Raw genomic sequence first — 63,719 nt, forward strand, 5'->3', positions numbered from 1 at the left:
GGGCTTCAGACATTTGTCACACCGAAGGTGTTCCCATACGTGGTGACGTCACCGTAGCATCTCGTTCCCTATTCAGGGAACCATGGTTACATACCTAACAGAGATGTTTGTGTGGAGTGTCGGTTCTGGATAAAGGGGGTTCGAAACTCACGCCACCTTGTGGGTGTTGTCAGGAGTAGATGAATCAGTTGTAGTAGAGTCAGCGAGTCAGAGTTTGAGTTAGATAGTTATGTTGTCATCGTTATTGTGTCATATAGGTGTTAGGGCTGTATATTATTAGATTATATCAGGTTATATTAGTTATAGTATATTGTTATTATTAATTAAAGTAGTTATATTATAGTATTGTTATATTAATTAGATATTTTTTAGTTTTTTGGATTTGGATTAGTTTTTTGGATTTGGACTGGACTGCTTTTTGATTTGGATTGCCCTTTTGGATTTTTTTGCTTTGTGTGACCTCTTCCTTTTTCCTTGTAATGGAGCCAGCAAGAAAGAGGAAATCCTCCTCGTCTGGGAGTTTTTTTGAAATGGTTGGTCACAATAAGGTATGTGTATTATTATTGTTTAACTGTCTTGATCTAATAATAATACTCACTATAAGGCTGTATTATATTTCATGTCTATTCATTTATGTTTCTAGGTGAAATGCTTGCTGTGCCTAAAGGAGCTGACATACAACAATAACACAGACTACTAACAATCTTTATCAATCAAATCAATATTTATCCAAAGTGAATCTCACAAGATCTGAGGATCCACTAGTATATTGGGCTCAACATAAACATCTGTATCCTCATTTATACCAGCTGGCACTGACATTCCTCTGTTCCATGCGAAAGGACCTTTTCCAAGGCTGGAGAGGTTCTGTCCAAAAGGAGGAATCGTCTAAGCCCCAACACACCTATAAAAAGAATGTGTGATCCTTCCTTCACCCACCCAGTGTTGCAGTTTGTTCCTCTAAATCCATAGTCCCATAAACACAACACTGCACTAAAACTAGTAACAGTTCAATGCACAAAACACACCAGAAACAATTCTTAACCTTTCCCACCCCACACTTTTCTGTTGCAATTTGCGTTATTACACTCCCTCCACCATAAGAACTACACTCAACACCGTCTCACTTATGTTGTTACTACTGTCACTTTCCAAACAATTTATGAATAATGAATGAACTGTGTGTGACAGTAAACACAAGTAAATTCAGACAGAGAAAGAAACTTATTTTATTTGATACCCAGGCAATGGACAGATGTCTGCTCAGGTCATTTGATTCAGTATGTTTTTATTGGCCTGCTATTTCTTTGCACAGTAGCTAGGTGTCACTAAGCAATAATGAATGAAGCCTTGAGTAATGAACCTTTTGGTGAAGCAATGGGCTGCGAGGTCTCTTTTTTTTTTTTTAATGCCAAGGTACCAAAAATACAAATACAGATAATATCAACATCACGTGCAAAGAGGTGACAGTACACGCAAAGCATAATTTAAGAATCATTTAACAAAACAAAAACTTTAACAAAATAAATTAAAAATATTAAATAAATGAATCGTTTTACAAGCTTTGAGATTCTTAGAAGATGAAATAGTTTGAATATACTGTTGAGCCTCTTTTTCAAAAACAATATATAAAGAATTTTGACGATTGAATTTACTACGGTGAATGTGAAATTTAGCAAGAAGTAATAATAGGTTAATAATAAAATATTCCTTAATTTTATCTTTTGGTATATTAAAGAAGCCGAACAGTACATCCTTAAAAAGCAGAGAGAAACCATGGAGCACACTGCGATTGACAACACTACAGAATTCAATCCAAAATTGCTGTGTGTGAGGACAATCCCAACATATATGTACATCTGTTTCATTAGGGTCACCACAAAAACAACAGCTTGTATCGATGTCTGATTTAAATCTTTTCAAAAACACTTTATTTGGGTAAAATCTGTGTAATAATTTGAATGAGATCTCTCTAACCTTGTTTGTTATTATGTATTTCGAAGACAGATTCCATACTTTTTTCCAATCAATATGATCAACCACATTCCTCCAATAAAACACAACATAAGGAGTTGTTACAAGCTCCTTTTGAAAAAGTGAACTAATCTTAAAGTTACGTGATGGAGAAGGTGACAGAAAGCATAGTTTTCCTACTGGGAGTTCAAATGGGTCTAAAGAAAATAGATAAAGTGCTGGTTGATCTAACAGAGTCCCTTAAAAGCATAACAGCTCCTTTAGGAATAGCATCCATGACAATGGAAAATTCTTTGGGAGTTACTGGAAAATTTAATTTACATAAAAATTCTTCGTAACTTAAAAGAAGACCTTCTGAGTTAAATAACTGGGAAACAATCAGAATGTTTTTCTCAAACCAACTACTAAAAAACAAAGATTTTCTCTTATATACAATGTCTTGATTGTTCCAAATGAAGTACCGGTGAGGGGAGAAATTGTGCTTAAAGATTAATGACCATGCAAGTAATGCCTGTTTGTGAAATTTAGATAAATTGTAAGGGATTCTAGCAATATTATAATTGCAGATCAATAGGAAAGGGAGACCACCTAATTTGGAAAAATAGTAATTAGGGATAAAATTCCAGATTGAGTTTGGGTTACACAAAAACTGTCTAATCCAATTAATTTTGAAAGTATTGTTCAAAGAAGAGAAATCAAGGAAATTCAACCCACCATGCTCATACGTGTTCATTAATACAGACTTATTAATATAATAGATTTTGTTTTTCCAAACAAAATTAAACAGGATTTTATCAACTGATTTACAAATTTTGTTGTCCACATATAGAGAGAGTGCAGAGTATGTAATTTAAAAAAAAAACTATCTCAAGCGATTACAGAAATCTCTGTGATAGTGAAATTACTTTATTTGAAGTTAGTAACTCAATTCTAGAACTTAAAAACAATAAATCTCCCGGAACGGACAGGCTGCGTGGTCTCAGTGGTTCAGGAAGCCTCATTTTGCCATCACTACCTTCCACCAATGAGAAACCTTTAGCCACGCCCCTACATTTTGGCACGCCCCTACCTTTCGGCGCGCCCATTGCTCCAGGCTGCATCTACCCCTGTCTCGGAGAGGTTTATGATGCTGAAGCAGTAGAGGGCGCTCTCTCGTGCTCAAAACTGTTTATTCTTGACCAGGAAGTATAACGTAGTGTTAGTTCAGCCTTGGTTGACACGACGGTGGACGTGGAATGCATACAGTATTACTCGCTGTCACATACATCTGTCACTGTGAGAAAGCAGATATTTGTACTAAGACTAGGGAATATACTACAAACCAACGAAGGAAGTTTTCGCATGACCTAATCTGGATTTCACCAGTGAAGGAAATAAATAACACTTGATTTAGTAGCGTTAAAATTACGTGCAAATGATCACCAAAGAGGCACACGTATAGTTTAGCTGTTGCCGTTCTCGTGTTCATCGGTTTTGTTCACACGTCCGCCTTTGTTATGGCTCCGATGGGCATCCGGTTGTCCCCGCTCGGCATAGCCGTGTTCTGCTTACTAGGAGTCGGCGTGATCTATCACCTTTACGCGGGAGTTTTATCTAGTAGAATCGCCTCGTTCAGACAGAAGAGGACTGTGGATCTGAGAGAGCTGCTCGCGCTGTCCATGGAGGCTGCGGTGCAGGGCGGACGGGAGGTGAAGAGGATCAGGGAGGACAACACGCTAGAGGAAAAGTCAAAGGGCAAAACAAAAGAAGGGGCCAGTGAAAAGCTCACGCTGGGTGATCTGAACTCCCACCGCAAGATGTTCTACCTGATCAAGAACACCTACCCTGAAATACAGGTACAGGCAGGGGCAGGGCAAAAATATATGTATTTATATATTTATTTATTTCTACATGTATTTATTTATGTATTTCCACATTTCTACATTTACTTTTCCCTGCGCCTGTATGCTAATTGAGAGGGGGTGCCAACATCAGTCGGAAGAAGGATTGGTTAGAGCGATGTGATCGAATCTACTACTACTGCCTTGATTTCGCTGGTACAAGGAAGCCTACTGGTAATGCTGCCAGTGTTGCCAACTTAGCGACTTTGTCGCTAGATTTATCGACTTTTCAGACCCCCATAGCGACTTTTTTTTTCCAAAAAAGCGACTAGCGACAAATCTAGCTACTTTTTTTTTGACAGACCTTAGTCTCTGCCGCACGAGCATGAGCTCCCCCTCTCCCTCCCTCTTTTATTATATTATATTATTTATATATTTTTTTATTTATGCACATAAATACATTTGAAATATTACATGAGTTTGAATGAGTTTAAATTGATTAGAATAGTTCATAGAAGCAAAGTCTGATTGAGTCTAATGGGATTTGGAGCTTGGCTTATCTGAACATCCTGTTAATTAAAGTCTATGGGATTTTTATGATTTTTAATATTTATTTTTATGAAAACCGTAAGTCCAATCAGTTAGAAAAGATTATATAGCACACCTCATCTGTTCAAACAAAGACTTGAAAATGTTTCATTTATGTGCATAAAAAAAAATAATAAATATTAATAATTTTTTTATAAACTTTCATAAAACCCAATATAGTAATTATGCAAAAACGATCATCTCCTAAAAACCATTAAATTTGATCATATTTTAATAGTATTGCCAATATATTTATCAAGTTATCACACATTACTGAAAAAGTGAAGAAGGGACACTATAATAGTTATCTATTTTCATGTTGTGCATATAATAGTACTCACAAAAGGACTCATAATTTACTTGCAAAGATACATGTCCATTGTGCAACTGTATCATCTATACAAACCATTGTGCTTGGACCCCTTATGATCACCTTGATTTAAACCGCATTGTTTCAGTTACCTTGTGTGTCGTTGCCCACAACACGATGGTGACAGGACTGTGAAATAGCAAACATGAGAAAAATAGGCAGAATTTATTTCGCATCCAGCTAGACAACCCTGTCATAGCTGTTATCATATCCTAGGCTTTTTATTAGAAAGGAAAACAGCAAGGGACCATGAAAAAAAAAAAAAAAAACTGTTACAGGTGTATTTTTTTTTTTTTTTTGCAGTGGGGCAGCTCAAGAATGTTGGGCACACAAGTACTGTGGCCAAGCCAACATCAAAGTTAGTTCACTAACTTTTAATTCTAGTTTATTATGCAATTGTATGTGTGTGTGTGTGTGTGTGCAAAGACCTCTAACTAGCTTGATCTATTCTTTTTTTTATTCTATCTGTTTTCTTTTTATTTATTATATTATTTAAAATCCCATGCTACGTGTACTGTGTTAACCTAACTGAGACTTGTTATAGCACTTATATATCAATGCACTTTTTGTTGTTTTTGATTGCTTCCACTGTCTTCATCTGTAAGTCGCTTTGGATAAAAGCGTCTGCTAAATGAATAAATATAAATATAAAGATTTGCTCTTGTCCTTCAAGGCAGCTTGAAGTAAGTTTGTGTTACTGAATGACAGTAATAACCCGCAACAAACTGTAGCACACTGTAACATGAAAAATTGTATCGATGTTATTGGTTACTTCAGTAACACAAGCTTACTTCAAGCTGCCTTGAAGGACAAGCGGAGGTGGAAGATGATCCGCTCCGTGTCTCCTGAGAGCTCATCTTTACAGACTGAGATGATCGAAGGGCAAATATTATTTACATATTTAGTAATACAAGGCACGTATTGCATACAAATCACCGCAAGAGTTTTTTTCTTTTTCTTTTTTTTATTAATGCAGAGAACTAAAACATACAAAAGTATAAACATACATCACATAATATCAACCACAAAAAAAGAAAGAAAGAATAAAATAGAACTAAAGAAAAGAGGGCCAAAATCTAAACAAAATCACACACGATCAAAGGCGGAGCAAATTCTAACAGTCCTTTCATATTAGTATATAGTGAGATTACATTCAAATAGTTTTCCATTTCTTTCAGAAAAAACAGAGAAGACAGGTTTACAGTTGGAGAATTTGCATTTGTGAATGTGAAATTATTATAATTTTTTTAATGAATAACAAAACTGATATTTTCGTTTGTGGGGTCAGAGTCATAACACTAAAATTTAATGTTTTTCATATGTACTGAGAAGCCTGGCAAAATCTTACACTTGACAAACACACCAATATCCTCCCAAAGTTTCTGGGTGTAGTGACATGACCAAAATAAGTGAACAGTTTCTTCAGAACTCGAACAAAAAGAGCGTGTAAGATCAATGTCAGATTTAAATCTTTGTATAAACTTCTTTACAGGGTAGAACCTGTGTATGAGCTTAAAATAAATGTCTTTCACTTTGTCTGTGAAAAATAATTTTTGCAGTAGAGACCAGATTTAATCACCACAAGAGATTTCAATATGCGCAGTGCGCGCCATTGAGTGACGTCTGTACTTCCTGGTCAGAGAGCACCTGTCCATCAAAAGCTCACTATCCAATCAGAGTAGATCACTGTTAACCCCGCCCCCACGAGAGGTTTGGGTCAAAACACCAAACGAAAAACTGTGAAACGTAAGCGAAATCTGTGGCAATGAATTAAGAATCCACGATCAGCAAAAACGAATCTTTGAAAAACATTAACAAAAATGAAGCATATTTGAAGAGCCTGTTACATTTTTGCGACGGAGTTCATTTTTTACATTTTCATTCTGTTTTTCTTCCTTTGTAATGGCATATGTTTGATAGTTTCTGAAAAAGTTATGTTCGTTATTATTGAACTAAATGTAATTCGATAGGCCTCCAGCTAACCAATCCTGTTTCAGACTGATGTTGGCACCCCCCACTCAATTAGCATACAGGCACAAGGAAAATAAATATAGATATGTGGAAATAAATAAATAAATGTATAAATACATAAATGAATACATATAGAAATGCATAAATAAATACATGCAAAAATACAGAAATAGCCATTTATATTACCAAAATGTATTTATTTTCACTATTATTTCTGCATTTATTTATTTATTTCTACATTTATTTTTTTTTTTTTTTCTTCTGTCATTTTTTTGTCCTTCATAAGTGTGAGGGGATTCAAATAAATGGGTAACGTTAAATATATTGACACAACTGTTTCATTTTTCAACAGTGTCAGAATAATCAGTTCACAGAGACCATGGTCTTCTTTAACATTCATTAATTTTATCACAAAAAACAGGCAACAACAAATGAAACTATCCTGTGCATGTTTTCTTAGCTACTATAGTTTCAAAGTATATATTTAGAATAAATGACTGCACATAGCAGAGGGGCGTGTTTTTACAAAAAAATATTGGCAACACATTTTTTTTATATTATTGGTGTTATTGTAATATGTAACACTTCAAATTATACAAAGTCATTCACAGTTCACACTAAACTGAAAAAGGCAGTTGGTGATCATTTGTTATTTTACAGGAAAAACACAGCAAAAATAATTAAAACCCATTGCAAAATTATGAAGTTATTGTTTAAGGCAGGTCATGTACTTTTAAATTGAGATTTTGGTCTATTTTGCTTCCATGTCTTCTTTTACTCTAGTTGAAATTTTTTAAATACATAAAGAGTTTGTTTTTAGCCTACTGTACATGGTCTGTTTGCTTATGTAGATTTATTCTAAATTAAAAGAAACAACCCAGTCGGCATTTCACCGTTGATTCAACGCTGAAACAACGTCAAGTGCAAGGGTTCCGTTGAATTACCCTTCGATTTTGCAAATTGTATCTATGTTGAAATCACGACGTTGATTCACTGTTGAAATCGCGGCGTTGATTCACCGTTGAAATCGCGACATTGAGTCACTGTTGAAATCAGGACACTGTTTCACCGTCTTACCTCCATCACGGGGGAATTGTGATCGTTCTGGAGACCTTGGATTAACGCTGAATTCGGTGTTGATTTTGAAAAGTTAATGAACGTTGTTAATATGACGTTGTTTCATCGTCGTACCTTGCACCATGTATAAATACACAATTGTATGTTCAATTAGATATTCAATTAGATAGTTTGCATTTAGATCAACACTGTACATGATAAAGGCTAAAAATCAAATGACTGGCAGCAATGGCTTTACAATCAACCTCAATAAACTACCACATCCTCAAAATTGTAAAACAGCAGTTTTATTTTGGAAACATACTATATAAAACAGATGAAAATAATCCCAAACTTTATTTTGCAGAGTATGCATGGATGTATTGTTAAAAACATGTAGTAGAACAATCCAAATACAATAATATTTAAAGGTCTTTAAAAAATTATTTAGCATATTTTTGCATATAAATGCATATTTTTTTGCAGCACTTACAAGGGAGACCCTTGTACCTTTATGACTGAAACCAGCTGATCTTTTATTTTGGTGGACAACTATGTAAGCTATAATGGTGATGGCAAAAGAGTGGTGGATAAAAAAACAACGGTCGCATCTGCTACATGACAATAGGGTACGCCAGCGGGAATAAAAATAAAAATAAAAAACCCCAGCGGGAATACTTGAAACATGTCAACTCATTTACGCCGACATCACCTTAGTGTGTCAGCATCTGGGAAAAGACGAAAAAATATAGCTTACAGGGAATCCAAAGTGCACCCAAACACCAGACCTGTTGGTTATTGGAGGATCTTCTATTTCTGGTCTGTTAAATTCATTAGACATTTTGCAACGAGCCTTCAGCCTGTGCTGAGTGAGCGAGCGCCTTAGGGGCCATTCACATATCGCGCCTAAAAACGTGTGGAAAACGCTAGGCGCGTCTTTCTCCTCCTTTCCAAAGCGCTCAGGCAGTTGCGCCCCTGAGGCGTCTGCCTTTGCTAAGCAACCATGACGTGCTCTCTCCATGAAGACGCGGAAATTTCAGCAAAGGATAAATGGATTTGCAGCTCTAAAAATCGCTTGCAGTCGGCTAGCTCTGCTACTAAATTTATTTCGAAATTGCAATCCATATACAACTATGATCAGCTGTTCCTTCATCTTGGCTGAGCTTTCAACGTTGTTACGGGTAAGGATGAAGCTGATTGGTTAGTTCTTGTCACATGACCCGCGGTGCGTTTGCGGCATTCTGAAAAGTTGAGATGTTTTTACATTTTGCTGTATCTAAAACGTACCGAACTGTGACATCAGTGTATCGTATCGAACCGAACCGTGAATTTTGTGAACCGTTACACCCCTAATATATATATATATATATGTGTGTGTGTGTGTGTGTGTGTGTGTGTGTGTGTGTGTGTATATATATATATAAATGCATAATTATTAGCATTGGCTTTAGTTATTTATTTTATTCTAGTTACAAAAGTACAAACGTGATTAAGTCAAGAGCGGTAAGAGATTTTCGGCCTAAAATCATTTGTTTTAAACTGCAGTGCTTAAAAAACGCATGCAAACATTAAGTTTTCATGACCACGGTACTGTGAAAATGGCTTCTTTTTTTTTGTGATAGATGCAATTTACAATAAGCATGTTAAAATAGCAGGTTATTCTACTAATTACTTATGGCAAATAGCGGAAGTCATATGCACCTTAGCATTGTGATCAATGTTAAAATCAAATTATTAAATAAATGCCTCCTATATGGAACAAAAGGCCAAGACCTACACTAACACTATCCTACTTTATCATCTATGGCACTGAACCTGATTATTGACGATCGTCTTTTGTAATCTGGCCCAATCACACGTTGGTGAGTGAATTTGATGTCTGCCAACAAGGCGACATATTTGCACTTAATGTAAATAGACAATCAGATTATTTTATTATTATTTCCAACAGTTAAACCCTTGCCCACAGAAAAAAGCTGTTGAAATCATGAATGATGTGGAGGATCATTGTTACGCTATGGACATAACTCAAAGTTCAAGCAAAGGGAACAAGGTCCTGACTCTGACCCACCCACACCTTGTAAACCCCAGAAAGGAAAAATAAAATACAAAAAGCTGACAGAGAGTGAAGAAAATGAATTGTCCAATTTTGCTATACTAGAGGCGATCAAAGGACTTTGAACCAAGGTACATGTTCAGCATGAGGAGATAGGTATACAAATGAAACAACACAGCGTGATGATTGTTAGCATCACCAAATCCATGCAAATAAATGCACAGGAGTTAAAAGAATGCAAAGACAAAATCAAAATGATGGAGAAGCAAATTGAAAGTTTGTGTGTTGGAAGAGGGAACGGTACAAAAGAAAGTGGTGTCTTCGGATAAAAGGTATCAAGGAGACCTCAAGTGAACATATAAGAGAGGATGTGATTCAGCTTCTTGGTAAGATAACACCTGAGTTTGCCGCTATCATTTCGAAGGCTGTGGATGTCATGCATCGGGTGGGGAGGAAGGAGGTCAGTCGTCCCAGAGATGTGATCATTGTCTTCGCCTGCAAGATGGTCCGAGATGAAATGTGGAAAAGAACCAAGACGTCTTTGGTATGTAAAGAAGCTGGCATCCGTTTTGTGGAGGATTTGACAAAGGAAGACAGACTTTTAAGATGTGAATTATGGCCAAGAATCGAACAAGCCAGAAAGAAAGGCAAAGCAACTGGCTTTAGAGACCCATTTGGGTACATCGAGGGTAAACGTATTTCTTGAGAGGGTATGACTGTTCCTATGAGGTGAGATGGACTGATAAGGAAACAGGATTTTGTTTTCTATTCCGCAAACTTTATATTTAGTCTGTGTTGCAACAGACTGCATTCTTATTTCTGTTTCTTTCATAGATTAATTTGTTGTTTAATTGTTGTTTAAAGTCAACGTCTGGCTGACTAAGCTTGTATTAATTTTTCTACAAATAAATTTTTCCTGTTATATGCGCACAAACTGACAGTCACCACTTATAAGCTACTACTATATATTGTAGAAACTTAATTTTCTGCAAAGTTGCTTTGTAATGATTTGTATCGTAAAAAGCGATATATAAAAAAATAAATAATAAACTTTAATTAATTGTTCATGTTCATGTTAAAATCTAACATCTTGTTTTTGACCTTGAATTGTAGGGGTTTAAATGATTCTGTTTAAAAAAGGCAATTTATTTTTTATTTTGCAAAAGTCAAAAATCACACTGTTTGTTTTTACAGGAAAATCATTCAGAGTCGGCAGATGCTGCCTTTTGTAAAAAAACTGGAGGGATATGTTACTTAGTCATGGGTCAAGTCGGTCTGCAGGTGCTGCTGTTTGCATGAATAAATGCCCCAATAAAATTATTATTCACAAGGCTGTTATAGATGGCTCGGAGTAGTTTTAAAATTGGACTAAATATTTATTCATTATTTGTTGTTAATACTAGCCCACCATGCATCCAACCATCCACTCAGCGTTAGGGTCATGCCAGTATCAAATTTTCTTGTTGCGATTAATTGCTCATGCTTTTATCAAAGAAAATTAAAAAGTGCTCATAATACAGTATTACAGATTATTTTTTTTTTTCTTATAACAAAAATAACTGAACATTTAAATACAATAAAGCATTTCAGAAAAATATATAAATTTAAAAGTTTTGCACCGATTAAAGTGCAAAAGAACTATAAAGACCCATGGTATTACTTTACAATAAGATATCTTTAGTTCACCATTAACATTCACAATGAGCAATAGCTACATTTGCTACAGAATTTATTAATCTTTGTTAAAAAATAAAAGTTTTAATTCATGTTAGCTCATTAAATAATACAGTTGCAACTTTAGAATTTATCAACGTGTTATTAAATATTGGAATACCTAAGGTGAATGAATGTTCAGAAGAATTTTTAATTGGCAGTGTATGTTAACTAATGAATTAAGTAATGTTAAAAATAAATCCCTAATTTAAAATGTAAATTAACAATAAAAAAAATTTCTGTCATGTTGTAGTCCAGATTAAAATAGCGTATTAAGACTTAAAAATTAAGTATTTGGCACTGTGATGAACATCATAGCAAATACACAAATCTGATTGGCTATTTAAAATTATTAAATATGTTTTAGAAAGTAGGGCAGCTGGTTTATTTGTGGTGTTTCCAAGGTAAGGACATTTTCTGTAGTTTAGTGTCCATCTGCTGTCAGAGAGTGAATGTGCTTCATTCAGCGCGCCTCTCACGTGTTCCTCCATGTGCTTCTCATGCGTGCTTGTTTACATCAGAGTCTTTAAAGCAGCATATAGCGGTGTTGTGCATTTTGACCAGTTGATGGGAATAGTATTCTTAAAATGTATTCCAAATTCGGAATAATTTGTAATATATAATTATTCGCTGTATTTAGAAGTGCCCATGATAACAAATTTGTGCATATTCATTACCGTGATAAATCGCATTACCGAATACCGGCACAAGTCTACTCGGCGTTAAGAGCTGTTCAGATTAAAACTACCAGCTCTGCAGTGAATCAGTGTCGTGGACAGAGGACAGAGCAAAGTCTATATTTCCATCTCGTTATGCCTATGGTTTAGGTTTTTTCTTATATAACTTATTTGTAAATAGAGCAGTCACTGTCTGTGTTTACACCGGACGTGAGAGTTGTCATGTGAAAAGTGTGTCTAAACTTGTCACATCAGTGATAAATCATCTGAACGCAGTGTAAGGGAAACAGGTCAATTTAGCTTAAAGGGAATCATTTAAGATTTTAAAGGGAATTTGAACAGAATCACTGTTTCACGGCTGATCACTGAGACGCCCTGCGATTCACTGAACGAGCCATTTAACATCAAATCTGCACTGGATAGTAATATCCAAAGTATAGTGAAAACACTATCAATTAGCACAGTAACAAGATTGGCAGTTTAGGACATTAACTTGTAAGCACAAAACAAAAGATACTTCTGTTTCCAATATGAATAAGGCTTTATTAGATAAATCTAAGACATATAAACTAATCTAGCACATAAACGCACGCACTCACACATTCACACAAGTTGCAGGAAGATCGAAAGTTAGGGAAAGATGAGTTTAAGATAATGGAAATGTGGAATCCCAAGTTTACAGCAATAAGTTAAATTGCATAGACATGAAAAACCCTCAATCACTTAATTAGCCCTCACATTGAGTACATCAATTAAGTTAAAATTATATTAGGTACACCAGTACAAATCAGTCTGGAGGTACATTGCATGTGTAAAGTTGTTGTTGAAAGGGGGTTTCCCCGATGTCGCTGATTGACTGGAAGTTCAGTATTCGTTGTGACGTCTTGGGAAGCCCGTGGTTGGGCGTTGGCTGAAGACGCAGAGTTGTGTGCCTGGTTGAAGTTGAACTTGGTTACAAAACTTAACTCCAAACACAAAACTCTCAAACGGAAAAGAAAAGAAGTAAAGTTTGACGAGACTAGGTGGTGTGTCTTCTCATCGTGGCTAAGTAGCAGCAGGCATGCAGGCCGAAGCACACTGGAACCGCGCTCAAAGAACGCTTAAAGTGATGACTAAAAGTATGGCTAAAAGGTAAAGCTAGGAAGCAAAGCTACAAGCTAAAAGCAGGCATGACTAACAGCAGAAGCATAGCTAAAAACTAAAAGCAAGATTTTATGGTGTCCTGAGTATTTAAACTGGCCTGTTGGCCACACCTCAAATGTTGTCTTGACCAGTCAGATATTGTCTTGGCTCGGGGTATCATAAATCATATGTTATCTTATCAAGCGTGTGGTCTCAATTTTCCCGCTCTTGCAGGGTCTAATTTTGGACATGATTCCTATAACAAGAATATTATACATTTGACAAATAACTGATGGTCATGACTGTTTCAAGCTAACAGATTCGAACACGTACACACTAAACATGAATATGTATCCTTGAGCTATCTAATAGTTATTAAAAGACATACACAATAAGTGATTATAACATGATAGTCAAATGTGTGGGTTACACATAAATGAATATGGAGTGAAGGGATGGACTGATATTAATTTATAAGTCTTTTTGAGTTCATCTTGGTCCATATATATGTAGAAAAGACAGTTTCTGTGTCATTATCTTTTGACAAAGATTTATGTGGAGACCAGGGGTTCAAAGGAACTCCCCCTTAGGAATTTCAGTCTGGTTCTCCTAGGTGGGGGAAGTGTTTAAGGATATTGTGTATAACTCTCATGGGTTTACATGTGATGTACGACGTTGCATTTCACTTGCCCCAAATTTGACAATCTCATCTCCGAATTGAAATTGTCAATAATTGTTCTAGTGGTGTTAATGTTGAAAGCTGTTCTGTGAAAGGGTTGGTTGGTTATCTTGCTTGGGACTTGTGGCACTAGAACTGATTTATGACCTCCGGTTGCCTTCCTGAGGAATTTGGTTCATGTTTCAACCACAGTCCTGATCGACTCTTTAATTTGTCTGATTCGAGTCAGATCCGCTACAGCAGTTTCAGAACATTTCATCATAAACCGAACGAGCATCATTTCTCTTAACACGCGACTTAATTACAGGCGGTATGCGTGGCAGTAATCCCCATTTAGGCTGTCCACCTACTGTATGTCATTAATAACTTACCCTCATGTCATTCCAAACCCTTGAGACCTCCGTTTATCTTCGGAACACAGTTTAAGATATTTAAGATTTAGTCCGAGTGCTTTCTGTCCCTCCATTGAAACTGTGTGCGCAGTATACGGTCCATGTCCATGTGACATCAGAGGGTCAGTTATAATTTTTTGAAGCATCGAAAATACATTTTGGTCCAAAAATAGCAAAAACTACAACTTTATTCAGAATTGTCTTTTCTTCTGTGTCTGTTGTGAGAGAGTTCAAAACAAAGCAGTTTGTAATATCCAGTTCGCGAATGATTGTTCAATGTAACGGGATCTTTTTGAACCAGTTCACCAAATCGAACTGAATCATTTTAAACTGTTTGCGTCTCCAATACGCATTAATCCACAAATTACTTAAGCTGTTAACTTTTTTAATGTGGCTGACACTCCCTCTGAGTTCAAACAAACCAATATCTCTGAGTAATTCATTTACTCAAACATCGATCATTCAAGACAACACCTCGATCATTCAAGACAACACTTGTTTTCTGGTACAGTTGATTTGTGTAAATATTTCCCAAAGACCGCTGATTTACTTCAATTATCCTACTCGCCCATTTAACAATTTGGTTTAGGGAATTCTTATTCTTATTCTCGGCTTCCATACCACACCACAATGGAAAACAACATAATAGATTCAATAAAAGCATAGTAAAACAAAGTCGCCATTTGTCTATCAATGTTAAATTTAGCAAGTTTCCTGAGGCAACTCAAACGTTGATGACCCTTTTTGCAGACCATTTCACAATTTAAATCAAATGACAGTTTTGAGTCTATGACTGTGCCAAAATATTTATAACTCTCTACACGATCCACAACCTGTCCTTTGATAGTTGTAGTGACGTGATCAACAGTGTGTGCTCTAAAATCAATGATTATGTCTTACCCGCATAACATTAGCTCAGAATCAATCACCAAAAGAATCAGTTCAGTTCAGACGTTTTGTGTGTCGTTCTGCTTCACACTGAATCACACATGCGCAGTATCATCAGTTCCTCGGTTCTTGAATCAGACGTGTCTGACAGAAACGGTTCGTGACTCGAGAACAGGGAACAGGTTTCTTGTGTTTTTTGGTAATACGATTGAGGGGATAAGAGATCAGATTACTACTACAAATACATTTGTTACCCCAAAATTAAATAATATAGAATTCTCTGGTGTTTATCTTTCAGAATTCTCCACATTAGATTCTCTATCCCTGTGTACTGTGGTTTTAAAAATGAAAGCTACCACCTCAAATGTTGATCTCATACCATCTAGGTTGTTTCAGTCATGCTTTTCGTCATTGTGTCCGGCTGTTTTGAGTATTATATGCACTTAAAATTGCCACTGTAACTCCTGTTCTAAAAACAAATAGCCGTGACTTTGAGAATCTTAACAAACTTTCGCCCCATCTCTAATCTCCCTTTTATTGCTAAGATGTTAGAACGTATTGTTAGATCACAATTGCTCTCTCATCTGTCTGAAAATAACCTCTTTGAACCTCTTCAATCTGGCCTCTGTAAAATGCATAGCACTGAGAAAGTCACAAATAACTTTTTGATGGCTTCCAATTCTGGATGCTTATCAATACTGATTTTGCTTGATCTCAGTGACACTATTGTTCATTGTACCTTACTTTCTCGTCTAAAGTCTGTCTTTGGTGTATCTGACTCTGCTCTGGGTTGGTTTAAGTCTTATCTCTCAGATCTCAGATTATATATATAAAAAAAAAATGGATGTCTGTTAATTTTCTACGTCTAAATAGTGATAAGACAGAAGTGTTGCTTATTGGTTCGCCTCAGTAGTTATTAGGTTATACGACCTGTCCAAATTTGATTGATGGGTTTGACCTTTGACCTTTAGCCCCTCCCCACATGACCTTTTGTCCTTGACCCATCCTCCACTAGTTATTGACCTTTTGACCTTGACCCTCCCACCTGTCCTTGACCTATGACCTTTTAATGGTCACAGGTGTTGCTATGCTATGCCATCTGTTCGTAATAAATCTAGGTTATACGTCATCAGCGTGAAATGACGCCATCCGTGAATAATCGGCAGCTGTGACTTGTCACCTGATCACATCGTAAGGGATTATCCTTATGACGAGTGTGATGGTCACCTGTTTGAGAAATAGACACCGGACCTCCGGTACGTGACCATCCGGCCACAGGTGACCTTTAGGTGAAAGATAAATCCTGTGTGTGCGTGACCATGGTTTATGGTCTGTCACGTGTGGGGCGGGGTTTCCCCGTGATCGGTATCAGGGCAGAATTTGTTGTGAAAACCTGGCAACCCTGATCTGAATGCTAAAGATGTTCCGATACCCTTTTTCTCTTCCCGATACCGATTCCGATACCTGGGTGTGTATCTGTATATACAGCTGTATATACTACTAGCCCTGTGTAAATTGCTAGAATTATTTTATGGTGTGCTTCAGACAGATCCCTTAATAAAACATGAACAAATACATGGCAAACTACATTACAGTATTTTTATATCTGACATGAATTTGACAGTATTATTTATTTTCTTAAGCGAAAAAGAACTTCAAATGCAGCCAAAAATCTAATACTGCAAACTAAAAAAGGGATTTTAGTTTTACAATATAACTGTATAAAAAACTGCAACAAATAAGTCTAGTAATATAAAAAAAAAAAGATATATATATATATATATATATATATATATATATATATATATATATATATATATATATATATTAATATATATTAATCAGATAATCTCTTTACAACAAAACAAGTAAAAAACAAGCAACCGTCTAGGCATAATTATTATTATTAATAGAGACGTATTATTATTACTACATAGAGACATAGCTAAATCTACTGTAGGCTACAACAGTAGCTTAATACATTGTCAATTTACTCATGTTAAACCAAACATTTATTTTAATGGGCTGCCATGAAGATCTTTGAGTGTCTGTGTTTATGATATGACCGTTTTCTCAAATGAAACTGTAAATTCTCATGAAGTAACGGTTTATGCGTTCGTGTCCTCATATAATGAAACACAGCAGATACTACAAAACAGTGAGCTCCCGCGCATCTGCGCCCGTCACCCACAGAGATGTAGAATTTGCAGGATAATATTTAAATAATATTTAGCAGTTTAATATTCACAGACACTAGTATATATTCGGCTATTGTCTGGAGCCCTGCGCTTTGATTAACACGGAAGCGACTGAACGCAGCTGCGGGTACCAAATATACTCGGGAGTCGGTAACTACCGGTACTAAAGACACACAGCTAACCACTGATCTATAATATAGAAGCGTCTTCACTGTTTGTTGGCAGTTTAGAATGCGATGAACGATCCAGTCATATATAGATCAGTGCTGCTAACGCGTCTTCATTTCTTCTTCGCTGCTCTAAACAGAGGTTGCTTGTGGGAACACAGCACAACTTCCTGTGTTTGCAATGCATTCTGAGCAGCGAAGAAGAACCATGCATTGGTTAGGCAAAGCTAGCGGTCATAACTAGGTCTTGTTTAAGAAAATGGTATCGGATCGGTATATGGGTTCATGTACTCGCCGATGCCAGAATCTTTTGTGGTATCGGAGATATTTCCAATACTAGTATCGGAATCGGAACAACTCTACTGATCGCACGTGCTGGAGATATAATTCTAATTACAGGAGCATCTTTACTGATGAGATGCGCATGAAAATCGCATTTGATTTTTTTGCTCAGCCCTAATGGAAAGGTTGACTTTGGCGCCGAGAAAGCCGTACAGCAGTAAATACGGACAGCGTGCGAGGAAAATGAGGAAGATGAATCGAGACTGAAGATAATGTGACCTCATATCATAATATGAGTGTGTGTACCCTCAAATACAATCTGTTGACTGTATAAATCGTTTCAGAGTGATATAATAAAGGTTTCAAATAAAAATTCCATGAATGAAATGGAAATAAAAGATTTAAAATTTAACAATCAATGAAGAAGTTGTATAATAAAAGTTTTAAATAAAATCCTAATAATTAAATCGAAGTAAAATCTATAAAGTTGTATAATAAAAGTATAAAATAAAATCCTAATCATTTGAAGTAAAAACAATCAATAATTTTTAGGGGTGTAACGGTACGTGTATTCGTACCGGACCGTTTCGGTACAGGGCTTTTGGTACGGTGCACGTGTACAGAATGACCGAATGCAATATTTTGTTTGCGGAACATAGGTACATTTTCGGGTTTCCAAACGAACATATTAAGTGGCGGAAGTCTCCGCGTTCAGCGCAAATCCCGCCCTGCAGCTGATTCACAGGCCGGTGACACCAGGATCGTGCCTGATGTGGCGCTGGCGCGCTGCTGCTGTAGGTGACATAGAGGGAGACCGCCAACAGACCAGGATCTTGTCTTCACGACAACAATATCTATACTTCATGTTGGGCATAAATATAAAGCCTACTGATAAAGGACGCAGTCAACAATATTGACTGCAAAATAGACTATGTTTGACAGGTGCAATATGCCAGTGTGTCACTGGCCTAAGGTTTTCAAAAGGCATCACGCGAGTGTGAACATCACTACAACTAGGAAAAAAAACAACAATTGTAATTCAAACGCAGCTCCCGTCGGCATTTAAACAGACCTTTGCTCTTAATTTCGATCGGTCCAACGCAATAACGAAATCTGAGCAGGTCTAAAAACTGAAACTGTTGATGCTGCACTTTACACTTTGGAAAAGTTATATATATTTTTTAAATATGAGCAGGCCTACAAGCTGGGATTGGTAATGCTGCACTGTAATCATAGTTATTTATTTATATTTTTCATTATATTTTATTATATGATATTGGTTTGAGACTGAGAGTATTTTATTTAGTGGAGAACTTTGCAGCAGTATTTTATTTATTTATTCTTTTTTTATTTTATTATAAATTATATTTTATTATTTATTTTATTAAAAAGTATTTTCAAAAAAGTGTAAACAAATTGTTAAAAAAAAGTTTATAGTAATAAACAACCTGCAGTTTAATGTTTGCATTTCTGTCCCTTACTGTAACGAAAATGAACCGAACCGTGACTTTAAAACCGAGGTACGTACCGAACCGTGATTTTTGCGTACCGTTACACCCCTAATAAAGTTGTATAACAAAGGTTTTAAAATAAAATCATAATAATTAAATGGAAATTAAAAACAACCAATATACAAGCTGCATAATGATAGGTTTTAAATAAAATATCTAATAATAAAAGTTTACTCTTTGTACTAGATTAATATTGTACAGTTGAAACCTCTTAAACGTGGTCCTCTTTTTCACCCCTCTCTTAGAGTCTCCCTGCGTGTGAGTGTGTCTGTGTGTGTGTGAGTAAGTCAAAGTCACGTTTATTTATATAGCGCTTTAAACAAAATACATTGCGTCAAAGCAACTGAACAACATTCATTTGGAAAACAGTGTCTCAATAATGCAAAATGAAAGTTAAAGGCAGTTGATCATTGAATTCAGTTAAGTCATCTCTGTTCAGTTAAATAGTGCATGTGCATTTATTTGCAATCAAGACAATGATATCGCTGTAGATGAAGTGACCCCAACTAAGCAAGCCAGAGGTGACAGCGGCAAGGAACCGAAACTCCATCGGTGACAGAATGGAGAAAAAAACCTTGGGAGAAACCAGGCTCAGTTGGGGGGCCAGTTCTCCTCTGACCAGACGAAACCAGTAGTTCAATTCCAGGCTGTGTGTGTGTGTGTGTTAGACACATCCGCTCCTGACAATTTTGTGAGATTCAACCCCCATCTCTTTACACTCTACCTTTGTGTTAAAACTTGTGAACTATCCATACGACTTGACCATTTGTCATTTTTCTACATTATATTTGAAGAGTTTGATTGCAAAACACGATAAACGCCATTTTTTGACATTTGGATTTTATTATTGGAAATCACTGTTCAGATGTACCTTAATCTATGTGTGAATTGTTGGCATTAATAAGATTTAAAAATGTACATTTTAAGCCTACTACAAAATGTATTTTTTTCACAAAACGCGATATGCGCCAGCCCAGTTTCTTTACAAAGTGCGATATAGGCTATAGAACGTTCAGGATGCTGCGCGAGTTCAGGATGTCACACAAGGAGAGAGTCACCGCTGGTGAAGTGCTCTGAGTTTGCTCAGTGATTAAATGAAAAGTGGACCAGGATAAAATACTCCTGCGTCTGTCAACAATAAACAAATGCAGCAGGGAACAAGTCTCCGCTGATGTCAAGAAGAAAGCCAGGGAGGTTGCTGTGTTCACACCAAACGCGAATAGAGCGTCTGGCGCAAATGATTTCTATAAAACCTTTCTTAAAACCCCTATTGTGAAAGCCAAAGGTGTCTCTAAACGCGTGAATGAGGCAAATTCGCGTCTTCTGCACCGCGCTAAACGCCTTCGCGCCGCGAGACCTCCAGATGCGCGTAAACACGCCTTTGCATAGCGTTTTGCAAAAAATAAAATAAAATAAAAAAAAGTGTTATGTTGTGTATGTTCTGGCCAAACTAAATCAGAATCTTATTATTATTAATCAATCTTTGTATATAATATTCCATATATTTATGATGTATTGTTTTTTTAACCAATTTAAGATGTTTGTCAATGTTACGATAAATATGTTGCATTTTGGCATGGTTTTTGACTTATTTATGAATTATTTATGGACTTAAAATTAAATAAAAAATATCCTGGATTTAAAGAATATTGTGCCCCTGGCCTTCACTGAGCTCAAGTAATAGTTTAATGTACAAAAAATTGTGAATGAACTTATGTCTTAAATAATAATGTCAAATAACCAACATTTCTCAAAATGGATATATCTCGTTTTGCAACGAAACTCTTCATTTAGAACCTTTTATATTCATATTCAAATCATATTAATGATTATTGTATCACCCCCTAAACCTACCAACATTGTAGACATTCTAAAGATCATGTAGTATAACTGATCTTTTTCAAAAGCTGTATAATTATTTTTTACTGTACACCTACAGTACCACCACACAATAAAATGCTGCATGCACGTCCATTTTTAATTAAATTTAGCTTTTAAGCAATCCAAATTGACTACTCAATAAATTTAATCATAATAAAACACATGTCCCTTGTTATATCAGTATAATATCCATGCCATGATAAATCCATATAAACAATAAATAAAATATAAAATTATACATGACAACATGTTACTAAAGCAGAACATACATTTTAAACAAGTATTCACCAAGTTTATCAAACTTATAAAACACATCGCATTAACAGACATGTTACTAAACCAAAGCAAATTGTTCTGTACCGGTTTCACAGTATGTGTCCAAGTTATTATTGTCATGGTGCTGACATCTAGTGGTTGTTAAAGAAACTGCAGGTTATAAATATATCAGGAAGTGCAGCTAGGCACATGGACGATGCATGTTGCTCTGAGTGTTTTTCTTTGGATAATCCTCATCATTTCTTGCCTTTGGAAGTTTTGAAGAGCAATAGCTGTAAGTTTTCTTTATGTACTTGCTTTGGGTAACTCAAAAGTATATTTTGACATTATGTAAAGTTATTTGGAGCTATGTTTAGTCATGAGTCTAATTGGAGATTGTATTTCTTTTCTTTAGTTTCACTCTGATCCATCGTAATGTTGTGAGATCAAGTTACAATAAATGCTGAAACTTCAACTTGCATTTCTTGATTATAATGGATGGAGTTTAACTTGCTGTCAAACTTCGTAAAGATAATACATGAAGGGAGGACAGTATAGTGAAAAGCTATTGAGAAGCTACTGAAAGGCAAGCATCAATATAAATATGGAGGATAAATCTAGCAAATCTGGGAAAGCTTCGTTGGTCAGTTCTAAGCAGACATCTTCAAGATCTTCAACCAGTGATGCAGCGGCAAGAGCCAGAGCTGTGGCTGAAGTGGCACGAGCTCGTGCATCATTCGCAGAAAGAGAGCTGCACATGAAAAAGGAAAAGGCCAGATTAAAAGCGGAGAAAGCCACATTGGAGGCTACATTGGAGGCATTGCAAGCTGAAAAGGAGGTGGCAGCTGCGCTTGCTGAGGCTGAAATTCTGGAAGCTGCAGCAGAGGCGAGTGAATATCACAGTGATTCTAAAAGCAGTTCAGACACACCTCTAACTGTCCAAGAACGAACAAATGAGTATGTTGAGGATCAAAGAAAATGGGTTGTCATAGACAGCATCCCTGGAAGTTCATCACAAAACAACACGAATCAGCAATACATGATATCACTCAGATGAAACATTCACGCAACGATGACACCACTTCACACGTTGTGACTGATGAACAACCGACGAGGAGCGAGGTCAAGAAACCAGCTGAAATAAAAATTCCTCAAATTCAAAGTGTACAGTTGCCAAACATCCACACCATTAAAAGAAGTTCTTTCAAGAGCGAGCTACCTTCACCTAATTCGATCAATGCTCCTCATCAGCATTCCTTTGAACATGCAACGCCATACAATACTCCTCGAGCAGATCATACCCAAGCAGCCAGCATGACGGACTTCGCAAAATATCTTGCACGCAGAGAGCTTGTTACCACTGGACTTACCAAATTTGATGATTGTCCTGAAAATTATAGAGCATGGGAAGCTTCTTTCATCAGTGTAATTGAAGGACTGGATCTGACAGCAGGTGAGGAACTTGACCTCTTAGCAAAGTGGCTTGGCAAAGAGTCATCAGAATATGTCAAAAGATTCAGATCTGTGAATATAAACCACCCCAAACTAGCCTTTAAAATGGTCTGGGACAGACTCAGAGAGTGTTATGCAGCCCCTGAGATTGTAGAAAGTGCACTTTTCAGTAAGCTCGACAATTTTCCTCGCATATCCAACAGAGACAATGTCAAATTAAGAGAACTCTGAGATCTTCTCATGGAGTTACAATCTGCCAAAGAAGAAGGCTACTTCCCAGGTTTAACCTACTTGGACACTGCCCGTGGTATCAACCCTATAGTGGATAAATTGCCGCATAATCTGCAGGAGAGGTGGGTTTCCATCGGATCAAGGTATAAAGATGAAAACAAAGTGCACTTTCCTCCGTTTTCTTTTTTCACACAATTTGTATGTTGCGAAGCAAGGACACGAAATGACCCCAGCTTCAAGCTGTCTACCAGCAACACCATGACTCCCAGGTATGAGAAACCCTCATTTAGGAACACTGTATCCAAAGGTTTAATTTCTGCACACAAGACAGATATGACCACTCCACTGAAATGTCAAACTGAGAAAAAGGAGAAAAGAGATGATTTAACCAAAATCTGTCCTATCCATAACAAACCCCACTCCCTTGTTAAGTGCAGAGGATTCAGAGAGAAGCCCATAAAGGAACGCAGAACCTATCTTAAGGAAAATTGTGTGTGTTTTAGATGTTGTGCATCAACCTTTCACTTAGCCAGAGACTGCAGAATGCCACTGAAATGCGGAGAATGTGAAAGTGAATTCCACTCAACAGCTATGCATCCAGGTCCGGCTCCTTGGACCTCAAATCCAGCAGAACAAGTGCATACAAAACATGAAATCGAAAGAGAAGAGAACCTCAGTGGCTCAGCTGCTGTAAGTTCCCAATGCACAGAGGTATGTGGTAGTAACCATTCAGCTCGTTCTTGTTCAAAAATATGCTTAGTGAAAGTGTATAAGAAAGGACAATCAGAGCATGCAGTCAATATCTATGCAATCCTTGATGACCAAAGTAATCGCTCCTTGGCTCGTTCAGAATTCTTTGATTTGTTCGACGTTCAAAGCAACCCACATTCTTACTCACTCAGAACCTGTGCAGGTGTCATGGAGATGATGGGCAGGAAAGCATATGGATTCCAGATAGAAGCATTTCGTGGAGGTGTGAGCATCGATCTTCCTCCACTTATCGAATGCAATGAAATCCTTGATAACAGGTCAGAAATTCCAACCCCAGAGATAGCACTTTGTCATCCTCACTTGAAATCAATTGCAAGATTCATTCCGAAACTAGATTCAAATGCCCAAATCCTGCTTTTGTTGGGGAGAGATCTTATTAGAGTGCATAAGGTCAGGCAGCAAATCAATGGTCCTCATAATTCTCCCTTCGCCCAGAGACTTGATCTAGGCTGGGTCCTGATCTGCGAAGTCTGCCTCGGTAATGCTCATAAGACGACTGTAAGCAGCTTTAGGACGAATGTGCTAGAAAATGGCAGACCTTCTTTCCTTACTCCTTGTGGAAGTCACATATCTTTGAAAGAGAGGACAAAGCATGGCGGGGAGTTCAATCAACACAATAGTCTAAATGCAGTTACAAAGGCTCATAAGACATCTAATGACATTGGTCACTCAGTGTTCGAGAGAACTAAAGATGACAACAAGTGTGCTCTTTCATTTGAAGATCAAGCCTTTCTAAAAATCAAAAGAAGGACTTTCACAAAGATGAGAGAAACTTCTGGGTCGCTCCTTTCCCCTTCAAATCACCCCGACCGCTTCTCCCTAACAATCGAGATCAAGCACTCTCGTGACTTCTCTCCTTGAAACGCACTCTGGACAAAAGACCAGTTGTTAGAGAAAACTTTCAAGAATTCATGGGAAAGATGTTTGAAAACAGGCACGCCGAACTAGCTCCTCCGCTCAAAGAGAATGAGGAATCCTGGTATCTGCCTATCTTTGGAGTCTATCATCCACGGAAACCAGACCAGATAAGGGTAGTATTCGATTCCAGTGCACAGTACCATGGTATTTCTTTGAACAGCACCCTTCTTACAGGACCCGACATGAACAATTCTCTCCTTGGAGTGTTGTTGCGCTTCAGAAAAGAACCTATAGCCGTTACAGTTGACATTCAGCAGATGTTCTATTGCTTTGTGGTACAGGATAATCACAGGAAGTACCTAAGGTTCTTGTGGCACCGAGACAACGACATGTCAAAAGAGATCACGGAGTACCAGATGCGTGTACATGTCTTTGGAAACAGCCCTTCTCCTGCCATTGCAATCTATGGTCTCAGACGTGCTGCACAAGAAGGTGAACGTGAACATGGGTCAGACACTCGCCAATTTGTTGAGCGACATTTTTACGTTGATGATGGTCTGATATCTCTGCCAACCGAAGAGGATGCCATCAGTCTACTGAAGCGTACCCAGAAATCTCTTGCACAGTCAAATATAAAACTCCACAAAATAGCTTCAAATTCAACCACAGTGATGAAAGCCTTTCCTCCAGAGGATTTAGCCAAAGGCATAAAAGACCTGGATCTTACTAAAGAAAATCTTCCTAGTCAGCGGAGTCTTGGACTATGCTGGGAAATGGAGTCAGATACATTCACCTTTCATGTCACAAAGTCTGAGAGGCCTTTCACTCGTCGTGGAGTGTTGTCTGTCGTTAACAGCCTTTACGACCCACTCGGTTTATTGACACCAGTTACTATAAAAGGAAGAGCTTTGCTGCGGGAAATATCTCATGACACAAGCGACTGAGACGTCCCACTCCCTTGAGTCCAAATAAGAGGAATGGGAATTATGGAAAAATTCCTTACAAGATCTGGAAAATCTCCATATACCACGTACATATGTCCTACTCTCACTTTCCAGTTCAAAGTACAGAGAGATATGTCTGTTCTCAGACGCATCCAACATGGCTATAGCTGCAGTGGCCTATCTTCGAGTTTTTACTGAAGAAGGACTAAGTCATGTAGGATTTATTATGGGCAAGGCAAAATTGAACCCTCGTCTACAGCCCACCATTCCACGCCTAGAATTGTGTGGAGCTGTATTAGCTGTTGAAATGGCAGAAATAATACTTGAAGAAATTGATTTCGTTCCAGATGCAGTCAAGTTTTACTGTGACAGTAAGGTAGTTCTTGGCTACATATTCAACGAGACCCGGCGTTTTTTTGTGTATGTACACAACAGAGTGCAGCGAATCCGTCAAAGTACGGTCCCAGAACAGTGGCACTTCGTACCAACAAATCAGAACCCAGCCGATATTGCCACCAGATCAGTGTCTGCATCACAGCTTGCTAACACACAGTGGTTTAAAGGTCCAGATTTTCTGCACAAACCTCTCACAGTTCAACAAGAAACTCAAAAGACATTTGAGTTGGTAATGCCAGAACTGGATGTAGAAATCCGACCTCATGTAACAAGTTTTGCAACTCTCACTGAAGAAAGGCATCTTACTTCAGAACGCTTTAAAAGCTTCTCTTCCTGGAAAGCACTCCTGAGAGCTATCGCACTGCTTATCCACATAGTTCGTTCATTCAAGCCGATCTCAAATACTCACACAAATGAATGCAGAGGATGGCACATATGCAAAAGGGTCAGAACTCCTGAAGAGCTTTTAGCAGCCAAGCTTGTTATCCTTAAATCTGTACAGAAAGAAACATTCCACGATGATTTCAGTGCCTTAGCAGAACAAAGGAACATTCCGAGAAGCAGTGCACTTAAAAAACTCAATCCTCAGATCCACAATGATCTGCTTAGAGTAGGTGGACGTCTGAAAAATGCTCCTCTGGATCAGCATGAGAAGAATCCGATTATTGTTCCCAAGAACAACCATGTCACAACCCTGTTGGTGAAACACTACCATCAAGAAGTGAAACATCAAGGTCGTCAATTCACGGAAGGAGCAATAAGGACTGTGGATTGTGGATTGTGAATGGCAAGAGGCTCATAAGCTCCATATTGTATCATTGTGTAACCTGTCGAAAACTAAGGGGTAGATTTGAACAGCAAATAATGGCGGATCTTCCACCAGAGTGTCTGGACATGTCTCCTCCTTTCACCTATGTGGGACTGGATGTATTTGGCCCATGGACAGTTTTGACTCGACACACAAGAGGAGGTGCAGCAAACAGTAAATGTTGGGCAGTCCTTTTTACGTGCATGAGCACTAGAGCAGTGCATATGAAAGTAATAGAGTCCATGGATACATCCAGCTGTATAAATGCATTACGTCGCTTCTTTTCTATAAGGGGACCAGCAAAACAGCTAAGATCCGATTGTGGAACAAATTTCATTGGAGCATGCAAAGAACTCACTGTCCAAAAGTATCTAAGTGAACAAGGCTGCTCGTGGCAATTTAACCCACCTCACGCATCACACATGGGTGGTGCGTGGGAAAGAATGATAGGGATTACACGCAGAATCCTTGACAGTGTGCTGCTGGAAAGCAAATCGATCCAGCTTACTCTAGGGATGCACCGAAATTTCGGCCACCGAAACTTTTCGGCCGAAAATGGCCTTTTCGGTTTTCGGCCGATAGACTTTTATCACCGAAACAACACGGCCGAAATGTTGTGATGACGCAAACAGAAACCGCAACCTGCACGTGCACCTGCAAAGCGCAGACCACGAGCTCCACGCGACATTCACTTAACACCAGTGAGAACATTCTCTCTCTTCGTATTCCTTTATTCGCAGCACTAAAGCGTATCCTAACAAAGAGATTAAGACGGACCACGAAGTAAAAACAAAGAAAAGTACAGTCTTATAGAGTCTGTTAGCACACGTCTCACTGAGATCTTGTCGGATCCTCTGCACTTTATCGCGAATGTGCTTGATCCGCGTTATAAAGACCATTACTTGTATGCGGAAATAAGGCAGCGCGCACGAGAAATGATCCAGGCCGCGCTGGATGCGGAGAACCCGCGTGGAGACGGAGAAGAGCCAAGCGCAGGAGACAGATCAGAGCGCAGAAAAAAGACTGGTCTTTGCACCAGATGAGTGGCATGCACCATCGTGGTCTGATATGTTCAGTGGAATTCTGCAAGAAAGTGCCTCAAATAATAATAATACGTTGGCTATTTTATTCTTAGGCTACTACACACACACACACACAAACATATATACATACATAATATCAGATTGTAGCCATATTTATGCTAGATTTTCTGCTAGATTTCTGCTTTAATTTGATAAAAATGTGTATTTATGCCCTGGCCCTATTTAAATACACTCTCTCAAATATGTCTCAAATGTCAGGCAGATGACAAGCTCAACTGCTCAACAGCTAGATGGTTATCTGTCTGAAGTCCCCATCCCCAGAAGTGATAACAGTCTTGCCAACTGGAGAAGTAATGCACTTTCTAGTCCTACAGAGAACAATTTCAAATGCACTTCACCTAAATGCACTTTGTTTTTATGAGAGAACTGTTCATTTTAAAACCTTTCTGCAGGCCAGTAGGCCTGTACATTATTATTAAATATACACATGAGTGGGATAAATTTTTTGTTTGAATTTTATTTTATACTGTGCATTGTTGCAATGTGCTTAATAAATATTTGAATCATTTGTAATTAATTTTTTTTTAATGTTTTTTTAAATAAGTTATGTAATTGTAATTATCTTTGAAACTTTAATATTAATTTATGCGATTGCAATGTCTTAATTTTAGTAAAGTTAGTACACTGTCATAGCAATAAATGCAATGGTACTAATAATTGGCATAATTTCTTTCGGGGTTTCGGTTTTCGGCCTTGGTTTTCTCTTTTTCGGTTTTCGGTTTCGGCCAAGAATTTTCATTTCGGTGCATCCCTAGCTTACTCATGAGGTTCTGTGTACTCTGATGGCAGAAGTGTCTGCAATAATCAATCCCAGACCACTGGTTCCAGTCTCCTCTGACCCAGAGATGCCATTGCTACTAACCCCTAACATTCTGCTCACCCAGAAGACTGGATTTCCTCTTGGAGTTCCTACCTGCAACTTCTCAGAGAAGGATCTTTATGGAAGTCAGTGGAAAAAAGTACAGATCCTTGCAAATCAGTTCTGGACCCGCTGGAGGCAAGAGTACCTTCCCATCCTGCAACAAAGATGCAAATGGACTGAATCACGCTCCAATCTTGAAGTTGGAGATATTGTTCTCTTGAAAGATCGTACCCTTTGTCGCAATGATTGGCCAATGGCAATGGTCACCCATACATTCCCAAGTGCAGACGGACATGTAAGAAAAGTAGAGGTTAAAACGACTTCTCAAGGTAGAACCAAAAAGTTCTACAGACCAATTTCACAGGTCATTTTGCTTCTTTCAAAAAAGGACTGAAATGTTATAAGCTATATTGATGTCTAATGACATCAGGCGGGGAGTGTTCTGTACCGGTTTCACAGTATGTGTCCAAGTTATTATTGTCATGGTGCTGACATCTAGTGGTTGTTAAAGAAACTGCAGGTTATATATATATCAGGAAGTGCAGCTAGGCACATGGACGATGCATGTTGCTCTGAGTGTTTTTCTTTGGATAATCCTCATCATTTCTTGCCTTTGGAAGTTTTGAAGAGCAATAGCTGTAAGTTTTCTTTATGTACGTGCTTTGGGTAACTCAGAAGTATATTCTGACATTATGTAAAGTTATTTGGAGCTATGTTTAGTTATGAGTCTAATTGGAGATTGTATTTCTTTTCTTTAGTTTCACTCTGATCCATCGTAATGTTGTGAGATCAAGTTACAATAAATGCTGAAACTTCAACTTGCATTTCTTGATTATAATGGATGGAGTTTAACTTGCTGTCAAACTTCGTAAAGATAATACATGAAGGGAGGACAGTATACAAATCATTTATCATACATTTTTAATTGTGTATTCAACAAATAGTGCAACAACATAAAAACACGTTATAAACATATTTTAAACAAAAACTGGTCATAAATGCTGCCTTCTCAAACTTACAGACATGTACAATCACAATCATGCTGCTCACATATTTATGTATATTCAGACTTTAGCCATTAATACGTTTTAGGACAATGAAAAACATCATTGTCGGGGGATGCCAAAATATCTCTAGTCCCCCCAAAAGCCACTCAGACTCCAGGGGTTAAAGCTGCGGTAGGGAACTTTTGATGCTCTAGCAGTTAATAAACAGAACTGCTTGCGTCTTGCGGAAGAACATCGTAGCCGGAACTACTTCTCTCTGTTTATGTCTATGAAGAATCACAAAGGTACTGGGTACCCCCGAAGCAATCTAAAATAGTCTGAATATAAACACTTATTATAGGTGCACCCTAGTGATTCAGGACAAGCTAAAAACACGGTTTGGAAAATGGATTCATGGTGTACTCACTTATTATATACATATACAGTATTGTTCAAAATAATAGCAGTACAATGTGATTAACCAGAATAATCAAGGTTTTTCGTATATTTTTTTATTGCTACGTGGCAAACAAGTTACCAGTAGGTTCAGTAGATTCTCAGAAAACAAATGAGACCCAGCATTCATGATATGCACGCTCTTAAGGCTGTGCAATTGGGCAATTAGTTGAATTAGTTGAAAGGCGTGTGTTCAAAAAAATAGCAGTGTGGCATTAAATCACTGAGGTCATCAATTTTGTGAAGAAACAGGTGTGAATCAGGTGGCCCCTATTTAAGGATGAAGCCAACACTTGTTGAACATGCATTTGAAAGCTGAGGAAAATGGGTCGTTCAAGACATTGTTCAGAAGAACAGCGTACTTTGATTAAAAAGTTGGGTTGCACTTTATTTTACAGTACGTGTACTAACATGTACTTATAGTGTACTTACAGTATATTTATATAAGAAAGTTCTGGTAATACAAGGTAACTACATGGGGTGGGGTTAGGTTTAGGGGTAGGTTCAGGGTTAGTACCTAGTTATTACATAGTTATTGTAATTACTATAATAAGTACATAGTATGTACATGAGGAACAGGACTGTAAAATAAAGTGCTACCAAAAGTTGATTAGAGAGGGGAAAACCTATAAAGAGGTGCAAAAAATGATAGGCTGTTCAGCTAAAATGATCTCCAATGCCTTAAAATGGAGAGCAAAACCAGAGAGACGTGGAAGAAAATGGAAGACAACCATCAAAATGGATAAAAGAATAACCAGAATGGCAAAGGCTCAGCCAATGATCACCTCCAGGATGATCAAAGACAGTCTGGAGTTACCTGTAAGTACTGTGACAGTTAGAAGACGTCTGTGTGAAGCTAATCTATTTTCAAGAATCCCCCGCAAAGTCCAAAAAAAGGCATGTGCAGAAGAGGTTACAATTTGCCAAAGAACACATCAACTGGCCTATAGAGAAATGGAGGAACATTTTGTGGACTGATGAGAGTAAAATTGTTCTTTTTGGGTCCAAGGGCCACAGGCAGTTTGTGAGACGACCCCCAAACTCTGAATTCAAGCCACAGTACACAGTGAAGACAGTGAAGCATGGAGGTGCAAGCATCATGATATGGGCATGTTTCTCCTACTATGGTGTTGGGCCTATTTATCGCATACCAGGGATCATGGATCAGTTTGCATATGTTAAAATACTTGAAGAGGTCATGTTGCCCTATGCTGAAGAGGACATGCCCTTGAAATGGTTGTTTCAACAAGACAATGACCCAAAACACACTAGTAAACGGGCAAAGTCTTGGTTCCAAACCAACAAAATTAATGTTATGGAGTGGCCAGCCCAATCTCCAGACCTTAATCCAATTGAGAACTTGTGGGGTGATATCAAAAATGCTGTTTCTGAAGCAAAACCAAGAAATGTGAATGAATTGTGGAATGTTGTTAAAGAATCGTGGAGTGGAATAACAGCTGAGAGGTGCCACAAGTTGGTTGACTCCATGCCACACAGATGTCAAGCAGTTTTAAAAAACTGTGGTCATACAACTAAATATTAGTTTAGTGATTCACAGGATTGCTAAATCCCAGAAAAAAAAAAATGTTTGTACAAAATAGTTTTGAGTTTGTACAGTCAAAAGTAGACACTGCTATTTTTTTGAACACACCCCTTTCAACTAATTGCCCAATTGCACAGCCTTAAGAGCGTGCATATCATGAATGCTGGGTCTTGTTTGTTTTCTGACAATCTACTGAACCTACTGGTAACTTGTTTGCCACGTAGCAATAAAAAATATACTAAAAACCTTGATTATTCTGGTTAATCACATTGTACTGCTATTATTTTGAACAATACTGTACATAATAAATATACATTTTTCTACATTTGAACACAAACAAAGTTACGTAACTGCAAATGGCAATAGGACCACTGGGAGGAGCCAGAGGAGCTTGATTTTTTTTTCACAGATTATCTGTCTCATATTTTACTGTCAGGACATAATGACAGGTTTAACAAATATGTAAAAAATATATATTTACAAAAGTTACCTACCGCAGCTTTAAAGAATATGGAAATAAATAATTATATAACTACATCATGCTACTAAACTAATTCATTCATTAAACAAAGAAAAAGTATTCAACATTTAAGTTAATCGAACTTATAAAACACACCATACCCTTCTTTTAAAAAAAGTTATCTTATTTTAAATGTGATTATATGTAACATAGTATATACAATAAACATCACTGATAAATAAATAAATATATATATATGTATAAAATCCCTTACATTTTTAGAGTGTTAAGACCCACTTTATATTAAGTGGCCTTAACTACTATGTACTTACATTTTAATTAATAATTTAGTACAATGTACTTATTGTGCACATGTTTTTACATTGTACTTATATTAAAAAAACGACATGTAATTACATCTGTATTTGATTTCTTTAATTACATTTATAATTACACGGTTGACCCATACTTTACACCTTAACCCACCCTTAAACTTACCCATACCTCCAACCCTCTCCCTAATCTTACCCCATCCCACCTCAATAGCAGCTAAAGTGTTTTACAATACAATATGAACACAATAAGTACATTGTACTTATTTTTTTTTAATGTAAGTACATAGTAGTAAAGGCCACCTAATATAAAGTGGAACCAAAAAAACTAATTTAAAGTTAAATGATAAACAGAATCTCACAGGTCCTAGTAGGGGTATTCTATTGTATGTGAAACCTGAAGGGGTGCTTCACAGACCCCTCACAGCGAGGGTGGAGTTCCAGACTGTATGATCTGGATGAAGTCAATGGGGTACATTATTTCAAAGCTTACATTAATGTAATGTTTAAATAAACAGTACCCCCACTACATCTGATGTCCGCTGATTCTTAATTCAACAAAATGATGATATATATTACCTATAATATTTATATTTTTTATATAATATTATATAATAAATAATAATTTGTATCATTATATCATAATACATATATGATTATATTATATTAGATGTGTTATGCATTAATCACTTAAGATTCTTTAAAGTTCTCATTTTTAGCATGATCTTCAAAGTTTTAATACCATCCCTCTCTCTCTCTCTCTCTCTCTCTCTCACACACACACACACACACACACACACACACACAATGAAACATGATGCCAAAGTCTTTCTGTATGTTTTAAAAATCAAACAAAAAATATTTATTTTGCTTTAAATGTATGCTGAGGAGCTTTGTTTGTCACAGCATAGATTGTGAAGTTTAGATGGAGTTGATTTATCTTTTAGAAGAATTCTTTCAGAGAAAGACCCTAGTTTTTATTCAGCCATTAAAGATGGTTCAGGACAGATGTGTGGACCCATGCATCCTAGAGTTGCAATTTGAGAACTGCTCTTTGGTATGGTCATAAACCTAATACATATCTATGGTACTTTCAGACACAGAGCAGGAAAGACATTTTGCAGGGCCTCTGTTTAGCTGTTCCAAAATAACTCTATTTAAAAGCAAAAATAAAATATTAAAATGACCACCTGTACATCTAACGGCTGTAGTTCTATTTTATATATTTTATATTAAACGTATCCTTACTATCCATATTATATTCTTTATTTAAAACAATATATTAAACTGGCAGTATTCCCCCAACGTGTATTTTCCTTCAGTTGTTTGGCCTTCAGCCTTTATACGTAGTGCTTTTCATTTACTGTAAGATCGCTTCATATTCGTGTAATGAAAGTTAACTTTTCTTAAAGTTTATAGTTGTATTTTACTGTATCCGCATCCTTCTATTTATGTTGTATACTGTATGAATCACTGACTACCAAAATGATTCCTATTTCCTAAAAGGAGGTCTTTGTAACAGTGTTTTGAAACCTTGAACATCAGGTTTGTGTATCGTCTGTGGCCAAAGTTTGGGTCTGACAAAAGAAAACATGTTTTTGATTAAACTGTTTGATTTTGCCCTGGAAGTTTGAAGTTTGCACAAGTTGGTGTTTAGTTTTGAGGTTGTGTTTATAAATGTGAGAAAATGGTGAATTGTTTCACGAATTGTGGGTTAGCAATCGATGCAAACTGTAATGCATTTTTAACGCCACGATACATTGTAAAACTCACACATGCAAGTCAAAAAGCATACAACACCGCACATTACATACTCAGCACTTCACACCACTCAAACAAACACGCAAACAACCCCTCAAACATTGTGTAATATATACCACACACACACACATACAACACTGCAAATATAAAAAGCATGTTGATACTTACTGTTCAGTGTTTTTACTGTATCTGTATTGTCATTTTTTTTTATTGTTTTAAAAATGTTTAAAATATTTTAAGTTGCATTTGTAAAAAAAAAATATTTTTCAATTAATATTCACCAATTGTCTGTCATGACTTCCACTCATTGTTATATATAAATAAGTATTGAGCAGTACCTACAAAAACTTAAAATTATCAATCTAAATGAGTTGAAATTTCATAATGGAGTTAGCAAGACTTCTATTGTAGAAATAACTTATTTATTAGTTTTAGATAAATTTATAAATAAATGTATTAGTAAAATCTACTTAAAATATTGTCTTACACCAATTAATACATTTGTTCATTGGGATACTCAAATATGTTATGATTGTCAACTAAAGATTTTAAGGTAGCACTGCTTAAAACTGCATGTTACATATACTTTAGGAAAGGGATGCAAAAATGATGCACTATATTTTTAAAGGGGGGGTGAAATGCTATTTCATGCATACTGAGTTTTTTACACTGTTAAAGAGTTGGATTCCCATGCTAAACATGGACAAAGTTTCAAAAATTAAGTTGTACGTTTGAAGGAGTATTTCTGTTTCAAAAATACTCCTTCCGGTTTGTCACAAGTTTCGGAAAGTTTTTTTCGAGTATGGCTCTGTGTGACTTTAGATGGAGCGGAATTTCCTTATATGGATCCTGAGGGCACGTCTGCCGGAAGAGCGCGCGCTCTCTTATAGCACAGCACTCAGAGCACAACAGGCATTCACTGATCAGAGCGAGAGCGTCGCGAAAAGTCACAAAAGGAGTGTATTTTTGGTTGCCAGGGCAAGACAACCCTGCACAGATTACCAAAAAAAAAAACTGCATTAAGGGACCAGTGGATGGAGTTTTACAGAGCATCAACGGAGTTGTGCAAGTGTTTGTGTTTGTTCCTTCCCTAAATTTCGAAGATGCTTGTTTTACAAACAAGGCCCAGTTTGACGACGGATTTGCGTATCGTTTATTTCTTAAGGATGATGCAGTCCCAACGAAAAAGGGTCACGATCGTGTGTTGGAACCGCAGGCGGTGAGTAAAACTGCTTCAAATATCTCTGCCTCCTTGTTAGTGCGTCCGCCTCCCATGCCGAGACCCGGGTTCGAGCCCCGCTCGGAGCGAGTCGTTGCTGCTGCTGCTCTCGTTCAGTTTCAGCCTCTGGATCTGATTCTGGATCATAAATATATACGCTGAATCTGACTGTTAGCCATGGTTTGTTTTGGATGATGTTTTTTTCCTCAAGGTAATGTCACAGCTTCCAAACGCTTTCAAGCCTACTGGCGCTTGTGATTCTTTAGCTCCGCCCACACATCACTCCTCCAGCGGCTCGTGTTTTTCCGGGATAAATCGGTACTTACTATCTTTCTCTTATGAATATAATAAAACTAAAGACTTTTTGGAGTTATGAAGGATGCAGTACTGCTCTATAGGTACTCAAGATTAACAGGATATTGAGTGAAAACGAGCATTTCACCCCCCCTTTAAGTAAATAGCATATTGTTTTTTTCAGTGCAGTTTAACACTTTCAACTGAAACACGTCTCATTGCGGTCGAAATTAGAAATTCAGGTTTGAGGTTGTTAAACTTCAACACTATATATAAAAATAAAGAAATGTTGTGCACACAGAATCTCTGTGTAACCGAATCACTAAGAAAATCAGCAAATGAATGTGGAAATTCCCGATCGTGACAATTTGGGTATATTCTTATAAAAGTTGCTTTTTTTTTCTTTCGCCACTAGATTTAGACCTGTTGTTCAGATAGGTGAAGTGAAGGAAGTGAAGTGACATTCAGCCAAGTATGGTGACCCGTGCTCTGCATTTAACCCATCCGAAATGCGCACACACACAGAGCAGTGAACACACACACACAGACACACTGTGAGCACACACCCGGAGCAGTGGGCAGCCATTTATGCTGCGGCGCCCGGGGAGCAGTTGGGGGTTCGATGCCTTGCTCAAGGGCACCTAAGTCGTGGTATTGAAGGTGGGGAGAGAGCTGTACATGCACTACCCCCACCCACAATTCCGTCCGGCCTCTTGTTGTAACGTGATCGCGATTAAAAACCATAATAATTAACTACATTAACTTGAAAAGGTTATAGATATAGTTTTTTATACAAGAACTATGTCTCCCCATCAGAAATGTGTATCAGTATGTCGAAATCCACTCTTCTAAACTATTGTGAAAGTTTTAATGCAACTCTGTAAATAGCTTTTTTCTACTACTGTATATATTATTTTTTGGTTGTCTTTGTACAGTCTTTAAACATGCGATGTGTGTGTTTACATGAATTAATGATTGGCGGCGAGACACTAGGCTTCAACGTGAAAAGTGAGTCTCTGTTACAACTTTTACATATAAAATTACACATTACAAGTCATGGATGTGGTATTTTCATTGTATGCGTCTCTAAACAGTTCTTCAATAAATAAACCGCTGTTGCATTTAAGTGAAAGGCGAGATGGTTTTGACTGTTTTAGTAATTCACTGTGTTTAACATCTGATCCAGGAAACCACAGTACAACTGCATCTGCGCTTTGTCATGTCGTAATAACCTGTTCTCTTTAAGAAAACATGCGGTAGGCAGTTTCTCACGTCTATTAATTCTAGGGGTTTAACGGTACGTAAAAATCACGGTTCGGTACGTACCTCGGTTTTAGAGTCATGGTTTGGTTCATTTTCGTTACAGTAAGGGAAAGAAATGCAATCATTAAACTGCAGATTATTACTATAAACTATTTTTACAGTCTATTTACACTTTTTTATGTACTTTTTAATAAAATATATATAAAATAAAAAAAGAATAAGAAATAAAATACTGCTGCAAAGTTATCCACTAAATAAAATACTCTTAGTCTCAAACCAATATCATATAATAAAATATAATGAAAAATATAAATAAATTCAAGTTTATTTGTATGGCGCTTTTTACGATACAAATCGTTACAAAGCAACTTTACAGAAAATTATGTTTCTACAATATTTAGTAATTGTTTATAAGTGGTGACTGTCAGTTTGTGCACGTATGACAGGATTTGTAGAAAAATTTATACAAGACGTAGTCAGCCAGATGATGAACATTATAAATATTATTAATAATTAATAATTATTATATGAATCAGTCACACTTGTAGCAATATTTGTTAGTTCTGTTGTTGATTCAGGGTTAGCATCATCTGAGGTCCTCTGAGGGTCATCATCATCTCTTCTCAGGTGTTCTGGATCCAGACTGGAGCTTGTGTAAATCCTAACATAGAAACAAATAGAGACATCATTAGCATGCATCATTAGCTTTGCTATCCTAGGAACTACCAAAAGTCCAGCGTTTTGTGACTTTTAGGGAGCGTGATGAATTGTAGCATGGTAGAAGGCTAGTTAGGTATGCAGGAGCTAAACCATTTAGGGCCTTATAGGTAATTAATGATAATTTGTAACTGATACGGAACTTAATAGCCAGTGCAGTGACTGTAAAATTGGGGTAATATGATAACATTTCCTTGACCTGGTAAGGTCAACAACATGTTTCGTAGCTTGGCAATGTTTCTAAGATCGAAGAATGCAGTTTTTGTAACATGGGAAATATGATTTTCAAAAGACAAGTTGCTGTCTAATATAACACTCAGATTTTTTACTGTAGAGGAAGTAACAGTACATCCGTCTAGTTGCAGATTGTAATCTACAAGATTCTGTGTAGTGTTTTTTGGTCCAATAATTAATATCTCTGTCTTATCCGAATTTAATTGGAGAAAATTATTCGTCATCCAATCTTTTACATTTTTAACACACTCTATTAGCTTAGATAATTTAGAGGTTTCATCTGTTCTCGTTGAGATATATAGCTGAATATCATCAGCATAACAGTGTAAGCTAATTCCGTATTTTCTAATAATATTACCAAGGGGCAACATGTACATTGAAAATAGAAGGGGACCTAGGACGGATCCTTGTGGCGCTCCATATTTTACTGATGATAAATGAGATGACTCCCCATTTAAGTAAACAAAATAGTAGTGATCGGACCGGTAGGATCTAAACCCCTCTTAGACCCTGCCCTTGAATACCTGTATTTTGTAATCGATCTATGAGTATGTCATGATCTATGGTGTCGAACGCAGCACAAAGATCAAGTAAATTCTTTACTTGATCTTTTCCTAGTCTTTTACGTTATAGTATTATCCTATCCTAGTTTATATCAGATGCAAATTCATTTATTAATATTTCGCTTCTGTCTGCTCCCGTCCTGTCTATCCACAACTTTTATGCTTCTGTCATACTCATTGTAGGTCACTTTGGATAAACTTACTTACTTACTGCCCATTATGCCTCTGGCATGTAGGGCAGCAACGAAGGTTCTCCACTCTGGTCGATTCTGGGCTTTTTTCTGGATATCTCCCCATGTCAGGTTCATAGATTTAATTTCTTCCTCTACTGTGCGATGCCAGGTGATCTTGGGTCGTCCTCTCTTTCTTCTGCCTTCGGGTGTCCAATGAAGGGCTACTCTTGGGATGCTGTCGTGTTCTCTTCTCAAAACATGTCCAATCCAGTTCCAGCGCCGCTTTGTTATGATGTTTGCCATGCTGTCTTGTTGACATCTTGTTAACAGATCCTTGTTTGATATCTTGCTTGGCCAAAAAATCCGACAGATTCTTCTCAGACTCCTTGTGTGGAAGACTGACAGTTGACGTATGTCATTTTCTGTCATTCTCCAGCATTCTGCGCCATACAGAAGAGTGGATAGAACGCAGCTCTGATATAATTTGAGTTTTGTCTTGTTTCTGTATTGCTGAGACTTCCAGATGTTGTTTAGCATTCTGAATGCATTTCTGGCTTTGTTTATTCTATTTTTAATGTCATTATGTGCACCCCCATCATATCTTACAATACTCCCAAGATAGGTGAACTCATTTGTTGTTAATAGAGCTTCTCCATTTACATGTATTGGTAATAGATCTGAGATGTTTAGCGCCATCACTTCAGATTTTTTCTGGTTTATTTTCAGGCCAACTTGCTGTGCAAAGTAGCTGAGACGTGATGTTTTCTCTTGCATGTGTTGGTGAGTGTGTGAGACAAGAGCCAGATCATCAACAAAATCAAGGTCTTCCAATGCTGAGAAGAGGGTCCATCGTATACCTCTTGTTTGGTCTTCTGTTGTGCGGCGCATCACCCAGTCGATAACGATGTTAAAGAGCAATGCTGACATCACACATCCTTGTCTGACTCCTGTCTTTACCTGGAACACCAGGCTACTGCTTCCCACTCGGCATTTAAAGTTGGCATAGAAGGTCTTGATGAGGTCCACTATGTGTTGTGGAATTCCATACAACCTTAAGATGTTCCAGAGGCCTTCTCGGTGTATACTATCGAATGCCTTTTCAAAGTCGATAAAATTGATGTATAATTGCCTCTGCCATTCTGTGCATTGTTCTATGATGTTACGAAGTGCAAATATTTGATCAATACAGCCCCTCCCCTTACGGAATCCTGCCTGTTCATTCATGAGTTTCTTATCCACTGCCTCTGTAAGACACTGCTCAATGATTTTTGCCATGATTTTGCTTGGTATCGATAGGAGTGTAATTCCGCGCCATTTATTACAATCTCTCAAGTTGCCCTTCTTTGGTATCTTTATGATAATTCCTTCTGACCAGTCATCAGGTATTTCTTTTCCCTCCCAGATGGTTTTGAATAGTGGTTGAAGTATTTTGGAGGCGAGATCTGGGTCTGCTTTAAAAAGCTCTGCATTCAGGTTATCTTGGCCAGGGGCTTTTCCATTTTTTTGGGATTTAATGGCTGAGACAATTTCTTCCTTTGTTGGTGGTTCAATGCTAATGTCCAGGTCATTCTCTGCATGCTGGATATTTGGTTCTGTTGTGGGTGGTGGTCTGTTTAGAACTTCCTGAAAGTGCTCTGCCCATCGGGCTTCTTGTTGTGACTCAGTTGTCAATAGCTGACCCTTTTTGTCTACTATTGGTGCTTCAGTTGTTCGTCTGTGTTTGCCACTCACTATTTTAGTGATCTTGTAGACTTTTCCTTGCTCCCCTTTCCTAGCTGCCTCTTCTGCTTGACTTGCAAGATTTTCTAGATATGCCCGCTTGTCTGCTCTAGCTTTCCTTCGCACTACTTTGTTTGTTTCTTGGTATTGTTTCCTGTATTTTTCTTTAAGCCGTTCAGACTTTGCCTCATTTACTTTCTTCTTTAAGGCCCTTCTATTTTCTACAGTTTGCCATGTGTCATCACTTAACCATTCCTTCTTTTCCTTGTGCTTGTATCCAAGACAGGCTTCACTGGTCTTCACATAGGTTGTTTTGGTCTGTTCCCACATAGTGTTGATAATAAAATAACCTCTGACCTTTGTGTCATTTAGCTTTCCGACATCAAATGCTTTCTGGCTATTTTTTTGCTTCCTGTTTTCTTAAGCTTTATTCTCAGCACAGCTGTGACTAGGTGGTGATCACTACCAACGTCTGCTCCTTGTTTGACCTTAACATCAAGTAAAGAGCGTCTCCATGTGCCATTTATCATGAGATGATCTATTTGATTTTGATCCTTTCCGTTTGGAGAGTGCCATGTTAGTTTGTGAATGACCTTGTGTTGGAACAAGGTTCCCCCAATGACGAGGTCATGCATGGTGCAAAACTCTGCTAACCTCTCCCCATTCTCATTCATGGCACCACAGCCTTCCCTTCCCATCGCCCTGTCGTGTTTTGTGTTGTTGTTTCCCATTTTGGCGTTTAGGTCCCCCATCACTATCCTCATGTCATGTCTGGGTGTAGTTTCCAGTACAGCCTGTAGTTGTTCGTAGAATTCATCCTTCCTAGTGTCATCGCTGTCATTTGTTCGAGCATAGCACTGGATGATAGTTGTGTTAATTTGCTTCCCCCTTAGCCTTATCTTCATGAGCCTACTGTTGACAGGTTTCCACTCTATCAAGCTCTTTTCTACTCCTTTCTTTAGAATGATGGCTACTCCTTCCCTATGTTGGTGGTCATCTCTTCCTGAGTACAGCACTGTTTCCCCTGTGCTTGTTGTGAGTCTCCCTGATCCTGTCCATCTACTTTCACTTACTCCAAGTATATCTATGTTGTATCTTCTCATCTCTGATATCACTTGTGCTAATTTGCCTGTATCGTACATTGTTCTTACATTCCAAAATCCTATCCTAGTCTTAAGTTTGGCATTCAGAATTTCCACCTTCCTGTCACTGGCTTCCTTTCGGCTTTCACCAATGGCGTTCATCCAAGCATCTGACGATAGCCCTGGAAGTCCATCACGCCCAGTAGCGTCGATTCCTTCTGTTGCTGTTTCCGTAACGTGCTTGTTTTTACAAGACAGAGTTGTTAGCCCTGTGCTAAACCTCCAACCTGGAGGACTTTGGATAAAGATGTATGCTAAATCATTAATATCCCAAAAAATTAACTGAGAAAAGAATTGCCAGTGAAGGGATTCAACATTTTTTATTTCAACAATATGTTGTTGAATTTACATTCTTACATTGAAGTAGGGATAAATATGTAAATGCTAATACTTACGACCGATGGGGTGTACACATAGACCTATTCTTTAATGTCAAGCGGGAATGTTGAATGATACGAATAAGACGAGTAAAATGTGAACATTGTCATCACCTATCTGAACAACAGGTCTAAATCTAGTGCCGTAAGAAAAAAAAAGAAAAAAAAGCAACTTTTATAAGAATATACCTAAATGGTCACAATCGGGAATTTTCACATTCATATGCTGATTTTCTTAGTGATTCGGTTACACAGGGATTCTGTGTGCACATTACTTATTTTTTTATATATAGTGTCGAAGTTTAACAACCTCAAACCTGAATTTCTAATTTTGACCGCAATGATGAGATGTGTTTCAGTTGAAACTGTTAAACTGCACTGAAAAAAAACAATATGCTATTTACTTAAAAATATATAGTGCATCATTTTTGCATCCCTTTTCTTAAGTAAATGTAACATGCTATTTTAAGCAGTGTTACCTTAAAATCTTTAGTTGACAATTAATAACATATTTGAGTATCCCAATGAACAAATGTATTAATTGGTGTAAGACATGTTTAAGACAAATATTTTAAGTAAATTTTACTAATACATGTATTTATAAATTTAACTAAAACTAATAAATGTAAGTTATTTCTACAATAAAAGTCTTGCTTGCCCCATTATAAAATTTCAACTAATTTAGATTGATAATTTTAAGTTTTTGTAGGTACTGCTCAATACTTAAATTAGTTATATATAACAATGAGTGGAAGTCATGACACTGGTGAATATTAAATGAAAAATATTTTTTTACAAATGAAAATTAAAATATTTTTAACATTTTTACAACAATTTAAATATATTAAACAATGCTTAGGGGGTTGTTTGCTTGTTTGTTCAAGTGCTGTGAAGTGCTGAGTATGTAATGTGCGGTGTTGTATGCTTTTTGACTTGCATGTGTGAGTTTTACAATGTACTGTGGCGTTACATGCATTACATTAAATGCATTACAGTTTGTATCGATTGCTAACCCACAATTCGTGAAACAATTCACCATTTTCTCACATTTATAAACACAACCTCAAAACTACACACCAACTCGTGCAAACTTCAAACTTCCAGGTCAAAATCAAACAGTTTAGTCAAAAAAAATGTTTTCTTTTGTCAGACTCAAACTTTGGCCACAGACTATACACAAACCTGATGTTCAAGGTTTCAAAACACTGTTACAAAGACCTCCTTTTGGGAAATAGGAATCCTTTTGGTAGTCATTGATTCTTACAGTATACAACAAAAATGAAGGATGCGGATACAGTAAAATACAACTATAAACTTTAAGAAAAGTTAACTTTCATTACACTAGTGTAAAGCGATCTTACAGTAAATGAAAAGCACTACGAAAAAAGGCAGAAGGCCAAACAACTGATAAAAAATACACGTTGGGGGAATACTGTCAGTTAAATATATTGGTTTAAATAAAGAATATAATATGGATAGTAAGGATACTTTTAATGTAAAATATATAAAATATAACTACAGCCGTGAGATGTACAGGTGGTCATTTTAATATTTAATTTTTTGCTTTTAAATAGAGTTATTTTGGAACAGCCACATAGAGGCCCTGCAAAATGTCTTTCCTGCTCTGTGTCTGAAAGTACCATAGATATGTGTAAGGTTTATGACCATACCAAAGCACAGTTCTCAAATTGCAACTCTAGGATGCATGGGTCCACAAAGCCATCTGTCCTGAACCATCTTAAATGCTGAATACAAACGAGGGTCTTTCTCTGAAAGAATTCTTCTAAAAGATAAATCAACTCCATCTAAACTTCACAGTCTATGCTGTGACAAACAAAGCTCCTCAGCATACATTTAAAGCAAAAAAAAAAAAAAAATGTTTTCTTTTAAAACATACAGAAAGACTTTGGCATCATGTTTCATTGTGTGTGTGTGTGAGAGAGAGAGGGATGGTATTAAAACTTTGAAGATCATTCTAAAAATAATAACTTTAAAGAATACAAAGTGATTAATGCATAACACATCTAATATAATATAATCATATATATAATATGATATAAATTATTAATTATTATATAATATTATCTAAAAATATAAATATTATAGGTAATATATATTATCATTTTGTTGAATTAGGAATCAGCGGACATCAGATGTAGTGGGGTTACTGTTTATTTAAACATTACATTAATGTTAGCTTTGAAATAATGAACTCCACCCTCGCTGTGAGGGGTCTGTGAAGCACCCCTTCAGGTTTCACATACAGGAGAATACCCCTACTAGGACCTGTGAGATTCTGTTTATCATTTAACTTTTTTAAAAGAAGGGTATGGTGTGTTTTATAAGTTCGATTAACTTAAATGTTGAATACTTTGTTTAAAATATGTTTATGTTGTTGAAGTATATGTTTAATACACAATTAAAAATGTATAATAAATTATTTGCTTTGGTTTAGTAACATGTTTGTTACTGTGATGTGTTTTATAAGTTTGATAAACTTGGTGAATACTTGTTTAAAATGTTTTTGCTTTAGTAACGTTATCATGTATAATTTTATATTTTATTTATTTTTTCATATTGTTTAAAATCATGTGCATGTCTGCTTGTTTATATGATTTATAATGGCATGGATATTATACTGATATGTTTTTTATGGTTAAATTTATTGTAGTCATAATTCGGATCGCTTAAAAACAAAATTTAATGAAAAATGTACGTGCATGCAGCATTTTATTGTGTGGGGGTACTGTAGGTATACAGTAAAAAAGAATTATACAGCTTTTGAAAAAGGTCAGTTATACTACATGATCTTTAGAATGTCTACAATGTTGGTAGATTAAGGGGTGATACAATAATCATTAATATGATGTGAATATGAATATAACAAATATGAATATATATATTGTTTTCCTGATCCTGGTAAAATGTATATTTTTAGTGATGAGTAAAATTATTGTAAATGTTTTTTTTTTTATATATTGTTTTGTGAATGTATAATTTGTTTATTTTCATTTAAAAGAAAATAAGACTTGGAGAAGAATGAATGTGTACACATGCATGAGAGGGAGAGAGAGGGGGGGTGCAGAGAGAGACATGAATGCAAGTATACCTGCACCACGTGGTTCACAGAAGATGCGTCTTCGGACAGACATCGCTACGGATAATATTGACGAATCACCCAGAAAAACGACAAATGGTCACGTCATATGGATAGTTCACATGTTTTAACACAAAGGTAGAGTGTAAAGAGATGGGGGTTGAATCTCACCGGATGGTCACGCACACACAGGATTTATCTTTCAAATAAAGGACACCTTTTGCCGAATGGTCACGTACCGGAGGTCCGGTGTCTATTTCTCAAACAGGTGACCGTCACACTCGTCATTAGGACAATGCCTTACGACGTGATCTATTTCGGAAACAGATGACCAGTCACAGCTGCCGATTATTCACGGATGGCGTCATTTCACGCTGATGACGTATAACCTGGATTTATTACGAACAGATGGCATAGCATAGCAACACCTGTGACCATTAAAAGGTCATAGGTCAAGGACAGGTGAGGAGGGCCAAGGTCAAGAGGTCAAGTACTAGTGGGGGAGGGGTCAAGGTCAAAAGGTAAAGGACGAGTGGAGGAAGTGTCAAGGACAAAATGCCAAGGTCATGTGGGGGAGGGCTAAAGGTCAAAGGTCAAACCCATCAATCAAATCTTGGCATATCGTATAACCTAATAACTACTCTCTTCACAAGTTCGACAGACTGAAACCCATAGCCTTGCATGTGGGATGGCTCTGTTATACAGTTATACACCAAAAAAAAAAAAAAAAACAGAGTAATTTTCGATTATAATTTAACTTTTGATCTTTATGTACGTAATACTTTTAAATCAACTTTTTTCATCTCTGAAATATATCCAGATTACAGTCCATGCTGCATTTTCCAGTAGCTGAAAAATGTATAAATTGTTAGCAGGGGCATCAAAATTTCTTTTGAGCAAACTTCAGTGGGTACAAAACTATGCTTAACAGAGTAATAATAATGAATCATTAGTGTGTCATGTATCATGATTTTTAAGTAATTGATTTATAGAAGTAGCAAACTGAATTCATGTTGTTATTTTTAATAAATGGGAAAACAAATATAAAACAGATTAAACATATTGCCAATAGATAATTCAGGGTTTTTCCTGGGTCAAAATTGGTCTTCGGTGGTGGCTGACCGACATGGTCATCCACACACAGCAAAGAGTACCCTAGTACCCACAAGTTATGCAAGTCCAATATTGACAATAAATGTTAAATTTAAAACAAATACAAAGAAACAGGTTTTTTTTTATCCTATGCATGAAAAAAACGATCACTGTCATCTTTTCTTGCTCTCTTTTCAAAAAAAGCTTACTGACTGAAAGCTAAATATTTCCATGACTGGCTTTCATAGTTAAGGAAGATAAAATCCTTTTTTGATAGACCTGATAATTATTTTAGTATAATCATATCAATTAAAAACGTAATGTTAAAAAGGTGTAATAGTGTATTTTTCCCCATATAAAATGTTTAGCAGCTAGCTATAGCAACAGATCTAGTTTTATCTCACTCCAGTCTAACTTTAAAATAAATTATTTTAGAGATAATTTACTACACATTGTCATAGGCCTATACATACTGTAGATTATTAAGGCTAAATTTTACTTAACACTCTTGCTAAATGGGGTAAGCACACTTACTTTCTCATTCTAGATGTGTATGTTCTTCTAAGAAGTAATGATTACACCGATTCAGACACTGACGGGCAGACCAATTGCTTTAACCATTCATTATAATGAATTGGCTCAAAGGAGTCATTAGGTCACAAATCAGACTTTAGCGGACGTATTGTGTGGGAATCCTGGCTTTTAGGACATCGCGAAAGATTTGTCCACATACACAAAACGCCTCATAACTGTATAGATTTATATATATATATATATATATATATATATATATATATATATATATATATATATATGATGCTGAATAATGTTTGGTCCCAATTTTATTATCATTATCATTAACAATATTATTATTATTATTATTATTATTATTATTAGTGTTCCACTGTATGAAGAATTTTTGGGTATAATATGTCGCAGTTCACTTTATTTTGCTATACTCACCTGCATAAATCTATTATAGTGCCCTGCACCTACTAGTAAAAAAATATATCTGGTGTCTGAATAATTGCTGGTTTGACTGTGCAGTAATTCTTGGTAAAAAGTAATTCAGTCAAGAGCAGTGTGTGATTTTCTTTCTTTCATTTTCTTGGATTAACATTACAGCAGCTATATAGCTAAATTAGGCGCAGTCACTTTAAGAGACGATGAATCCATCCAATATAATACACGTCAATTTTTTTTCTAAACTTTTTACTTTCACTTAAGACATAACTGACAGTTTTTTTTTTTCGAACATACTTTCCAAGACAGTATGAATTTGACGGTATTTGTATTTGACGGTACAAGAGCAAAATAAGGCAAATTCAGTGTTTATGCGTTTTGAGACGCCTCTCTCTGCATGAGCTCTGAACACCAGAACACCGCGGTGCTGAATTGGGCTCTTTCACATCCTTTTCTGTTTGTTTAAACTGCGATTTGTATTTGTTCATTCAGGTGCAGGGGGAAGTTCGAGGAGAACTTCACAAAGGAGAGCTCTGTTCAGTGTTGCTGTCTGTGAGACGCCTCTCTTTCTCCCCCCCCCGGCGGGCTCACCGAACATAGCGCGCGAGGAACAGCTTCTCAGTTGAGCTTTTCCGTGTCTTGTGTTTGAATGCTTTAAACTCTTTTTAATGTTTATATCGACACGTGGCATGGCTTAAAAACACGTGAAAATGGTAAGCTTTTGTGACCACAATCAACAGTGGCCTGTCAACTGTCCTGAGCGTCTTTTTAGGCTGGCCTCAGCCAGACGGCTGAGATCGCCAGGGGCACCCCCTCAGCCGTGTGCCCCTATAATCGTCACTACCTTTCACCCCACTAGCGACGACCCTGGGATCAGCTGATTTTGATGTGAGGGAGAGAGCAAAGACAGAACTGAAGACAGGGAGTGTCCGCACGGGGTTGGGGCGCTGTGCTCGTTCTCTCCGTCACTCCGTCAGTAGTCTGTTTCACTCACAAAACCCAATTACAGATCAAATAAGGCTTTGGCGGGACAAAAAAATTTAAATGTAGGAAAAACCCTACAATTACATGAATACATGTTTTGTCTATATACTTAATGAATATTAGCTGGTTAGTTAAATGATTTCAAATGAAATACATTTTCAGGGGCTGACTTGATGTATAACCAACGTATTGTTGATTATAAAGGCTAAAAAGCTAAAAAAAAAATATATATATATTTCATTGTATATAGATATACAAAAATGTTTCTTGTCGTGCTTTTTTCGTTTAAAATTATGTAGGAAAAGTAAAAGATTAATTTATGACGAGTGCACCTCAAAAATCTAAATTATAACAGGAGTTTTGACCTTTGTTTAAAAAAAAGACTTCTTCGTTGCCTTTTTCTCTATCACATTTTAGAAATCATCAGAAATTAACTGAAATCATCAGAAATCAACTTAAAATCTCAAAATTCATCCTTTGAAACCCATTTTAAATCCAAACATTTTATTACCATGTAAATGATACATCAAAATCATGTAACAAAATGTTTTCAGTCATGAATTGCAAAAATGTAGGTTTGTATCATGCACATTCAAGTCTTATCTTCAAAAAGGTGAGTGACAGTTAAGGGGTTAATTTAGTTCCACATAATGTACATTATTGTTGCTCCTCTGTGCCCTGCCTTACTGAATATTGTTCTGAAAAGCAAAGGTGTATGCTGATTGGCCAGCTATCCAGTGTGTTGTGATTGGCTGAATCCCTCAAGCATACTGTGATGCCGTCTCCCGGCACGAGACAAAACCAATAAAACCCATTACAAATGAGTCATTTGTTGGATCCAGTGGGGACATAATTACTTGCTATAATAACTTATACGGCCTTTTTATGCATTGCATTACTTATCGTAATGTGTGAACAAAACCATGTCTGCATTTGTGATCAGAGAAACGACAAACAAGAAGTGCTACTCTACACTGCTTAAAACTTGTGTTTGAATCATCAGTGGCAATTTATTTTAATATGTAAATGTACTTACAGGCTGAGAGTCAGAAGCACCAGACTGCCCTTGCAAAGTTTGAAATTGACCCACTTTATAGATAGGTTTCTAACAACTAAATTCAAGGGAAGTAACCAGTACCACTGCATAAATGTTCTCAAGTGTGGTTTCCATTGTTTGCAGGTGAACTCAGAAGAACAGGCTAATGCCGAGGGTGAGGCCACTGTGTGGACACACATCATCCCTGAAGAAATTCTGGCAAAGATCTCAGGAGGGAAGGAAGTTCCTGCAGAAAGTATCACAGTGTGGATTGATCCACTGGACGCCACTCAGGAATACACAGGTCTGGTGCAACTCTTTATTCCTAATGAAAATCCGTTGCCATTAAACTACAACCATTTCAGGAAAGAAGCAGGTAGAAATATATCTTGGATCACATTATTTATATAGGTTATCTATGTTTGAGTTGTATTTTGTGGTCTTGTAGTTTTATTGTGTTAGTTCTGCTGTTATAGCAGGAGGAATTGTTTTATGTTTATTCAGTGCACAGGTGCTGTACCAGGATGTAAATCCTGTTTGTGCTTTCAACAGAAAATCTCCAGAAGTATGTCACCACAATGGTGTGTGTGGCTGTGGACGGGGATCCTGTTATAGGTGTGATTCACAAACCCTTCACTGGGTACACAGGTGTGTTAATTTGAGGTTTACAGACATATTCAAAACCAGATTAAGCAGGTGGTTTTGGATCCTGGATCCAGGAGGCATTATGGGAGTGCTGTGACGTTCAGAGTAATAATTGATTTGTGATTTACACGGTTAATTTTTTGCAAATTTTTTGTAAGTTATTGGTAACAACAAATATGTGATTTTTTGACAAGAACTACACAATGTTTAAAAATGTGTAATGATTAATTGTATTAACAATATTTTAACATGAGAATTTAAAATAGCTTACTATTATAATTTCTATTACGAGTTATAGTGTCTTTAATGACAATTATAATAGTAAACTATTATCTGTAAGGGCAGTAATGGGCATTATAACCGACACTGTTCTGTTCTGACCTTGTTTTTTTTTTTTTTTTTTTTATTAATTCACACTGTGCTGCTCAAACGTACGTTCTCATCCTCAGCATGGGGTTTTGTTGGAGAGGGATCCAATGTGGTACCTCGTGCTTCCTACAACACAAACTTTCCTAAGGTGATCGTTTCACGCTCACACTCGGGCAAGGTGAAGAGCTTCGTTCAAGTGGCCTTTGGCAACAATACAGAAATTATACCAGCAGGGGGTGCAGGTATTGCATTCTATAAATCACCCTCTTCTGAAAAAAAAAAACATTTCTACCAAAAATGTACATTACCATTCAAATGACTGGGGTCAGTAAGATATAAATAATATAAATTACTAAAATAATATAAATGCTGTTCTTTTAAACTTTATAAGAAAAGTCTTAAGAAAAAAAAAAAGAATCTTAAGCAACACTTAATGTTTTTCTTTTTAACATTGAAAATAATGTTTGTTTGTTTTTTAGCATCAAATCAACATGTTAGAATTTTTTTTTTTTTTTTTAAGTATCATGTGACACTGAATACAAGTAATGTCTACTGAAAATTCAGCTTTGCCATCACATGAACATTACATTTGAATATATATATATATATATATACATACACACATATATATACACAAATATATATTATCACATTAAAAAATAGATTTCACATTATTGCTGTTTTACTGCATTATGATCAAATCAACACAGCCTTGGGTGAGTATAAGAGACTTCTTTAAACATTTTCAAAAATCAACTCCAAACGTTTGACTCTTGGTAATGTATTAAACACTATTTTTGTTGTTGTACAAATATAAATATCAAATATCAATACAAATATCAATAATTAATATCCATACTCATTTGCTAAAATGTTCTGTATATTTATGCAACAAAATATTGTTGATGTATTTATTTTGTAATTTGTATGTTTTTTTTTTCTTTTAAATAGCTTTTTCAAGACTTAAGTTATTTGTAAATGGTTGATGCAAGCGGTAAATCCAGTCAATGTCCACATTAAAACAGAACTGACCCAATTTACTTTTTAAATACATGTTCCTGGTGCTATTGTGAATTAATTATTGGTGCATGTTTTACATAGTAAAAAAAAAACCTTTGAAATGGTTCAGCAATTATAGTTTAATATAAATGTTTATATTTGATTAGAATTTTATATTCTTTGCTATTAATAAACATTTAAATATTTAATATAGTTTAATTTAACTTGCCCCAGCTCAAATAGTATTTATTTGTATGTATATATTCAACCTCAAATTGTCACCCAAATTTTCACAATCCACTCAATTCCAAATGGATACAATTTCAAATCCTATCCTAATATAGAATATACTTATTCACATAGATACAGAATTTAATATTTTCTAATTCTCTTGTAGACTGCATTGAGGGAAAAACAAATGCAATATTTGTGTCTGTTTTTTTTTTTTTTTTTCAAAGGATATAAGGTACTAGCTCTTCTAGACCCCACTGATGAGGAACAAGATACGGCCGATATTTACATCCATGTGACGTACATCAAAAAATGGGATATCTGTGCGGGTGATGCCATCTTGAGGTCTCTTGGTGGTGAAATGACGACTCTCAAAGGAGAGCAGATTGATTACTCTGGGACAGAGGAAAATAAGGGCGGCCTGCTGGCAAGCATTAAAACTGACCATGAGGCATTGGTGAAAAGACTTCCACCATGGGAGGAGAACAAACAATAATAAATCATTGCCCTACCCTGTCCCTAACACTCTCATTTTCTTCAGTAACACACAGTTGTGTAGACATGAGGAAATAAAGAAAAACTTGCGACTGATCCAACATAAGTGAAATGTGTAATTATACCTGTATGAGTCTGAAACCTGTTACAGGTTATAAACAAAGCAAGTGTGCCTTTGAAACGGTTCATTAGCTATGTATTTTGTGACACATTTATAGAATATTTAAGTGGATATTAAGTAAAAAGTGCAGCATCAAATCATGAGGTCACCTTTATTTTAATCATTAAAGAGCAGGTCATATCAGAGGTGTTAATTTTGTCTTAACAGTGTGGGGAGGGGGGTTTTAAAGGGGACTCAAATAATACAGGTACTACTATTAGTGTAGCAACCCCACCCAACTGCTACTAAAAACTAGCCCAATCACATTTCGAGGGGGGTTTCCCTGTAAAAATTGTGTTCCAGGGGGAAAATACATGGTTTTCGGTGTGGTTCCTCCGGTAAAATTCACATTCCACATGCTAAATATCTTTACGTGATGTGACAGCAGTTTTATTACAATAATTTTATTTTATTTGAGGTGTAAATAGACATAATGTAAACACACTAACTAGCGGAAGTGTTTGTGGGCAGGTCAGAGTGTTCGTATTTCACGGGCAGGCAGAGATTATGCAAATGTATTACTTTGTGCATATATAGGTAACCTGCAGAAGATTTGAAAATATGATGACTCAATGCGGTACAGAGTCAACTCTTTATTTTGAGGGACAATATCTTTATTTATCATGCGCTTTTTTTGATAAACAACTTTGCAGACCATTTACATTGAAAGATAGCTACGTTTGTAAATATTTCAAAAAACCCATATGGACCTTCTCTTTAATATATTTAGGTGAACCAGTAGCTTTATTTTATTTAATTTCATGTTTGTTTTTTGAGAGTGTTGTTTCCTAAATTGCTGGTTTAAATGGTTTTGGGTGAAGATTTAACTGTGAATCCAGAGATAACTTGAATGACATCACTGTGCATAGCACTGTTTCTCATAAATAACTCACTGTTCCCCTTGGTGACGTGTTTTCAGTTCTGTGTATCAGATCTCAATTTGTACTGTTATACCCTGATACCTGAATTGCTGTATGATTAGACTACATAGGTTTAAGCACCACATGCAAATAAAAATGTTAAGATCAAAGTCTTATTTTGTTTCTAAAGTTAAATTGGATTTAATGGAGTAGCTATCACCGGGTGATTCATTCATAACCACCATCCCAGTTGAAAAAAAAAAATGTAAACATGCATATATATATATATATATATATATATGTGTGTGTGTTTGTGTGTGAGTGTGTGTGTGTGTGTGTGTGGCCTTGTATTTGCCCTTTTAAAGACCTTGGCTGGATTTGAGGCATGTAATTTTGATTTACATTGATAGACATCTTCATTCTGCTTTTAATAAATAAAGGTGGCTTTATGAAGAGTGAACCTTAATTGTTTGGTAATAGCATACACAGCTGTGGACAGGGTTTATTCTGAATATATAGGTGCATATGAGAAAAAAATATACCATGGAAAGGTTCTTTATTTTTTGTAATAAAAAAAAAAAACTTTCTTATATTCTAGATTCATTGCACAAAAACTGAAATAAATAAATAAATATATATATATATATATATATACGTATATATATATATATATATATATATATATATATATATATATATATATATATATACGTATATATATATATACGTATATATATATATATATATATATATACGTATATATATATATATATATACGTATATATATATATACGTATATATACGTATATATATATATATATATATATACACGTGTATATATATATATAATACACACACACACACACACACACATATATATAAAGTTTGGACACCTTCTCATTCAAAGAGTTTTCTTTATTTTCATGACAATGAAATTTTAGAGTCACACTGAAGGCATCAAGGGGTATTTGACCGAGTAGGAGAGTGATGGGGTGCTGCGCCAGATGACCTGGCCTCCACCATCACCGGACCTGAACCCAATCGAGATGGTTTAGAGGTTTGCTGAACTGCAGACTGAAGGCAAAAGGGCCAACAAGTGCGAAGCATCTCTCGGGGAACTCCTTCAAGACTGTTGGAAGAGCATTTCAGGTGACTACCTCTTGAAGCTCATCAAGAGAATACCTAGAGTGTGCAAAGCAGTAATCGGAGCAAAAGGTGGCTACTTATCAAAGATCAATCAAGAAAAAAAAACAAGATTTACAAAACAGAAATGTTCATGATCTCCAAAGCAGGTTTAATTATGCACTCAATACTTGGTTGGGACTCCTTTTTGACAAATTGCTGCTTCAATGCGGTGTGGCATGGAGGCAATCAGCCTGTGTCACTGCTGAGGTGTTATTGAAGCCCAGGTTGCTTTGATAGGAGCCTCCAGCTCTTCTGTATTGTTTGTCAGATGTTACTTCTCTTCCTCTTCACAATACCCCATGAATTCTCTGTGAGGTTCAGGTAAGGTGAGTTTGCTGGCCAATCAAGCACAGTAATGTCATGGTCAGCAACCTGCTTGGAAGTGGTTTTGGCACTGTGAGCAGGTGCTAAAGTCCTGCTGCAAAAATGAATCAGTATCTCGATAAAGCTTGTCAGCAGATGGAAGCATAAAGTGCTCCACAATCTCCTGGTAGATGGCTGCATGGACTTTGGCCTTGATAAAAAACAATGGACCAACACGAGCCGACGTCACTGCACCCCAAATCATCACTGACTTTGGAAACTTTACACTGGACTTTGGATTCTTTGCCTCTATATATTTTGAGTATATTCAAGTATATTTTGACTCTGTGAACAGCCAGCCCTTTCAGCAATGAAACTTCTGTGGCTTACCCTCCTTGTGGAGGGTGTTGATGATTGTCTTCTGTACAACTGTCAAGTCAGTAGTCTTTCCCATAATTGTGGTTGCGTGTTCTAAATGAGCACAAGAGGAGTACAAACACTGTCATTGTTGGGAGACACTGCTCAGCTAACCTAGAGTTTCTCATGGTTAAATGTAGACCTTTTTATCTGCTGCAGGAATTCACTTTCACAACTATAACTGCAGTACATATTCCACTGGATGCTAATGCCAAGCTTGCTTTGAACAAACTTCATGCGGCCATTAGTAAACAACAGACTGCTCACTGCTTTTATTGTTGCTGGAGATTTTAATCACTCCAAATTAAAGACAGTGCTCCCCAAATTCCATCAGCGCATTTCCTGCCACACCAGAGGGGACAAAACTTTAGATCATGTTTACATAAACATAGATGGAGCTTTCATCGCGACCCCCCACCCCCACCTAGGACACTCTGATCACCTTCCTTTGTTTCTCACCCCTAAGAATTCACTCCTCATCAACAGTGTGAAGCCATTAGTGAGGACCATCAAAGTGTGGCCAACTGGAGCAGAGTCTACTTCAGGACAGATTTCAATACACGTACTGGAGTATGTTTGCTTCTCAGGCTGCCTGTGGCTCTCACACTGACATTAGCCGCATTTCCACTGTCGGGCCAGTGCGAGCCAGGGCTTAAAGCGGGCCGGGCGGGGCTCATAGCCCCGGGCCAGTAGCACCAAGGCCAGAATAGCGCAGGGTTTCCACAGTGGAGCTTGAAGCACCGCTGCACGTCACTAAAACACTCCCTTTACACGCCTCTCAGAACAACGTCATGCAACCTCAAAATTTCACCATCAAAGAGAAGTTACCAGAAAACTAAGAAATAAGTCACTGGAACATGTGCGATCACAAAACGAACATGATAAAAGCGGCCGTTTGTTTGCATGCTTTGTTATATATTCAAATTCAAAAGCATCAATGTTTTAACTACAGAATAAGTGATGCATGATATTGATCTAACTTATCAGGACTCAAAATTAATCACACATAAATAGACGTATTTCTATTTTATCTATTTATTTTTAACGCTCATGAAAATGGCCTGCTTATTCAGTCGAGTCTGTTTCTGTTTATTTGCCTCAGTAGCCGTCATATTTAGAATGAAATATCTCTATTTTTATAAATGCTCCCGAACAAAAAAACACTATTAGGCTATATTATTTTATGATAGGCAACGTGAGATAAACTCTCGAGACGAGGCTTGTGACATATAATATAAGTTACTTAATAAATACACGACTGTGATAGAGAATAAGGAGCTGACGTCTGATTTCTTCAAGCGGTCATATTTTACCATGTTTACTATGGTAACATTTAGCGTGCATATCTTTTTCATCGCTTATAAATATTTCAGCCTTGTATGGTGATTCTATAATCCACATTGGATCAAGTTATTTCAAACACTCGCTGCTGACTGAAAGAAAGTTTTGAGCTCGACTTACTTAAAAAAGTGTTTAATGCTGTTGTGTTTAAAGCTGTTATCTTTCTGAAATGATCCGCAGCACAGACTCTCTATTTTTATAAAAAGCTCCCGAACAAAAATCATTATTATGCAAAACGTGGAGCTAAACTCATGAAACGAGACGACAGATAAAATGTTACTTAATAAATACACAATTGTAATAGAGAATAAGAAGCTGACGTCGGATTTATTCAAGCGGTCATATTTACCATGTTTACTATGGTAACGTTAATGTTTAGCGTGCATAGACTTTTACATCACTTATAAATATTTCTGCCTTGTTTAGTGATTATAATCCACATCGGATCAAGTTATTTCAAACACTTGCTGCTAACTAAGAGTGATTTTTGAGCTCTACTTATTTTAAAACGTCTTTAATGCTGGTGTTAAAGCTGTTATCTTTCTGAAATGATCCGCGCAGACGCTCTCTAGACACGGAGAAACTCCGCCTTTGTTCATAACCCCTCCTCTAGCCCCAGCTGGCCAGCTTTGGCCCAAGGTTTTCGTCGGGCCAAAAAATCCTGGCCGTTGGCCCCGTGGAAGCCCCGGCGAGGCACGATCAAGCCCCGGAAGTGACAGTGGAAACGCGACTGGCCCTGGCACGCACTAGCACGCCCGGTCTTAGCTCGATAGTGGAAACACGGCTATTGATATCTATTGAGAGTGACGAGTCACGTGCCGATTTGGGTTGATTTGGACGGGAACTGAGCCAGTCAGCCATGACGGTAGGAGATGATATCTTTTGCCAGGGGCAACACCTTCAGAACTTTACAGAGGCACGACTAAACATTCCAGAGCTCTTTAATTTTTGTGCATTTATTATTTCGGTGGGACAGAGAGGGATCTACGAATATGAGAAAGAAGAGGAAGAAAGTAAAGCAATGCAAAAAGATAAGGCGAAAAGAAAAGGGACCTTACAGGAACAAGCTCACACTAAGCGCAAAACAGCGAAAAGCTCTCAGGCATCCAAAATATCGATGCATGCGAGCTACCTGCAGCGGAATGGCACAGAGACCTGAACCATTTACCTTCAAGCACATATATGGACATTGTAAATTATCTTGTTTTTGGTGTAAGTTACTACACAATGCAGGAGTTTAAGTCTTTGGAAAGTTGCAAGGCTCTTTGCTGTGGCTGGGTGTAGGACATGGCCATCTTCAAGTCCCCAGGTGATGAAAAAAGCATTGTACGGGTCAAGGTAAGTTTATTCACATCTGTTTTAGTGTTTTGTAATTACATTGCATTTAGCATACACTTCTTGACCAAAATGACAAAGTAATTAACTGTGACTGTTTCGTAAACACTAGATGTTCAATGTACACAAACGTCTATTTGTAACATGTTTTGATGTAGGCTAAAGCTGTGTATGTTTAGGTATTTAGATGTAATTTGATTTTAGCCCTATGACACATACTGTACCAGGTTTTTGTGTTGGTTGTTGTGGGCTGCAAAGTGGACAAACCAGTTCTGGGTTGGCTAGGGTAGTTAAATGTGTGATGGCAAGATGTAAATGTCCTGGTGTAGCGTATCAGACCCGAACCAGACAGATTAAAGAGTCGATCAGGACTGTGGTTGAAACACCAGACGAATTCCTCAGAAAGGCAACAGGAGGTTGTAAATAATTCCTAGTGCCACAAGTCAGAAGTAAGATAACCAACCAACCAACCAACTCTTTCAGAGAACAGCTTTCAACATTAACACTACTGGAACAATTACTGACCATTTCAATTCGGAGAAGAGATTGTCAAATTTGGAGCAAGTGATCAAGATACAACGCAGGTCAGCACATATAAACCCATGAGAGTGGTACTTGGACCACATCTCTTCTCCATCTACATGACATCTGCTAAATGATTAAATGTTAATAAACAAGATCCCTGGATTGACTTCCCCCTCACCTAGCAGAACCAGTCTGAAATTCCTAAGGGGGCCTTTTAACCTCTGGTCCCCACAGAATATTTTTTTTTGTCAGAGAATGGCATAAGAACTGTCTTTTATTGAACTCAAAAAGACTTATAAATGCATATCAGTCCATTGCTTAACTCCATATTCATTTATATGTAACCCACACATTTGACTAACATGTTTATAATCACTAATGTGTGTATTTCTTTTAATAATTATTGGATAGCTTAAGGATTCATATTCATGTTTATTATGTATGTGTCACAGTTGGTAAACCGTGATCTCTGGGTTTTGCACTTTGTGGTGAAATCTGTATGTTTTGCGTCTGCACTGATTAGTTTGTGGGCATCTCCGTTAATTGTCATCAGCAGCAGCTGTCACTCATTACACTCTCCCTATATATTGACTTGTAACCGTCTTGTGTTTGTGAGAATGTTGTTTCATGTCTGATCTCTGTCTCTTGCTTCTGTGTTGTCCTGCGTTGGATGTCCGTGTTTTCCCCCGGAACCTCATCCAGTCTTCGCACCTCCACCTTCGGCTCATTTCCCCGCAGTTCCTGTGCCATCCTCTCCTGCTGCCTACTCACCGTCACCATCCGGATTACTCAACGTCTCACCACCATCTTAGATTGTCGTCTTCCCAGCATCGTGTTGTACTTTTGTTTGTTTTATTTTCATTAAACTGTTAAACTTGCACTTGTTTCCAGCTCCTTCTTCACCCAGTCGTCACAGTATGTGTTTGAATCTGTTAGCTTGTAACATTCCTGACTATCAGTTATTTGTCAAATGTATCATATTCTTGTTATAGGAATCATGTCCAAAATTAGACCCTGCAAGAGCAGGACAATTTGGACCACGTGCTTGATAAGATAACATATGATTTATGATCCCCTGAGCAAAGAAAATATCTAATTGGTCAAGACAATGTTTGAGGTGTGGCCAAAATGCCAGTTTAAATACTCAGGACACCATAAAATCCTGCTTTTAGCCTTGCTTCTTAGTTTTTGCTATTAGTCATGCCAGCTTTTAGCCTTTAGCTTTGCCTTTAGTCATGCTTTTAGTCATCACTGTTAGCGTTCTTTGACACGGTTCCACCGTGCTTTGGCCTGCACGCCTGCTGCTACTTCGCCATGATGAGAAGAAACACCACCTAGTCTCATCAAACTTTACTTCTGTTCTTTTCTTGTCACTTCAACGACTACTGAACTTCCAGCCAATCAGCAACATCGGAAAATCACTCTTTCAACGACAACAAAGGGAACCCCTTAACACAGGAGATGCAAGTAACTCCTCCAGACTCACATTTTTACTGGTGTATCTAATATAATTTAAACCTCATTGAGGAACCCAATGTGAGGGTTAATTAAGTGATTGATGGCTGTTCATGTTTATGCAGTGTCAAGTATTGCTGTAAACTTGGGATTCCACATTTTAATTATCTTAAACTAATTATTTCCTAACTTTCTATCTTCCTGCAATTTGTATGAATGTGTGTGTGCTTGTGTTAGATTAGTTTATATGTCTTTGTTATGTAAATAAGTTTTAAAACTGTTGGAAACTTCTTTGAAATAGGCAAACACAAAACGGTTGGATTGCATTGGTTACCATGACAACGACTTGTCACAGAAAGTGCTGACTCCACATAGCACACACGTCACCTGGTGGGTCGATGTTGTAAACAGACCACCTTAAGTGACTAAGTGTAACGGAGGCCAGCGAGTAGTGCTGCGAGGAGCGAGTGCGAGGAGCGTCAGAGAGGACCCGGGTGAGAGGGGTTACATTGGTGCCGTGAACCGGATGGGAGTGAGGTTTAGGGGGGTGGGTGTAACGGAGGCAAGCGAGTAGTGCTGTGCAGGTAAACCTCACTCCCCGATGTCAAGAGACGCACTAGCGACAGACGCTAGTGGCTGTAGCCATTTAGCCTCTTTGTCAGTGCGTCCCCCTCCCATGCCGAAGACCCGGGTTTGAGCCCCGCTCGGAGCGAGTGCGAGGAGCGTCAGAGAGGACCCGGGTGAGAGGGGTTACATAAGCTTACACGACTTAGCATTGTTTCATTTTAGGCTAAGCTACAGAATAGCTTTAACTATTAGGCTTAACATCCTTTACTTTAAGCTTTTAAATACAGCATGTGTGTATGCAGTGTGAAGTAATTTGAATTTAACGAAATCCCTGGTTTCTGATTTTCCACTTTCTCTATTCTCTGTTTCCCTATCTTCAGTTATTCTCCGCTAATGTAACAAACTCAGATGTATCCTTCCTGAATGCTGTTGCTCAGTTACTAGCTAATTAAATTTTAATTTAATTACATTTAACTGTTTATCTAGAGAAGAATTACTAAGTTATTGGGGGTTTTTTAATAGCACAGTGAATAACACGCTACGAAGGGCAGGGCACACACATGGTATGGTCTAAGCATGGAAGCTGAACACGCAGCAGCTGTGAATAACCATGGTGTGTTGCCCAGCACACATCTTGCAGTAATCTCTCCCTTTTGATCTTCAGCCATCACCTACAGGTAATGGTTCATTTGAATCACATGCCATTACTGTAACCCACTCTGTTAAAATCCACGTTGTGGTCATTTATCGTCCCCTAGGTCAATTGGGAAAATTCTTGGAGGAGTTGAATGTGCTGCTATCAAACTTTCCTGAAGATGGTACTCCTCTGGTACTGCTTGGTGACTTCAACATCCACCTAGATAAACCCCAGGCTGCTGACTTCAAAACTCTGCTCACCTCATTTGATCTCAAGTAAGTGTCTACTACAGCGACTCACAAATCAGGCAACCAACTGGACCTCATCTACACGCGCTGTTTCTCTGTGGACAACTCTTCAGTTGCTCCACTGCACACCTAAGACCACTTCCTCATTACTGCTAACCTAGCACTTACTCCTGAAGCGCCTCACACTCCAACGCAGGTCACCTTTCGACGGAACCTACGCTCACTCTCTCCATCTCGCCTATCCTCTGTGGTTTCATCCTCGCTTCCTGCACTCTCTCAGTTTTCAGCTCTGGACACAAACAGCGCTACGGACACTCTTTGCTCCACTTTAACATCTTGCTTGGAAAACTTTTGCCCACTGTTGTCTAGACCCAGCACGCACCGCCCCATCTGCCCCCTGGCTGTCCGAGGTTCTCCGTGAACATCGCTCTAAACTTAGGGCTGCAGAGAGGAAATGGCAGAAATCAAGAAACTCCACCGACCTCAGTGTGTATCAGTCTCTCCCTCTCTTCCTTCTCTGCAAATGTCTTCATGGCTAAAACATCTTACTACCACAACAAAATATATTAACAGCTATTGTGATGCTCGGACACTCTTTAAGACTCTCTTCTCTTCTTAATCCACGGCCACCACCTCCTCCATCGACTCTTACAGCGAACGACTTTGCAGTTTTCTTCACAAATAAGACAAGAACCATCAGTGACCAATTCTCCACACCGCAGACTGAGGACAACTTCACAATGACCAATGCACACTCTTTTTCCTCCTCCTTCCCACTCTCAGAGATGGGTGTTTCCAAACTGCTCCTGTCCAATCATCCTACTACTTGTCCACTTGATCTGATCCCCACTCACTTCCTTCAAGCGATCTCTTCTTCAGTCATACCTTCGCTTACTCACATTATCAACTCCTCTCTTCACTCTGGAACATTTCCCTCAGCATTCAAGCATGCTCGGGTAAGCCCACTGCTCAAGAAACAATCTCTAAATCCAGGCCTTCTTGAAAACTACAGACTGGTATCCCTTCTTCCATTCATTGCAAAGACACTTGAGCGAGCTGTGTTCAACCAGCTGTCTATGTTCCTTGTACAGAACAACCTCCTGGAGAGCAACCAATCTGGCTTTAAATAATGGCCACTCTACTGAGACTGCTCTGCTCTCGGTTACTGAAGCCCTGCGACTAGCAAGAGCAGCTTCAAAATCCTCAGTACGCATCTTACTGGACCTGTCTGCTGCTTTTGACACCATTAATCACCAGATTCTCATGTCAACCTTAAAAAAGATGGGCATCTCTGGAACCGCACTCCTGTGGGTTAAGTCCTACCTCTCTGACAGATTCTTTAGTAAGTCTTGTAGGGGTTATGTTTCTAAGTCACAACACCTTGCTACTGGGGTTCCTCAAGGCTCAGTACTTGGACCACTTCTCTTCTCCATCTACATGACGTCATTAGGATCTGTCATTCAGAATCATGGCTTTTCTTATCACTGCTACGCTGATTACACCCAACTCTTCTTCTCATACCAACCAGTTGACCCGATCGTAGCTGCTCGCATTTCAGCCTGTCTGAGTGACATTTCTAGCTGGATGAATGACCATCACCTTCAGCTTAACCTTACAAAGACAGAACTCCTGGTGATTCCAGCTAACCCATTGCTTCATCACAACTTCTCTATACAGCTGGGTTCATCAACCATAACTCCTTCGAGGACAGCCAGAAACCTAGGAGTTGTGCTGGATCATCAGTTAACCCTCTATAGTCGAGTCATTTTCTCCTGATAACCCCGAAAAGAAATTAAATTACACTTTCAGTTTTAATCGTACAGATAAGATCAATACATCAATCGAATCTGTAAAGGGTCTACTTTTTTGGATATAGACATAATAACATTAAAACTTGTGAACTTATAAAATAAAGATAACAAACAAGGTGTGCTGTCTGCAGCCTTTGTCTGCGCTGATCTTCATTTACAAATTTGTCATTAAAGGTGGGGTGAAATGCTCGTTTTCATATCCTGTTAATCTTGAGTACCTATAGAGTAGTACTGCATCCTTCATAACTCCAAAAAGTCTTTAGTTTTATTATATTCATAAGAGAAAGATAGTCTGTACCGATTTTTCCCGGAAAAACACGACAGGCTGGAGGCGTGACGTGTGGGCGGAGCTAAAGAATCACGGGCGCGAGTAGGCTTTTGCGTTGAGAGCGTCTGGAAGCTGTGACACAGATCCAGAGGCTGAAATTTAACAAGCGCAGCATCAGCAAACGACGTCTCTATGTGGTATGTACTAAAACTGTATATATTTGCTTAGCGGTTTTGGAAAATGACTAAGTTCCACTTTATGTTGTCTTTTTTTTTTTTTTTTTTTTAAGCTGTACATGTGGAAAGTGCAGTTTGATGACAACATTGCATGTTGTTTACTTGATGTGCTTACCGCCGATAGCCAAGTTAACAACACAGAGATATTTGAAGCAGTTTTACTCACCGCATGCGGTTCCAACACACGATCGTGACC

At 37.4% G+C, this 63,719-nt stretch overlaps 1 protein-coding gene across 2 annotated transcripts; it reads left to right on the forward strand.

Annotated features, from left to right (window-relative positions):
* The first annotated feature begins 3,150 nt into the window (after nt 1-3,150).
* On the forward strand, nt 3,151-53,353 carry bpnt2 (3'(2'), 5'-bisphosphate nucleotidase 2). 2 transcript variants are annotated; one of them, XM_026282739.1, is made up of 6 exons: nt 3,151-3,809; nt 10,260-10,379; nt 49,581-49,740; nt 49,989-50,084; nt 50,531-50,692; nt 51,908-53,353. In XM_026282739.1, exons 1-6 carry the CDS (start codon nt 3,471-3,473, stop codon nt 52,174-52,176), a joined length of 1,146 nt encoding a protein of 381 aa, XP_026138524.1. In that variant the 5' UTR covers nt 3,151-3,470; the 3' UTR covers nt 52,177-53,353. The 2 variants fall into 2 exon arrangements, with proteins under 2 accessions (XP_026138524.1, XP_026138532.1); XM_026282747.1 differs by lacking the exon at nt 10,260-10,379 and having other exon boundaries at nt 3,160-3,809.
* Nucleotides 53,354-63,719: the final 10,366 nt, after the last annotated feature.

Source organism: Carassius auratus, chromosome 2 (assembly GCF_003368295.1).
Source record: "Carassius auratus strain Wakin chromosome 2, ASM336829v1, whole genome shotgun sequence".
Taxonomy (NCBI): domain Eukaryota; kingdom Metazoa; phylum Chordata; class Actinopteri; order Cypriniformes; family Cyprinidae; genus Carassius; species Carassius auratus.

Coding starts and splice junctions, on each gene's coding strand:
- bpnt2 (XM_026282739.1), top strand. CDS start 3,471: ATGGCTCCGATGGGCATCCGGTTGTCCCCGCTCGGCATAGCCGTGTTC. Junction 3,810..10,259: donor ACACCTACCCTGAAATACAG/GTACAGGCAGGG, acceptor ATCATTTCGAAG/GCTGTGGATGTCATGCATCG. Junction 49,741..49,988: donor CGCCACTCAGGAATACACAG/GTCTGGTGCAAC, acceptor TGCTTTCAACAG/AAAATCTCCAGAAGTATGTC.